The sequence below is a fragment of the Pomacea canaliculata genome, linkage group LG9, assembly GCF_003073045.1.
Source record: "Pomacea canaliculata isolate SZHN2017 linkage group LG9, ASM307304v1, whole genome shotgun sequence".
Taxonomy (NCBI): Eukaryota; Metazoa; Mollusca; class Gastropoda; order Architaenioglossa; family Ampullariidae; genus Pomacea; species Pomacea canaliculata.
The window spans coordinates 1738830-1796732 of NC_037598.1; the positions used below are offsets into that span (position 1 = coordinate 1738830).

At 41.6% G+C, this 57903-nt stretch overlaps 5 protein-coding genes across 9 annotated transcripts; 3 read left to right on the top strand and 2 right to left on the bottom strand.

Moving 5' to 3' along the window:
* Positions 1 to 4162: 4162 nt before the first annotated feature.
* Positions 4163 to 21231, top strand: LOC112572849 (buccalin-like). Its single transcript, XM_025252755.1, has 3 exons — positions 4163 to 5366; positions 18337 to 18411; positions 19244 to 21231. Exons 2-3 carry the CDS (start codon positions 18342 to 18344, stop codon positions 20236 to 20238), a joined length of 1065 nt encoding a protein of 354 aa, XP_025108540.1. The 5' UTR covers positions 4163 to 5366; positions 18337 to 18341; the 3' UTR covers positions 20239 to 21231.
* Positions 21232 to 22338: 1107 nt separating this feature from the next.
* Positions 22339 to 34105, bottom strand: LOC112572061. Its single transcript, XM_025251576.1, has 11 exons — positions 34005 to 34105; positions 32705 to 32884; positions 32235 to 32399; positions 31550 to 31700; positions 30522 to 30704; positions 29958 to 30067; positions 29504 to 29623; positions 28601 to 28699; positions 27159 to 27255; positions 26035 to 26132; positions 22339 to 25588 (listed from the first exon to the last, which is right to left on the bottom strand). The coding sequence occupies exons 1-11, from the start codon at positions 34103 to 34105 to the stop codon at positions 25534 to 25536; spliced, it is 1359 nt and encodes a 452-aa protein (XP_025107361.1). The 3' UTR covers positions 22339 to 25533.
* LOC112572060 (putative uncharacterized protein FLJ46204) lies at positions 23902 to 24835 on the top strand. The gene is given in 2 exon segments (XM_025251575.1): positions 23902 to 24036; positions 24197 to 24835. Coding segments are annotated over 2 exon segments (705 nt in total). The 5' UTR covers positions 23902 to 23931; the 3' UTR covers positions 24797 to 24835.
* LOC112571584 (serine/threonine-protein kinase TBK1-like) lies at positions 34005 to 49704 on the bottom strand. Of its 5 annotated transcripts, none has more exons than XM_025250671.1 (8): positions 49656 to 49704; positions 37067 to 37396; positions 36290 to 36427; positions 35906 to 36035; positions 35593 to 35683; positions 35247 to 35337; positions 34629 to 34800; positions 34005 to 34112 (listed from the first exon to the last, which is right to left on the bottom strand). In XM_025250671.1, exons 2-7 carry the CDS (start codon positions 37367 to 37369, stop codon positions 34738 to 34740), a joined length of 816 nt encoding a protein of 271 aa, XP_025106456.1. In that variant the 5' UTR covers positions 37370 to 37396; positions 49656 to 49704; the 3' UTR covers positions 34005 to 34112; positions 34629 to 34737. The 5 variants fall into 5 exon arrangements, with proteins under 5 accessions (XP_025106456.1, XP_025106460.1, XP_025106459.1 ...); XM_025250675.1 differs by lacking the exon at positions 49656 to 49704 and adding an exon at positions 47864 to 49342; XM_025250674.1 differs by lacking the exon at positions 49656 to 49704 and adding an exon at positions 45318 to 45746.
* Positions 49705 to 49796: 92 nt separating this feature from the next.
* Positions 49797 to 57494, top strand: LOC112571583. Its single transcript, XM_025250670.1, is given in 11 exon segments — positions 49797 to 49938; positions 50224 to 50316; positions 50604 to 50773; positions 52006 to 52143; positions 53431 to 53574; positions 53812 to 53929; positions 53932 to 53965; positions 54373 to 54529; positions 55160 to 55318; positions 56440 to 56570; positions 57073 to 57494. Coding segments are annotated over 11 exon segments (1302 nt in total). The 5' UTR covers positions 49797 to 49904; the 3' UTR covers positions 57197 to 57494.
* The last annotated feature ends 409 nt before the right edge of the window (positions 57495 to 57903 follow it).

Genomic DNA, 57903 nt, shown 5'->3' on the forward strand with positions numbered 1-57903 from the left:
TGCTTTTCTTTGTGGTCTTACATTAGACAGATCTTTCTGGACTCACAGAGTTGTGCTCTTCGTTATTTTGAAAAGAGCATTAGGAGACAACTCTTTGTTTGCGATTTTGCTTCTTCATTATTTTTATTCACTTCCCATTCAAGATTCTTTCACCATTTCTTGTTCATTATTTTTACTTTGTTTGTTCTTTGTTTCCCTTCTTTTCCTGCATCTTTTTATTTCTTTGTTTCTTGTTTTTTAACATTTGACAAAAGTAGTAATAGTGCACACGCTGGTACATACACTCAGTTTGAGAAGCAAGTTGCTTGACTAACAGATATTTAGTCTTCTGACAGCTAGACGCATCCATAGTACCATCCCTTTATTTTCTTGCACTCTTCTCCCATCTCTCCTTTCTCCCTACCTCCTGAACAAATCTGTGTGTACTTCGAAAACTCTCCTCGGGTAAACATCTTTTTTAAGGAAACTCATTTCACCAGACTTATTATCTCACGCTTTGATTATTTATATTGTCGGTTGAAAGTCTTCATATGTCTGGGAACTTTCTGACCAAAGTACCACCAACCTACCGACATGATCAATGTGTGGATACAAAAGTGAACAGCCGTCTGTACTTGATACCCTTTGTCTCTCTCTCTCTGTTTCTGTGATTTTCGTTTTTTTTTTCCAGGCTGTCGTCTTTCAACCCCTCTGTCTCTGTCTTTCTCTCTTTCTCTTTCTTTCTCTCTCAGGTGTGTTTCAATTCTAAGTATTTAAAGCATGCTCCGACGTCAGCAAGCCAAACGGAGAATCTGTTAAGGTCGGTCAAAATTGAGTACAGCCACATTTTTTTCAAAATAAATTTTAACAGAATTCTTTTGATAGAAGTGCGTGTGTGTGTTTTGTCAATTATTCAGCGCATGCGCTGTACGCTCTGGTGGGTGGTTAGAGTGCATGAGGGGTGTGTGTGTGTGTGGAGAGGGTGTCAGACATTCAGTTTACACACAAGAAGGGAAACTGAATTATTCTAGCATTTAAATTGTTCTCATGGATAAGTAACTGTGCATCTTTGGTTTAAATGAGTGATAAAGACCTGTTTTCCTCAAACAATCCACCCCTTCTGTCTCGCGCTCCTCACTCGGGTAGGTGTTGCTAGTAGCGACCGACAAATGTTCTCTCCGCCAGCCCACGGCCGAAGGATGGAAGAGTCAGACGCAGGCAGACCGTGCAGAACTCTTTCATGTGTTAACTCAATAAGGTCACTTCCCTTTCAGAAGATGTCTCCATTAGTTGCCACATTTTGCCCATTTTACAAAAACATTATACAAAATAACTGGATGTTACAAAACTATAATTTTGAATTAGTTTTAAATATCACATTTAGCAAAAATGAATTGTTTTACGTTTAGTTAGAGATTTGTTTTGGGTTTGTTTGTTTGTTTTTCTTTTATAGAAATTTCACATTTTCAAGCGTATCCGAAACTGCCTTTCAGATTCGAATTTCGGAAGTAGAGCCACACAGTGCAAGCTTGGTATGCACGTAAGCAGATCCAGTTATTTTACACAAGTAAACTTTGTTCATCCTAAAGGGAATACTGTTATCCAGAGTCAGAAACATGACAACATACACAGTAATTCGGCCGATTTTTCCGACAAACTGACAGACAACAGGGGGAACATCGACCGACATCTATCACGTTTTGCTCATTATACCACAAATCTGAAAAAGACCGGATGTCCTGTCGTACAAACCAAGGGAAGTAACTTGTAAAGAAGTTATTCAGCTTTAAATGAGCTTTTTCCCTGTCAAGTGTTCGCAAACTTAAAAAAAGAAATAAAAATAATAAAAGCACTTCAGATATGTGTATGGAATGGCTTCTTAAAGAAGGCGAGTCGCCAGCTGTAACACGTGGCTTTCAGTGGTTTGCTTTGTGTCAACTCTCCATTACCTTAAATTACTACTTCAGCAAGAGCAGGCAACCGTGAAAGTGGATAAGAACTTCTCTTTGATTTTAATCGCTCTTCCTCCACATTAAAGGACCTAAAATCGTGAAACTTGTAGAAGACGCTCTCTTGGTAACAAAACGCTATAAGCCAAGCCACGCGAATCCGCTCGCCCCCGGTTTCCGGTTTGCGCACGGCACTAAGAAAAACTGCTAAATTCTAATTGGCTGTTGCCATAGGACCCCGTCTAAACGAAAGAACCTCATTCGAAGGACCTTAATCAGATCAGTCAGGACATATGCTCAAACAAAATTAGACCCACCTGTCATCCCGCACCAACGTTTGCTGGGTCACGTGACGAGACGGACAGCCACGTATCTCTAAACAAATACGGGAATTTCTGTGATGTTTCTTCAGTCCGTACTTGTTATTAGCAGTTATTCGCATATTCTCTGTAGCAACTTGCCCAGGCAAAGAAAATGTTGAGTGAAAAGGCAATAACATGGAAAAACCAGAACCCAAACCCCAAGACTTCCGTAATCAGTAGACGGAGACGCTCTCCTCCAACTCGCGCACTCGCACGCGCGCAATTAGCGAAACAAACAAAGAGAGAAAATTTAGACCCGTGTAAAAGTTTCGACTAAATGTCCACACGAAGTGTTGTGTTCGTGTCACTGGAACAGGAAGTCGCGGTGCGACATGGTCCTGCACGTGACTGCCGACGACACCTGGTGTTCCCAGACAGGCCGAGACTACCGCCGTTCGCACTTTCCGAGGATTTTCGACCTAAAAATCATTATAGGCCCCGAGCTCCACCCCATTCACTAGTCATCCTCCTCCAGCCCAGTGGCTCGACGGTTAGGGCCTGTCACCAATAGAGTGAAGGTTGGTTGTCCTGGGTTCAGTTCTCGCCTCCGGCACGCTGTTCTTTTTCTGCATGTGGCATCTGTTTACAGAGCTGGCTGCCTTGACTTGATATATAACCTTAGTTGCTGTCTAAAAACATTTACAAAGGTATCAAAGATGTGGTCTTGCCAGTGGTCACTTGTAACTAACGATTGCTCTCTTCACATGGGATTTATTTGTGGCCAGAGGTCGTGTGACTTAAGATAGCTTCCTTCTCTTGTTGTCGTGCGAGTGGTCACATATTAGTAAACATTAATCTCTTCCCTTGATGAGTTCTTTTTTTTCTCGTCTTTAACATCTTTTCCTCGCTTTTCTATTCCACCTCCTACACGATGCCAGTAATTGTTCATTCTTGTGTCTCCTTATCCTTCTAATCACAAGCTTTTCCGTGTTCATGTGATAAACAAGTTTTATTTTTAAATCGTTATCCTCTTCATCTTATGTTGCTTTTGAAAAGCAAGAATCTTTTGATGTTTTCTGTAGTTGTTACTGTCTGCTGCATACAAGTTTTACAGTCTGCCATGTCTGCACAAGTTTTATTCTGTATTTGCAGACCTTAGGTTTTGCGCCTGAAAGGTCTACAAAGTGTATTTTTCGCCTCCAGTTAAATATTTTCAAACATTTTTGAGCTCTTTCAGAAGAATTATGTTTCATTTACTTAAATGTCGAAGCTTTTTATGATTGTTTTGTTTGTAGTTGCCATCATTGTGCGTGCACAACTGAATGTGGTCATCTGGGTTTTATTTTCCTATCTGTAGCATCTTGTGTGGCGTGAACAGAAGATGACAGGAGAGAGTGAACATTGGTTCCCTGATATATCATGTCCTAGTTCTACACGCTTGAGACTTGTCACACTATGTTCTACTTCACATCCTGTCCTGGCATCATAACTGTCTGTCTGTCTGTCTGTCTGTCTGTCTGTCTGTCTGTCTGTCTGTCTGTCTGTCTGTCTGTCTGTCTGTCTGTCTGTCTTTCTGTCGTTCAATGTGTTTTCTGTTTGTTAACTTGACTTCATAACTGTTTGCTTGATATCAGAATAGTCTGCAGAATTTTATACTTGTCTGTCTGTCCACCTGATTGTTTGTTTGTCGGTCGTTGGATGTGTACTTTAAAGTTATCGCCGCTTCATGCAATGAATTATCAAAATTATGTGTAAATAGCTTTCCTAGCTATGATAGTTTGTAGCTTGACCCTAGCCATGACATCAAACAGTTTTATCTCCCCGCCCTTCTAATGGTCTGTCCTCCAGATGTCAGGTCATCGCTGTTCATCTCACCATATGTCATCTACCGACGACACACAGAGCAGATAAGCAGCTGGGAGGCATGACGACGACCCGGTGCTTGCTGCGTTCACTGCGGCGACTGCAGGACCCTCCCACAGCACGTGACAGCACGTGACAAGCACGTGACAGCACCGCAGCCCCACGTCCACCAGGCGGCGCTCGCAGGCCGCAAGATGGAGGAGAGCAGCACCCCCACCGTCCATCCTCCCCACTCCCCACTCCGTCCCGACACACTCCCCGTTAATCGTGGAATCGTAGCGCGTGCTGCACGTGAATAAAGGACCAGACGACACTTCCATCAGGTTTTGGAGACGCGACTTTGTTCACATCTCGTCAGCGCCTACACTCGGGTGTTCACAGCACTAAGTCTTCCTGACATTGATACCTGTCTCTACCTAAGTACAGGTGTAACATAGCTTCTTCGGGTGTTGTTTTTTTTTTTTTAACTCCTGTCTTTGTTTACCGTTTACACACCGCTTAGGAAAATAATGATTCTCGAAAAGTGCGGCAATGGCAAACTTGGTTTAAAGAATTGATAGCATGTTTTTCCTTTTTTGGCCTAAAATGTTAGAATATTAAATATTGAATAATATTCTCCTTGTGACAAAGCTGGTTTTGAATTCGATTGTATAGTTTGTATTATTCGACACACAGCGCACGACAGTGAGAGGATCTGAGGACAGCGGCAAATCTTTGTCGGCCAATAATAACAGGTCTTTTCGCTAACTTCATTATCATCCATTCGTTTTCTCAAAACTTTTTTTCCGAGGAGCTGCTTATTCTGAAAGAAATATCTATTTTGTCTCTCTCCAGAGACAGAATAATTTTAATAAATGGAAAGCGGAAAATGGATAGTTCTGATATAGTAATTACATCCTGACCAAGACCTAAAGCCCAACTTGTCATGAAAATAGTCCGCGGCTTGACGGCTTGGACTGGCGGAGGAATCTGCCAAGTGTAGTCCCCCTCCACCCCACTAGCATCCCCCAGTCTCCCCATCCCCAGCAGCGCAGTGTCCAACACCTTGCGTAATCAGGAGACAAGGGAGACAAGCATCGCCTCCACCCTTATAAAGCAAGAGGGTGTCGCTCGGGCTGTTTGCAGTAGATGGAAAGCAGCCACAAAATGAAAATGAGGAGCTGACGATGGTGACACGACAGCACCTTTAATAACAAAAAATAATAAAGAAATAAAGAGGAGCACAACATTTTTTTCTCACATCTCCTGACGAAGCGGCGAAAACTGGAAAGAGGTAAGTTCACAATTTCTTGTTTACAAAATGACCAGCTGCTAATTTTCCTGTTCTTTAGAAATATTCTCTTTATCCATAATGCACTGTTACCAACCTTTTTGTCATTATTCGCTGTGTGTGTCAGTCTTGTAATGTCTGTGCATTTCCTAGTATTACAATCTTCATAAAGCTCATATGTGTTGATGAGTTTGATAAATGATACATTACGATACATCATAAATACGGGAACAGTTACGAATGATATCCAAGAGTAGAAATAACTGATACTCAAATTTAAAATGCAATATACAATATTTTAAAGAAATTTATATGTAAAAAAGACTGTATGGACAAGTGTCTTAATAGTTTTTAATGTCAGGTTTTCACGCTCGTGAACTCTATCTGCGGGGATAGTAAGAACGCCGATGTGAAAGAATGGAAAAGTGATGGGTTAACTCGAACCATTTGAAATCTTTTACATCAACCTTCACCGTAAATCAGTCAGAGTGAAAATTATGTGATTAAAATTGTAATGCTGTTTCTTCGCTCGATTCATGAGCCACTGATAGAAGTTACCTAACCGATCATCACAACAGGAATTCTCAAGGAAGGGTACAGTCGGCAACTTCCAACTGAAATGAGGAATATTGAAAAATAACGAAAATTACCCAAGAATCAGAAAAGTTGGTGTTTGTTTAATTCTGAAAATGATATCCTTGAGAAAGCTTGTAAAAACATTTGGGTAGGTTTACTATGACTCCATGGATACAGGGTTTGGGCTGCTATCTGTGAGTTTATCCAGTTCAGACAGGGTAGTTGTCAGGGTAGATGTGCCTCGTGAATACAAGTCTTGAATGAGACATGGAGTAGCTGTACACGGGAAACACTGGCTCCTGTTCCAGAGACTGTACACTGTTCTAGAGAGATGGTTAGGTTCTGCCCTCCACATATCCTGCCTTAGACACGTTGAGCCACTTACATGTATTGCCCTTTACCTTCACGTTTTATAACAGAACTAAACAGACCTGGCCTAGTTGCAAGACACTAAGTATTTTGTAGCCGCAATAAACAGACAGCTACCTGCACAACACTGAAGTATTTTACAACAGAACTATACACAGTTGTTTAAACTTATTGATGATAAATGTAGAAATTTTTGTAACTGCTTTATAATAATAGGGTTGTGAAGTCTTATCCAGGACTTTTTCATAAACAGCTTTAAATAACTGTTCACATTGCACATTTGTTGCTCATCTTGTGCTGTAGAGTGTATTTTCTGGTTTTATGTTTTCCTGAAGTTTCACCACTTCCTTTAGATGGAGATTTTGACCGAGGGTTAATTTTTACACCTCCTCAACTGTCTCGTCTGTCAAGCTTGGATGGCAGTCAGATCTTATTTGCTAAGTTGTAAGACAGCTGTTGTTATTTGATGTCAAATTAACATTGTGAAATAGCAACATGTACTCATAGTGATGTGGACAGGGAGATGAACATTGATGGGGAGGAGAAACAGAATATAGATGAATACGAGAGACGATTAAGAAAACACGTGAAAGAAAGAAGAAAAAATGCCGATGATGAGATTAGAGAATTAATGCCGATGAGGAACAATTAAGAAAGGTGATGTATGAGACCAACTTTTATTAAGACATGTTCTTGCGAGTTCCGTGACTACAAACCCCATAACAGCAGTTGATACAATGTCCATGCACAGTAATGGACTGAAAAAGAGGCTTCAATGTCTCAAACAGAGGGAGGGAGAAATGAGAGACAGAGACAACAAAGGGGCTACGAGCTACGAGAGACAGATATGGACAAAGAGACTGGTAAAATCGATAACGATAGAGAAACTCATGGACAAACAGACAAACGGAAGACAGACAAAAGAAAACAAAGCCAGCTTTATTTCAATTTCTTAGAGATGCTTTTCGCTGAACTCTTTTGGTCGGTTCTTAACGGAGCATCAGATTCTGACAAAACTGACCCTCTCCCAAGTTCAAAGGTTTTGATAAAGCAGTGCTGGATTGACACTAGCCCCCGGTGTCTACAGTCTACCTTTTTTCTCTCTTTCTCTCCCTCTTTTTTGATATCCCTCTTTTTCTTTCCCTCGATTTTCATCTCGTTCTCTCCCTCTTTTTTCAAACCTCGCGACACCCACAGACGCCACGCAGACTACCTGAGTGAAGCACACGAGCTCCATCGAGCGATTGTCACGGCTGTCCATTTGTCGCCCGGTCGGACCACGTAGTGAGCACGTGAAGCCAGCCGCGCGGCGTGAACCTGACGTCGATTACGTCTCTCCATTGAGCCTCCGCGAAGCACAGCCCGAGACTGCTCTCTTGTAATCCGCCATGATCTGTGGTGCACAAGGGGGACATCACACAAGTGTTTGCTGGATGACAAGGAGACCCAGACGGCGAGAAGTCATCTTTACACGCCACAGACACATTAGGGGCATTAGTTGCCAGGGGGGCAGGGCTGGGCGGGCACCTCTCAGGTACACGTGTACAAGCTCTGATGACTGGGACTAAACCTGATGATGGGTGTTAGAGTAGATGAACTGAAGAAAATAGATAATTTGTGTTGACCATGTAGCTGTGTCTCTGTGTGAGTCAGTGTGCTTGCGCGAGTGTGCATGCAGTACAGCGGTAAAGATAATTAGTCTCACCCACACCCACCCTCTCTCTCTCTCCCTCTTTTTTGTCCTTTACTATCTTTCCTTTAATCAGACTTCAGGCTTTTTAATGGCCGCTTGTGCAAATCAGTGGAATCCACAGAAGATGGGGGAAGCCTGAGGTCAGAAAGTACTTAGGTACGGTTACTTTAGGATAACTGAAGCAAATGTGAGAAGTTCATCATAGGTTAGTTGTTCATTCTAGGCAATGACAATTAGGAAATGAACTGTCTGTCATAAACTTGCTTCTTGGACACTCAGAAGAAAAAAGAAAGGTGGATGTCCAATGAGTGATTTTCGTGGTTGTGCGTGGGTGTACGCGTCTCAAGACGATTTCTTTGATGTAACGGAGTCTCTGAATGGCTCTAAGAGCAGGAATTGCGGAGGTCAGGACTGAGGTCAGTAGTCAGAGGTTTTACTGTGTTTTAGTGTTCATTCAGTCTGTGGAGTAGTCTCCCCATTCAGTCAGAGAATCTCATGGATTTCCTCTTGTTTTCATGTTTATTCCAGACCGGACCTCACCCCAGAACCTGTTGACTTGAGTCTGTCAGTCTTTTGACTTTGGTGAATTGGCATTGAGATTATTGTTTGCTTTGTTTTTTATGTGATGTAAAGTATTGTTGATGGTAATATCTTAAATACCCGATCATGCTGCTAACCTGGAGAAAGACTGTTATATTTGTGTTGACATTAGAACTTCGGATACAACAAAGGCTTCAGTGAGCAGCTTCGACACAAGAGAGAGAAACTACCAGAGACTTTTTTGTATGAGTGTTATTGGGAAATTATAGTTTGAATTATCTAAATGTATATTTTTAATGTACCTTGATAAATTTAATTGACTTTGTATCAGTTTCTTATCTCAGATGTTGGTGGTTTTTATCTCGTGCTCAAGAAACTGGAGAGTAAGCGTGTGAACAGTCATTTGAAGACTAACCTTTAAAGGGCGATGACTGTAACGGGAAAGGGAGACAAATTATGTGACACATGACCATCGAAGTACATTCTCGCTCGAGAAGTGAGAAAGCGATAATTTTATAAAACAGCTAAAGTCTTGCAAAAAAAATCTCTGATTGTACATCTTATTGCTGTCTTTCCCGAGTTGTTTATGTTCCGCGCGTGCTTTGGTCAAATAAAAACATGGCGTGAATGGTGCAAACATCTTGAATATTCAGGAATAACTACCTAGTTATGTCTTTACCTGAAGGTAATTCAAAAAAAGTGAAGTTAAAGGTCTGAAATATTGCAAAACTTTTTTTTCTAAGGACTGGGTAGAATCAAGAAACTATTTTCACAGAATCTCGGAACTTTCCTGTAAACATCGAGATACATGCTCACAAATATTTCGCAATCTCTTGCTATACTGAAGAACCATGATCCTCTAGGCATCACATCCCTCCAAAATTAAACTCCGATGGTATTGATAAACAAATCTCTTTATCAAGCATCAAACCAATCAAGCAAATGACCATTGAGAAACTTTTCCAGTTTTTCGAATTTTTTTTTTTAAAGACAACCAGTGATTTAAAAATAATTACAAGTAAGCTTTCCACACCTCACTGTTAATCTGTTGCAAATCTGCAAAAACTCATCGCTTCATGCGTTTCTTCTTTCTGTGATTCTTTTTGTTAAACTCAATTTTTGTTTTCTTTTCGAAATCATTAAAAAAAAGTCACCGAGGTGCCAACCATTGCTAAAGCAGTTTGATAGACGGAGGGAAAAATCTAATTTAAAAAAAATCAATTCGTTTCAAGGGTCTGGCACTTTGATTGAGTACAAAGTTGGCTTCCTACAGCTTTTGTCTTTTTTTTAATTTTATCGCGGTTGAGTTTTTCTAAAGAGTTATTTTCGCGAAGCTCTTGCTTATCTTGATTTCCTTCTTAATTCTTCCTGCAGATGCCTTTCAACGAACTAACCGGCCCCGCGTCCATTCGGCCAAGAACATTTACAAAAAAAGACCGGATGATGGTTCAAATAAATTTAAACCAAACGAAGAGGCAAAAACGTCTCAATATTTTTTTCCAGTAGCTTCAATATACTTCGCCCGACACTTTTTCCCGTATCTTCGTCGTCCGTGTCATCGCCAGTGTCGTCATTTTCATCGCCATTGCCATTGCCTTCATCATCGTCGTCAGTGTAGTCGTCAGACCTTTGTCTTGTCATTTTCTTGAGAATCATCTGACAGGACAAAAGCAGCTGTAAGTGTAGAAAGATGAAATGTTGACGATGTTTGTGTAGTCGCTTGCTTCCAACAGCTTTGTAGTGGTAGTTGGAAGTTGAAAGGTTAAAGGTTAACTCTGTGTGTCGGGTACTAGAGGGCGCATGTCCTGGAACAAGGACCGGAGAGACTTGGCGTTGTCATTAGCAACCAGTTGAGCGCAGGAGGCTGATGGGTTTTAGGGCCAGGCTGGAAGTACTCCATTTGTTTATGGCAAACGGTTGTAAATCATTCAATCGGAAAACAGTTGTGAAGCGAAGGATGATTTAGCTTTTTTTTTTTTTTCGATTCACTTATAGTTGCTGGCTTCCGCAAAGGTGAATATGTAGGGAGCATGTTAAACAACACACACACACCCACACCCACACCCACACACACACACGCGCACACCCACACACACACATCCTGCAGCAACCTGCCTGCGAGCTTCTTCATCCAGTCAAGATAACCAGTTGCTGAAGCACCTTGAAGATGGCTACTTGGGGAAAGGAAATAATTTAGTGCCGGACTTTCTGATTTATTTCAAGCAATACCCTTCTATCTCCTCCCCTAATTGGCAAGGAGGAGAGATGTAATGAACGGCCATGTAGCAAAATAAAAAGAAGTAAATACAGTCACAATCCCTCAAATAATTATGTTCAGCACGGGAGAAAATTTTTGTTATTTTTCTGACACGAGTAACAGCAGAAAGGGTTTTTTTTCTTTGATCCCCCTAAATGAGGGAGGTCAACTATATGACCATTACAGAACATTAGTGAAGAATCTGAAATTATGGGAAATTCATTCTACCAAACTATTCAGATGTGCACAAAAGGTAGATAAGGACACTACTACGCGTGTTCTATACATACTACATCTCAAACAATGAAATACATAACACATATATCTCCTCCTCCTCCTCCTCCCCTACACGCACATACATTACACACCCTCACATAATGTATGTACATGTTACTATTATAAAGAATAAGAATACTCATAATCCGTGTGTGCATGTGTGTGTACGTGTGTGTGTGAGTGCGAGCTGCGTGCATGTAAGTGTGAATAACTTGATTTCCGCGGCTGTTATTCATGGCTGGGTCTCTGTGTGGTCAGAATGTACAAAGCACCAGTAATGTGTAAAATGGAGACTGACTACCAGGGAGGTGAGGACAGTAATCGGCTGACAATGTATGACTAGGAGAAACATCACACGGACCTTTGGACACGAGGCTGGGATGGAGGGGGACCGGGGTGCCCCTCGCTTGTCCCTCCTCTCAGTAATATTCTTCACGAGCCGCTTTGGCGGGACTGGGGGCGAGAAGCGGAAATGGAAGCATCCAGGCAAAATCTGGCGATTAGCGCCCGGCAAGACGGCAAATCCGCGGCCTCTTCCTGGGCGCTTGTACGCGTGCGCGTGGAACTGCAGGGGAGACAAATCACATCGTTTCCGCTCCGTGTTTCCCCTTCGCCCCTCAAAATGACCAATCAGAACGAAACAGCTGTGACATTTCGCGTGCCTGCAGGGAAATGTCACTTCTAAAAGCCCGACGACTTTTTATTCTAGCTTATCTTTTCTCAGTCTTTGTTCTGACCCTTCTTTTTATTTATTTGTTTACTTACTTATTGCGAACTGTTAAGCCACTGTTTCATGCCATGAGACTTACTTTAGGAAAGAATTTCACTTTAAGTTCCGGCTTTATACATCGAAACTCTCAACTTTTCTTATCAATGAAACTCCTATTGTAAACTTCTTAATGTACTTTGAAATCACCTGTATGTGAACATCTGCTTCTTTCTGCACTGCGCTTAGCAGCTCAGTCACGTGACGAGTTGAGTGATGCACAGCGAGGGATGCGTACCATTGCCTACTGCTAGATACGGGTGGATGGGCGCTTGGAAAGATGGGTAGATAGAGATATAAATACAAGCTGATATTCTTGACCTATCTAGTTAGTAAAGGTAGAGTTTTTTCTAACGAAGTGAGAAGAGGAAGTCTTACAGTCCCTGATACAGGCTTCACCTGTCATTTTCCATCTTAAAATGTACAGTGAGGCGGGTGGGGAAAGAGGACGGAAACTCTACAGAACCAAGAAGTCGTTGCTTTGACCCTAGACAAACACACACTTACATCCTGGTACGAGACATCCAGCCCGAGATGTTGAAGACAGATTTTTCAAAATCGTCTGCGGTCTTGCAAAACTGCCAAATACGATTTTCATCAAAAAACCACAGAAGACTGTTTCCGCGTCATTAGCGCAGACAGCTACATAAAGATTGTCCATCAAGTTCCAGAAAAATGAAAATATTGGCCATAAAATTGTAACTTGCAGACGACCCTCACGAGGTTCCTCTCACCCCCCACCAAAGGAAGGCATCTGCACTAAGAGATTTAAGAGGTGTCATGTGTCACGTGACACTCACCGTCTGACAGGAAAAGTGCAATGGAGGGATGGGGAAAGGGACTTACTGGAGGTGATGGGTAGAAAGTAGCATGAGGACAAATATATGAAGAAAATGACTGGTAGAGTGACAACATTTGCTTCTTCTGATGATGAGTTGGCGGATGTACTTGTCGTGTACTTATAGCGTTTGCTTAAAAAAAAGGAATCAAGAAAGGAACAAATGAATGAATGAATTAAATTACAAAAGGTTTCCTAGACTCTCTGTAGAGATTGTGACAGAACTGAAAAATGAGAAAGTCCTAAACAGCCTTAGAACACTACTTTTACTGTCTGGTCTTTGATTACTGTGGGTCCTTTCTCTTCACACACTATTATCAACAGCCTTCACCACAGCAGCATGTCTTGAAAAACTTGATAACAGAACCAAACAAGCTATGATCATTTTTTTAAATAACCACGTTCATGCAAATTCCTCAGTTTCGTATGGTCTTCGAGCTTTCCAGCGCAATGCTGTCACCTTGAAACTGAATACTTCTATTTTTATTTCATGATTCTCTGGTACATCATCAATAATCAATCATCCTTCTATCATCCATTATCACTCTGCAAATATGGAACTAACAGTTCCGTAGCAATTTATTCATTATACTCACAGATTCAACAGCATTTTTTCGATTAAGAAAGTCCAACTGGAAAACATAGCATCATCACATTATTCCTCTTGCAGTCGTAAAAGATGTCTAAGCATCCTATTAAATCTGTGAGAACAATATTTGAGGATAATCGTTGGTTGCACGAGGGATTTTTACCACCAAGTATGTTAAAACTTCACAGCTTTGAAGTAGAAAGTTGAGTTCCCACCATAATCAGTTTTCATCGATCTTAAAAAAGCATTCAATTCTTTCAGGATACAGCATCGCCAAAAGGCTCCTAAGAAATTACTGGCAGCATTCTTGAAGAGGATGATTCTCTCTCAAAGAATTTTACAATTTACAAAATGACACATCAAAGTCTGATTACAAGGATTTCATGAAATTAGTGTCATCTGGCTAAAATGCTCGTCAGGGAGTTCTGTCGATTTTTAGGATTTCGGTCTTTCATAAGCACTTCTCTAAGACGATGCTCTCAGTGTGTTTACACTCTTGTGTTTTTCGTGACAACTTAATAATAGAAAACACTTTCTAAGCTTACTTTTATGATTAAAAGGTGTTGTAAGAAGGAATGCTTTAAAAAGCTATAAACATTGCTTATAAGTTAGCAACTGTGGAGTTTGTATGATCACGTGACAACACTCACAGTCGTCATCTGACATTTCGCTGGAGAATGGTGGAGAGATTTTACTCAGTTTCCTCCCAAACTTTGGAGGCTTAGAATTAATGGTTACAATCAGCTTTTTAAGCAACCGTGGAGATGTTAATAAAGGGTAATTACCACTGGTAGAAAATAGGTTAAATACACAAAGAAGGTCAGCTGAGGGCATGGACACATCTCTCCCGTCTAATGCGGGTGGATTAAGAGTTGATTTATCCAACTACTGACTGAATGTGTGTGTCGGGCCGCCTGCCAGGCCCTGCTAAGCACTATGACCAGAACAGGTAGAGAACAAAAACTATTCATCAAATCTCTTTGAGACCTTGACCGGAAAATGGAACAGTAAAAGCTAATAGAAGGAATTTTTTTTTTTTTTTTTTTTTTTTTGGTAGTTGTTCCCGACATGCTGACTGAGTGAAAGACGATGAATTAAGATATCTATTTTATTCTGAAAGCTCCATTGTTACAGACTCACGGCCATTCACACAAACACACAAACACAAACACAAACTCAAACACAAACACAAACACAAACTCATACACACATGTACAAATATTGAGACAGATATAGATGCACAGATAAGCATCGTGTTCGGTAAATGTTAGGAGTTTGTGTTAATTATTCTCACACACAAAAATGAAAATATTGTTTGGTGAACTTTCCTAAGTGTTTTTAAGAGTCCTTCACGACAGCAGCCTTTGCATCGTCCTGCCCCGAAGGTATGGAGCATCGTCTGGAACCACTAACCAGCAGACATGGAAACGATGACCAAAGGCAAAGAATTTGAGGGTTTAGGGACCTCGACGTTGACCACTAATAGTTGTTAGCTAGTGGCCAGAGGACCACACCTCTTGATGGACAAATTACTGACGATAGACATTGACAATGGAAGAGGACGTTGACAGCATGACGACCATGCTGCCTTTTCAGACTTCTCAACAATAAAAAAAATTCTACAAGAGAAGGATAATTTTTATGGAAATGCGAGTGTTGTTGCAGAAAGCAGGTTCACTGGAAACTTTTAATCAGATAACAAAAGACGGTCGTGAAGAACCCAGGAGATTGCTATGTTAGCCCCTCGTATCTTCTTGTCTTGAAGAGAGCCTTTGGTCCCGGAGAATCCTTGTAAGTTTGCGAGGGCGCGACAAGGTGACTCCTGGCACGCGAGTCAGATTGTCAGGCGCTGGCGGGGACGTGGGATCGGCCCCCGGGACCCGAGGACTGGGATCGACTCCTCGCACGACACGTCACAAACATCGTTAGCTGAGCTGCAATCAATGACTCACTGATGAGATAGACGCTTCGTCTAATGGAACATAACTCTGTGGCCAACAAGATGGTGTGAGGAAGCTTCTCGTCTGCACTCCGAGGGACGAGCGGCTATAAAGCTCGCTTATTAGCATGAGTGCGTGCCCGTGGTCAAGGATCAAACCTCGCACTTCACCCCCCGCCTGTCAACACAAAAATACAAGGAAGGTGTCGGTAATAGGTCTATAAACATTTCTGAGACACGAACTTTGCATACGGGGAGTGGTGAGGGAGTTCGGTCTTTTTTATTTCCTGCTACAGCTATTTTGTGTAAAAATTGTTGTTCCTTGCTGTCTTTAGATAATTTTTATTTAAATACAAGTTTTAGCCAATGTATGGATCACAGATCGGTATTATTCACTTTAAAAGAAACTTCCTATAACCATATTTTCGCATGTTCTTATTTCAATGATGGGAAAGAAGGAAAATGCTTAAAGAGGTGTTTCTGTAAACCATAAAATTTCTGTAATTATCTTTGAAAATTTAGTTCGCAGAACTAGATGATTGTACGAACTGATGAATAAATGAACGATAGCTGTTGAGAAAAAGACTTCAGTTACTTTAGGAATAAATGTATAAAGATGTCTCTGAGCAACAGCTTCCTGTTTCAAATTTTCAATGGTTTCTTTTGATGTCTTTGTCGGAATTATTTCTCAGTCCTGTCTCTCTGATTCTGACATTGCACATGTATATGCCGAGTTCTGCAATCTCCAATTATTTCAACGGAAACAGTTATATTATCCATTTTGCCACTCAATGATGGCATAGAGGTCTTCAAACTTTAAAAGCAAGTTGTGAAGTACTTGACTTGTGGGCAGAAATATTTTGTTCATTCTGATACACTTCTTAACGCCATTGGATTTACTGGACCATTGTAACCCATTGGCGTGTTGTGTGTTGTTCTGGTCTGATGAACCCAGATATACACACAAACACACACAGACAGACAATACAGATATACACACAAACACACACAGACACACAATACAGATATACACACAAACACACACAGACACACAATACAGATATACACACAAACACACACAGACATTGGCTTCCTGCACTCCCATTTGAACACCTCCCCGTGTCATCAACAACTGTCAGTTCATTCACCTGACTGAGCCAGGGTCAGCCCAAGTAAATCCCTGTTTTTTGTTCTGCCTGGTGCCGTGGTAATGGAGTGTTAACAAAACCATAAAAACATTTGGAAAAATCGAATCAACTCAATTGCCAATCTGCATCATCCTCGCCTCAAAATCACGAACTGTCCCAGCGGAACGAATGGGCTTCTGGTTCTAGAAACAGTGACTTCGCTTGTGTTACCTTTCATTCATTGCTTCCTTTGATCGTCAGTCACCCGTATGTTGGCGATGATTGTGATGAGCAACGGTTGGTGAGTTCTGTGTTCTGACTTGTGAACAGAGCTCCAGATGGTGGACATATTTCTCGGAGACTGGAGATTTCTGTGTTTCTCGTCAGACAAGCTAGAAGACATTATCTCTATTCATTAAATGAAGATTAGCACAAACGATTAATACAGAAATTCTTTAATTCATTAATCTTCAATTAATCCCCCCCCAAAAAAAAAAAAATCTTCAGTTTATTTGTTTGTATGTTGAAGAAAAAATTCGAAAACAATGACAGTGCTTGCCAGTTTCTTTTGAATTCAGTATGAAATGTTAAATTAGCTTTGATTATAATAAAAGTAAATTTTTAGTTGGGGTGGCCTATACCTTTAACATTGTTTAGACACTTTAGATAAACTTTAGACTTTAATTATCAAAATTAGAACAGCGATGAATTTTTTTACTGAAAAAAATTAGAACACTTTATACTCTTCTTATTTAGCAGTCAGAATTAATTTTTTTTTTTAAATGTTTGACATTCAACTATCAGAACTAACCACTTTTGACTGTTATTATCACGGTTAGAATACGTTTGATTTTATTTAATTGTCAGAATTACACCATTTTAGACTATTTACTTTTCAGAAGTAGAAATTTTAGACATTGAATAATTCTGAGAATACGATAATTTGAGATTAAAAAAATTAGAGTGTTTCATTTTCGTGACCAGTGAGACTGAAGGTTGGAGAGTCAAGCTAACAATCACTGTGCACAATGCATGAAGAAAGCCACGAGGTTAGGAATAATTATTTAACATACTGAAGTCATTCACCAGAACATGCCTTCCTGACAAACCATTTCTTATCATAACAAGAGTTCGTCGATGGGAGACGCGCATTGATTTGTCTTCTCATGTATGCCGGTCGTCTGCTCAGGTAACAGTTTGTTTACTCGCGTGCGCGAGCTGTTTACTCCGGCTCACAGGCTACGAGCTCAAGTAGCCAATTTGACTGCTCGGGTATGCAATATCACAACTAATTGCCTCTGAGTTCTGATTGTTAACAGACTTTTCCCGGGAATGGGATGACCGACTCACTGCTATTCACTTCTTGGCAGATAACAAAGCCTCTGCCCCTGACAGTCTTTAACTCAGGAAGTACAAACACAATACAATACAATACTTAATATCTTTATTAATTCTTTTCATGAAATATTTTTGTCTCTCAGCAATAACAAGAGAACATCACTTTATATCAAAGAATAACACAGGATATTAAGTACCACATTAAGTAGATTCTCGTGGAATACAGTTCCAGGGAATGTTTTATTAGGGAAGAAAAAGAGTGAATAAATTACCTGAGTATTTTAAAAAGCTTATAAACCTGGAAAAAGTATTGCAGTCAAAGTTAGAAATACAAAATAAATGTTGTACAGTCCAACAACATGGGCTTCTGAAATGAATTTTTTGTTATTTTTGAGGTGGTGGAGCGGCTGGGTAGGTTCTAGTGGTGCAAGGATCTGACAGTGTCATGTCACTAATGAGAGTCTGTCTCATGGGATCATTAACCTGTGTTTATTCTCTTCGCTTTCCTTCTACTTCATTTGCTTTCCTCATACATGAGTGCTTTCATCCACATTTTGCTGTCCGCCTGGTCATTCAGAACAGGACATTGCACACCTGAGTGGACCGCATGCACGAGTTACTAAACAATGACATTTATAAGCAAAGGTGGCTGTCCTTTGTTGCAGGTAACATGGCGACAAGATGCTTGGCTTTCTTCATCATGGCGCTCACAAGCTGGGCCTGCACTGGCCGACAAGCAGGTAGGACGCACGAGACTACACCTTTCATACAAGTCTTGGAATTACATTTATACCTTCAATTTTTGTTAATGTCAAGTGTGGGGACCCCAGTATTTTGCCGTGTAGGGCCACAGTGTTCTCGGGTACTAAAAGAACTCCAGAGTGTCAGGAAACATGTACATCTTCACGGTCGTTAAGCACTGCAGTGAGGCGGCAAAAGAACAGACTCCAGGCAGAAGCAAGTTATCCAGGAAAGCAATTGTTCTAACCAGAAAGAAGACAACTTATTTTCAGCTTCAGGAAGTTCGAAAAAAAATCGCCTAAACTATGAAAGCCCTGCACTTACACGTTAATCACTTGGACTTTATACATAACCCTTAAAATAAATACTTCATCCCTTGTTTATCTTGCATTATACTTCTCCCTTACAGTACCTTGTGATGTAACTTCCTTTTAGAGAATGACAGATGAGCATGGACACTGAGACCGAGAGGGCAGCACCAAGAATGTGATGTGCATTCAATCGTGATTTTATGTCTGATGAATTATTGTCCGCTGTTCTCTGTGCAAGAAACTATTTCCCTAAAGTGAAACTCCTCTCCCTTGGCTCCTGAGACATACGCCTACAAACATCACTGTCACTCATGTCTAATTAATGTCTGATCCCAGCTTTACCCGATTATTGGGAAAAAAGTGTTGCACACTAGTTCTGTACAAACACGTGTATCGTCTGTTTAAACAGCGATTATAAAACCAAAGCACCCACATTTAACCGCATATAATCAATAGAATTAATATTCCTGTTTAATAACATGATGAACTTGGTCATCACGGGATCGTTTTATTCTTACAGTGGCTGAGCGCTGGGCCGGAAGTGACGACAACGCTGAGCTCGTTAACTCATCGACAGCCACCACAGGCAACTCCAGCAGCTCCTACCTCCGTCTGCTCCGTCTCTTTGGAGGAAATGCGCTGCCAGAACTCTTGGGAAACCGACCTGCAGATGATGGTGGTGCAGATAAAAGGAGGAGGACATTAAAGCTTTCACATCCTCCGGCGATGTCACGTACCGCTATCTGGACCTCAGCAAGCGGAACGTGGATCCTCATCACTTCTTTGTCGGCCTGGGTAAGACGGAGCATGGATCCTAAACACTTCTTTGTCGGCCTGGGCAAACGAAGCATGGATCCTCATCACTTCTTTGTCGGCCTGGGCAGACGGAGCATGGATCCTAAACACTTCTTTGTCGGCCTGGGCAAACGAAGCATGGATCCTAAACACTTCTTTGTCGGCCTGGGCAGACGGAGCATGGATCCTAAACACTTCTTTGTCGGCCTGGGCAAACGGAGCATAGATCCTCGTCACCTCTTTGTTGGACTGGGCAAACGAACAATGGATCCTAAACACTTCTTTGTCGGCCTGGGCAAAGGGAGCATGGATCCTAATCACCTCTTTGTTGGCCTGGGCAAACGAAATTTGGATCCTCATCCCTTCTTCGTCGGTCTGGGCAAACGGATCATGGATACTCGTCATCTTTTCGTTGGCTTGGGCAAACGGAACATGGATACTCGCCATCTCTTCGTCGGTCTGGGCAAACGAAACATGGATAGTCGTCATCTTTTCGTTGGCTTGGGCAAACGGAACATGGATAGTCGTCATCTTTTTGTCGGGCTGGGCAAACGAGGCTTTGTTCCTGCTTCGAAGAAACAAAGCCTGGATGATTCCAAAACCAGTTTTGGTATTTCTAAGCAAAAGCGGTCATTGAGGGAATTTGAGCAAGGTGTTTACTCCTACCCTAGACTACCGGTATGGCGAAACACTGGAATCCCAGCCTCAAGCTTTCGATGAAAAGTTTAATGTCAGAAGGCCAATTCTGAATGGACAGGTGCAGCAAACTGAAGCTAAGTATTTCAGTGATGTCGAAGACGCTTCAGACTTACCAGATCCTGTCGTGGACAAACGAAGCATGGACACTCATCGTTTTAATGTAGGACTGGGTAAACGAATGAAAGTGGTTAACCTCCAGCAAGGAGGAGTGAGCAGTTTTCACGCGGGGATTAGTCTCAACAAAAAGGCAGTTTCCTTTTGGAGGACAGGAAGACACGAATCTCGTCTCAAGAGCAGGGTGAGCGCACCACGTACGCTCACATGGCGTGACAAAAAGCGACATCTGAACCCCTACTATTTCAAGGTTGGCCTCGGGAAGCGGCAGGTGGCGAGCGGGGAAATGGACAGAGCGGAAGCGGCGCCATCTTTCGCACGAGACGAGCTTCCGGCGTTGCTTTACGATACCGAGGATGGCGACTTAGATTTTGAAGAAAACCCTGTTTTTCCTACCGACGAGGTTACCAACTCCTGGCCCGAAGATGATGCCATCGAGCAGACGATGGACATCAGCAGCAGAAGTGAGTCAGACGACCGCGTCTAGTGTACAGCAACGACTGAAAGAACGGCTGATGACGTCAGCTCCAGGTCACTGGTTCACACGCCGTTCTATCAACGATTCGCTGACACACAGCGGAGGTGGTGGACAGTGCATGTCAAGTCAGCAGCTTGCCCACAGTCACACAATGCCCACACTTACACAGCTTGCTCACACTTTCACAATTTACCCACAGTCACACAGCTTGCCCACAGTCACATAACTTGTCCACAGTCACACAGCTTGCCCACAGTCACACAACTTGTGCGGCGTGTTTCAGGCTAGGTCACGTGCACAGACTGGCTCGTTAAACCTTTAATGGCAACAAAGACGAAGCACGACATGCAGGACTGTTTTGTCGGCTTCGTTTCTGGCTTTCGAGTTCTTGCGTTAATGAAAGTTTCGTAAATAAATCTGTAAAATCGTTTCCTTCATGTATTTGCTGTATTTTAGTCTTTTCTTAAGAATTTCTGTGTCCTGCAGAAAACGTTTTCCAAACTCAAGAAAGCCTCACGAGAAGAAAACCTCTTAAAACAAGGAGAAACTGAAAAGCATGGTCAGAGTTTATGGTCTAGTAACCGTTAAGGCAGTATATGTCAGTAGTTCACCATGCGTAGGGTATATCTGTTGAAGGAAGAACACAACCTTTCAGCAGCCCTAACCATCCTCAGAAATCAGCTACCCATTTCTGCTGGGTTTGCTTAGAGGGGAGGGTAATTCTCCTCCTACATGCTCAAGCAGGCTTTAAACCAGCTTCCAAACTTTTTTAATTTCATTTCATGTTGCTGTGATTTTTTTTTTCAAAAAACTAGAATATGAAAATCTTAAAAGTATCTTTATTTGACCTTTTTCTAAGACTTCGCCGATGTTAAGCAGATGACATGTGAGGAGGTGAACATCACCTGTTTATGCCAAGAAAGCTGGTGTTCTTCTCCAGACATTTCCAGATTCAATGGGTGGTCAAATGGTGAACTGGTACCGAAAAATACCCTGGGGCAGGAGTTATTAAGAGAGGGTAAGTCGTTGCCCTAGGGAAACATGGTGAAGTGTAGGATGTCTTCTTTCCACAGTTATAAAGCGATGTTGAGACCACCCAGATGCTTCACCCATGGAGCAGTAGTTATAAACGGTGGCAATGGTGCCCTGGGGTCCCAAAACATCAAGTAGTGCTCGCAAAATTTCGACACCTTGGAAACAAGATGCTGTTCCTTGAGGTCCCCATTCCTCTCTGGGGAAGCGACTTGCTTGTGGGGGTAATGCGAGGGTGGTAAATGATGACTGACAAAAGCCCTTTACAAGTAGCCTTATGACCACCCAGGCGGCAGACAATGGCAGACCGTGCTTTGCGGTGTGGTTCCTTATAACTAAGTGTTGAGACAGACTATGAGGCAGACAGAGTAGGTTTCGAACAAAGCTCAGACGACGATGTGATAGAGAGACACGTGGTGACCGACAAAGATACAAGTGTCGCTAGCCAGGAAGCAGACAGAACATTCATGATTGATGTAATAATGTTTAATGTCTCATTGTACTGTATTCATGGTTTTATTTGCCGAATCGGTCAAACATAATGGTCGTTGGTCTAAACAGACAAATATTGCGTTGAAACAAGTCTTCTCAAAAACATTAGACATAATAAATAGAATCATCACACGGTCTAAGGACAACAGTTCGAGTGAAAGAGAAATTAGCCACAACCATGATGTGACGGTGTGATGATGATGCTGATGATAATGATGATGATAACAAAGATGTTTTCAGACATAAGGGTTCGCTTAAAAGGCACCGAATCGTTTCTATCAGAGCATAGACATTTTAGTTTTACGCCAAAGTATCAAAACGACAAAAACTGCTGAATGTTGTTGTTTTTTTGTTTCTTTGTTTTCTATATGTTGGACAAAGACTTGCTCTCAGTCAGTTGACGATGGTCGGCTACTCTAATACACTAGCCCCCTGCCCACCCACTCATCCTCACTTTCACGCCGGTCACTGCAGGTCTGACAACCCGCTGGTCACGTGAGTAGAGAGCCACGACGTTTCGGCAGTGACCCCCTGGTGACGTAAGCAGGTCGTCTCCCTCCCACTGGCTGCACGTGCACACACACCCTGGAAACACTCATTAGTATCCGCAACTACAGATATACTAGTATACACAACTGTATGTACAACTTCTATATTCTATCCTGACCTATGTTCGCAAGTATAAAACTTTATGCCTACATACATCTTACGATCATAACTGACATGCTTATCATAATGTACACATTATTTAGTAAATAACCAGTTTAACATGCACAGTATACATTTCACATTTTACACCGCTTTAAAATCTACAAGAGCACATTTGTTTATCCTACTGGGTTCAACTCGACAGATGATAGCATTTCCCAAACTCAGAGAACAGTCCGTCTCCGCTGTCGAGAGTCACGCCTACATACGTCATCATGCCCACAACGAGCTCATCCCCATGACGTCACAAATGTACAAGGTACAAGCACTCTCATTGGCTGTAGCCTTGACAACGCATAGGAACAAAGCCTCCTTATTCTTGTGAATTTTTTTGTTAACGTTCATGATGATATTTGCAATCTCTTAGACGATGAGGGACTTTACTCACTCAGTTTTGAGGAGAATGCTACCTCACTGAGGTCCGCCCAGCGTTGTGATAAAACTATTGCACTCTTGTAAACTGACAAGTTTCTAGCAAGAGGTTCAGAGTCTAGCCCTCCACGTGACTATAACTAGACATTGTTTAGTTTGTTGCCATGGTAACCACCTACTTCATCTTGAGACTACTGAGGCTGCTGCCACTTGCCCTGATATGTTTTTTTTAAAGTTCGAATTCAGTAACTCAGCTCACTCCGTGCCGCACACCATGACTCAGAATCAGTTGAGATGAGTGAGTAGAAAATCAGCTAAATGATGTGATGAGAAAAGGTAGGCGAAAAAAGAAACACTCAAACAGGTGAAGAGATTACAGCAAAACGAAAACAAGATTTAAAACAAGACACTTAAACCCGTTGCCGCCACCAGCTGCTGGGTAAATACCTCAGCGGTACACAGAGATGTTACCAGTCCTGTTTGTCTTCTACCCCTTGTGATAACAAACTCACAGTCACATGTACAGTGTCTACAGCCATGTGTACACAGTCACATACACAATGTCTACAATGTCTGAATTGTGTACACAGTCACATACACAATGTTTACAGTGTCTACAGACATGAGTACACAGTCTGCACACAGTCACATACACAATGTCTACAATGTCTGAATTGTGTACACAGTCGCATACACAATGTTTACAGTGTCTCCAGTCATGTGTACACAGTCTGCCCACAGTCACATACACAATGTCTACACAGTGTCTACAGACATGAGTAAAGTCACATACACAATGTCTACAGACATGAGTACACAGTCACATACACAATGTCTACACAGTGTCTACAGCCATGTGTACACAGTCACATATACAGTGTCTACAGTCATGTGTACACAGTCACATATACAATGTCTACAATGTCTGAATTGTGTACACAGTCACATACACAGTGTCTACAGCCATGAGTACACAGTCACATATACAGTGTCTACAGTCATGTGTACACAGTCACATATACAATGTCTACAATGTCTGAATTGTGTACACAGTCACATACACAGTGTCTACAGCCATGAGTACACAGTCACATACACAATGTCTACAGTCATGTGTACACAGTCACATACACAATGTCTACAATGTCTGAATTGTGTACACAGTCACATACACAATGTCTACACAGTGTCTACAGCCATGAGTACAGTCACATACACAGTGTCTACAGCCATGAGTACAGTCACATACACAATGTCTACAGCCATGTGTACACAGTCACATACACAGTGTCTAGTCACATACAGTCTACACATGCACATACTGTCTACAGTGACACTACACCTGAACAATCTGTCTATGGTTATTCTAGAGGGAAATATTAACAGGAGCCTCGGAGCAAAGGGCAATGTATTTTCGTCCTTTTCCCTCATCTCAAAAAATGTCTTTAACTGGTGTCACAAGGCCTGTGTTTTACCAGTTATTACAGAGATAATCACACTGCATCCCGGGGGTTGGGGGAGTAGCTTCAAACACGGACTGGCATTTGTATGGGAGGGTCCTTCGACCTCCTAAATAAGCAAATCTTCAGCAGCATGCGAAAATCAAGTTGAGAAGACAGACATTGTGGCATTACAACCAGCTGTTGGTGTCATCCACCACAATTTACAAACTAATCTCAGTTAAATGTAGTTTACATCACATTGGCCCGCAGTGAGAACACCTCTCTCTCTCATTGTTTTTTTTTTTTTCCTGTCTATCAGGGCAAGTCTTGTCATAATATTTCGATGATGAGGGATGTTTTACAAGCACATGTAACATAATAATGTTTCCTGCTTTCTGGTTCACACAACAGCACATTACACGAAATTCTGCTTTCATCTGACATCCCCCTCGTGCTACATCCAGCTGCTAAATGTCACAAGACCTGGTCACAATGTTCCTGTTGCAAACAGCAACTTAAATCGTCTTTAAATGTTTTTCGCTCTCTGAAGATATTTATCCTTAGAGGGTTCAGTCTGCCACTGGCTCAACATCTTCGTTGACCGTACGCCTGACTGAACATATTGTCGAGGGCTTGTCTCTGGGACTAAATGGAGGATGGGGATGAATGTCCAAACAGCTATAACTGAAATGTTTCCAGGTCAGGAAGATCATCACTCAAAAGTTTATTGAAGCTGCAAGACAAAAAAGATAAAAAAAAAAAGGTTAATAACTAATGCTGATATACATTCTCAGTAAAAAAAAATCTGTTTTAAATAGTAACAAGAAACAACCTCTCTCTCTCTCTGTTCATTCTTTATCTTTCCGAGTATTCTGTCATAAAAAATATACCCAAATATAGTACACTCGGAAAAAAATCTTGATAGTCTTTGTAATGTCATCTTTCATTCATCTTCAACCGATATCTCTCCATTATCTACGTCCATAAATTTATCTCAGATGTTTAATAGTCTTAGTCTCCATCATTACAACCGTGTATCATTACATTGTTATTGTTATTTGTGAAAAATGCATGGAACAAATAAAAAAAAGAGAGAAAATAGATTCTTTTCTAAAGTTCTGAATTAAATCGTGGAGAAGGAGACTGTTCCACATTCAAAGATGCCATCCCCAGCCTCACCTGTCCTTCACAGACTCACTGCCCGAGGATGAGGATGCCAAGGACACTCTGCTCATTTCCGACAGCACCTTAAGGTCCCCTGACACGCAGGTCCACAGCTGAAAGGGAATATAATTATTATTGTTACATCAATCAACATAGTTGTCAATAGTTGTGATTATAGTCAGTTGACTAGTCAGCCTACTCGTCTTCCTCTGCAGCTTTATGACACCCTCTATCCTTAGTGTTTGTTCCCTCATTCCTCTTTGTGTCTTCTATGTTTGTGTGCATAGTTGTTTCTCCTTTCATCCTTCGTATTGTTCATTTCTGCTTTTCCTATTAAGCGATGAAAGTATGCTCCTTCGTGAACCTGATATGCGCTATATCAACTATTATTATAATTATAAGTATTTTGACTACACTGGCTGCATACTGAAGATAAACAGATTTTGGCAAAAATCTTATTAGCGGTGAGAGGAGGAGAGTGGAATTAGTGTTTTAAGTCCAGCCACCATCGTTATTATCATGATCAGGTAGGCTGCCCTATAAAACAGATGGGACTGCTCCTTAATAACTTTTGAGTCGTCCCCTAACATTTATCTGGGGTGGGTGGGTAGGAGCAGGAAGTGAGGTTTTAGAGATCACATCTTTCTCGAAGCCAGCTGTTTGTTGGTGCGGGATCATCTCCTCCATCTACCTTAGTTTCCCCAACCCTCTATGTAGTCTGGTACCCACTGCCATCAGCTAGGTTGACTGGGGGAGGTTGGCAACATCAGCGCTGTAACCACTCATTTTTTTCTTCATTCCCTTCCCCCACCATAGCTGGATATTCGTAGAGCGATGGCGCTTTAGTAAATAGATATTCGTAGAATACCTTTAATCAGTGACAGTCGTGGAAAAATACTGGTGATATTTTTAGTCATAAAATGTTCGTAGAAATTCTGTTAGCGATGTGGATGTCCGTAGAAGGCCATTACGAGACTGAAGCTGTCTGCTAATAGCTGGGTGCTGGAGAAGGGCTGGGCAAACCTCATTGTCGTTTAGCATCGAAATTGCTGGCTGGCCACCGGCATGGTTATAGCATCACTCGTATCTGTGGTGAAATGGCAGCCTGGCCAAATGTATGGGTTCCACATCGTACTTACCTCGCTCAGAAGCTTCGAGAAGTTCTCGCTCTCGTCCTTGACTCTCAGCAGCTCGCTGTCCACCGCCTGGGCCGAGTCTAGTCGCTCACACAGCATCCTGCCACAACAAACAGCCAATCAGCTTCATCTCCTCCCCCAGTCACGTGGGGCTAGAACTGATGAGCTATCTGGACCCTGCTGAGAGAATTTGCAACATGTCGGGCTAACCCTTTTCCCAGAGTGCAACTATTCCACGAGCGCGCGTGCCTGTGTGTGTGTGTCCGTCCCAGCAACACCCGATCAGACCGTAGTTGTTTCATGCACTGTGTGCACCAGGTTTCAAGAGTCTGCTGGTCGCACTAACACATGCTTACACTCAGAATAATCTGATTCGCTCAGCTATTTCGAAAGTCAACAAGATTTTGCATCAAAACAGTCACGTGACTAATCGACATCGGGCCGCAGTTTTGAAAAAAAAAAAGAAACACGACAAATTCAACTTAATGTCTTTCTCTCGATCAAGTAGAGCAGCATCAGAAACTCAGATTCAATACATTCATGGAAACTGTATTCATGAGGCGCATCCTGAAAGTTTCAGTGTAACAATTATTGGCATTAAACTATTTGGTGATTGCACCATAGACTAAGCACCTCTTCTACCATGTTAAAATTCGATGCTCAGGGTATTTGACTAACAGATACTGCAAATGATCTCACCCCCTACCAAATAGGTTATTCTGGAGACTCTCAGCAATTTTATGAAAAATATTGTTTAGGAGGTTGTAACGGTAATACTATAATATTAATAAAAGCATTCTATGACAATGACTAATTGTTTTAGCGGGCAGTCTTCATACCAACCATCACTGGGTTTATATTTTACACCAACAAGAGGACTGATAGGTGTGCTGGAAAGCTTTCATCAAAGGTGTCTTTAAACTGACTAAAGACATCGGTGTCCTACCGGAAGACATCTAGTGAGTTGGGTCCAGGCTCCTGATGAGACCAACATAGACGCCGACACTATCTACCCATAATACCCACACACAGCTTGCTAAAACATGTCATTACTGACAAGTTTCACTGTCATCGACATACATCATTGATGAAGGCAAGTCACCCATCACTTCTCATATTTCCGAGGATTAACGGGTAGCGGAGCGACCAACATCCGGGTCATTGCTCAAGTGCAGGATGGAGGCCTTAAACTTCCCCTTCCCTGTGATAGACTCCCCAGAAAAAAAAAACTTTTCTGCCAACGAAGTTAAATTGCAAAAAAAAAGTAAGCGCAAAATGTAACCATGGAAATTAGAAACAAACCAGCGGTTGTCTTTTTTTTTTTTCTTCTTAAAGTGTTTTCGACTAGACAAAAGGTCGCAATGGCACTCGATCCAAAACTTGACCAGACAGAGTTTCAGCCTTGATATTTCGCAAGCTACTGTCAACACTTTTTTTTTTCTTACCGTTTTAGAGAAGAAAATTCTTGCAGCAATTTCGACTTTGTCGCCAGAGTTTTCTGTAAATGCTTTATGCCTTCCGCACACAGTCTATTCATGACTTCCCTGGAGAAAATGAAGAAAAGAGCCAGATATAAAAAAGGACAAATTTATCTGCAATACTGATAAAACAGAAATCCGTAGCTGAAGGGAAAAACGGTTTACAATAGTCTTAAATCCATTTGAAAAACTTTCTCTCTCTCACTCTCTCATTAGTTCTTGATGGATATTTTCTTCCTATTTCGGCTTGTATATTCTCAGTATTTTAAGGTTTGTCATGCCATCAACAATGCAAGCAAAAAAAGGAGAAATGGTCTTTGAAAAGATTGAAATAATTGTTTTATTATTTCCTTCTTTATTTCTTCCTTCTTTTCTCCTGTTCTCATTTTCTTTTCCATGAGTCAAATCAAACCGTACCATTGCAAAATACAAAGAAAATATTTATACCATTTCTCTTTTTGTTGTCCTTTGTTAATGGGTTATATGTTCATTTACTCTACCACACAGTTCCCTGTTTCCCTTATATCCTCACCCTCTCTCTCTCAGCCTTCCTCTACCTCCCTTTGGTTTCGCCCCCGTCCCCTTCACCACAGGTAATAACTTTGTCGGGCTCAGGTGGCTATGAACTTTGAACACTCTGAAGGCTGACCTTTGGCATTTAGAACAGTAGAACTTCCTATCCTTTACAGACGCTAACATAGTAAAGACAAAGTACACGAACCGTGAAGCCATGCCTAGCGATCTTCAAAATGATGAGTGTGGGAAATGTTCCGAATGTGATGAATGTGATGAATGTGGTAAAGGTGGTGTGGAGCTGAATGACCTACTCGATTGTCTCTAGACAAGAGGAATGAATCCCCAGACCCTCACCTGTCACCGGCGTGTTTGCCCTGTTCATCCTCCGTGAGAGGTATTTTTTCTTTCCGTTCTCGAATCTTCTGCCAAGTGCTCTTGGCTAGGGCAAAGATGTTTTCTAACGCCCGTGCAGTCCTGTCAGACAATAGCAGAAACTGTATGAACCCCCGCAAAGCATACCGAGCGATAAACGAGACACATCCAGTCTTCTCTTAAGCTTCGTGAGATCGCTTTTAATCTCTAAAAAATGCTCAGTATACAAAATACCACATGTCAAGTTTTTTGTTTGTACATGATCGTCTTCTTGCGTCTTAAAATAACACTTTAGAAGTATCTTAAAAGATTCAAACTAGTGCTAGACCTCCTTTTTATTTAACTTGATTGCTGTGGTCGTCACTTGGGAAACCGGCTTTAGTGGCAACGTGTGAAGCCAGCTTTAGTCAGTGTCCTATGGAACTACAACACTTACCCGTCTCCGTCGCGCAAGAGAAAGCTGCAGGTGTTCTCAAAACCAGGTGGTTCCACAGTCTTTCTCACTTCATCTAGCTTGTATTTGATCTTCCATAACGACTCACGCAGCTGAAACGGTGAAAACATAAATCTTTAACTATATATCTACTCTATATCAGCATTGATTGCTAGGTTCATCTCTGTCACTCTCTCGCTGTTTCTCTCTCTCTCTCTCCAGCATTGGCAAACTTAGCAACAGGAAGCCAACGAACCTTGCCATTAAAAACAAATGTCATTAAGCTTTTTGGTAGCTATTTCATGACTTCAAGAAACTTCGGTAAATGTGAGTAAACAATTGCTGCTGTACACGTTAGCTATCCTGTTCTGCTGTTTATATTGTTTGTTATTGTAGTAGTCTAGCGGTATAGCATACTTCTACAGGGCTAAGTGTGAAAAAGCATGTTTTGTTTATACTATCGCACTGGTAAACAACGATTTGTCATTGTCACTCTCTCGTCTCCAAATTCATCCACCTGTGTGCTTTCAAATGAGTTTGTAAAGGAGTGTCAGCAGGAGGACACACCTGTGTGCATAGTTGCTGAGCTTCCCTCAGTTTTTCGGCTCTTGTCTGAGCCCCGGCGGTCAGCCCGGAAGTGGTGTCCACGATCTGCGTCAGGACCCCAAGCCGGATCTGACGTTCCTGGCACGTGGCCGACAGCACGCGAAACCTCGTTTCCACTGTGGACACCACGAGGTCAAAGCAGTCCTGCAATAAGAACAATTATGTCTTCAAAACTCTCCACAAACATGAACATTGAGGGAATTCCATCCTCAAGACAGTTCTCAACGAGCACACCCAATGGGAGGTATAATTGGCTGCATCATCTTTTCACACTCGTTATTCTGAGCACAGAGCTAGACATCATTCTCCGAGTTCTAGCTCCATCATCATCACAGCCTTGACGATGCTAAGAGTGCCCGTGATGAGCAGACTTTAGAATTCTTTCTGCTTTCATATCGTGAACGGAAGGAGATTAATCCTTTCGATTTCTTGAAATTATTATTTTAGCCAAGACATTTCAACAAAATGTTCGTACTGGTTGACCTTTGAAGACATGCATGAAAAGCACAAACAGCTTTGGAAACTGGCTGATGTCGCCTGCCACAAGGTTTCTATGGCGACGTGTGTCAGATATATTAGGAGGAGGACACTGAGTTCAATGACCACTCTCTTTAGAAACACGATATCTGACACTTTCTTTTTTGGTTGTGAAATTTGAATTTTTCTGTAAGAGAATTGTTGTAACTGATTTGCGTGTTTTCATCTTGGATTTGTTTTTGTATGGTCTGTGTGTATGTCTGTGTGTTTGTGCGGGAGAGAGTGGGGTAAGTGAAGGTGTGCTTGTGTATGTTAGTCTGCACATGCATATGTTTGCGTGTGTCTGTGCGTGTGCGAGTGCGTGTGGTGCACAAGCCACCTCCTGTGTGACCAGACTCAAGAGAAATCAAAAGCCTTCGTTTAGAAATGGCGGCTGCTGGTAGAAGTGGCGAGAGGCCTGACACCTACCGGCACCGACACAGACTGCGTGATGTTGCCGGGTGAAGGATTACCTGAGCGCCAGAACTGCAGAGAAGAGGATGCTGGGAAGACGCTCGGCGCTGCTGGCTGCGCGGACAAGGTGATGGATATCCCGGCATACCCGAAATGCCGCTGTCACGTCGGCCTCGAGAGTGGCCCCCCTTGGCAGTGCCTGCGGAAGACCTGCACAGAGCCGACAGGAAGTGCTGTAGCATTCGGTGCGGGCGAGTACACGTAGGGCATGTGAACTAAAGTAGGGCAGAGACAGACATGGGAACAAAGATGCAGACAAATGAGGAGGAAGAGGAGGAGGATGTGGGAGAAAAACGAGCTGGGAAAAATGTTGGCGAGCGGATGCTCTAGAGGTCCACATCCGCTCTATAACTGTTTCAGCTGTTCTTATCAATTATCTTCAAAATATATCTATGTATACACTGTACGTTTGTGCATTTATTAAACGAGAAATTGGGTCCACAATTTTTTTTGCAATGATTAGGTAGAAATCAGTGCAAGATCAATTTCCCTACAACCTGAATGAATACCACCCCTTCATCAACTGCAGTAAAACAAAAAAAAGACAAAGAAATCAGAGCCCCGCACATAGCCTTCACCCTAAACTTCCATGATCATTTTTTTTTAACCTTAGTCTTCATCTGGCATGCTCTTCGTGCATCCCCCTGAGTTTCACCCTGTGCCCCTACATGGCCTTCACCTCACCTTGCGTGTCCTTGATGCAGCGCCCCTCTGACCCTCGGCGAGTGAGCAGCAGCAACGGTTGACAGATCTCCGTCTCCGGTAAGTCTTTCACCGACGCACGGCTGCTCAGCAAAATGGACAGAGGCTGCACTCTGTGGAAGAGGATCTGCTCCTCGGCCGGTACCTCTGTGTGGTAGGCCAGCCGGTCCTGCATCTCCGCCAAACTGCCACCCAGGATGGGAGACCACACTCGTTAGTCATCGATGTCAGGCCAGTCGTCAGCCACGGACCCCACCATCCATCCCCCCACCACCACACACACTCTTAATAGGAAAGAAAGAAAAAAAGAAGGAAAAAAGAAGAAAGCAAAACCACTGAGGAGGAAGTCAGCAGGAAGAAGAGTTGGTCCCCTATCGCATTCTCAGTTCAGAATGATGGAATGAGTGATGAGCGGGTGGATTTGAAGGAGTGAAAAGGACTCGCACTTTTACCTTTGTTTAGGACGCAGGTACATCAGGAACTCGCGCCCGCACTCCGTGTCGCAGACGTGAAACCTGCGCATGCTCAGAATGACTTGGCTCTCGTCCAGGAAGGTGGCGAACGTCCACTGACGACTGGCGTCCGTCTCCGTCAGGTTCTGCAGCAGCGGGGTCACGACCTCGCGAAGACTCCTAAAGCAGATGAGGTGCAAGATTACAGAGGGACAAGTTACAAGCAGCTCACACACTGTGGACACACAACACATGTGTCCACACAGCTGACAGTGGGAACACAAGCTATGGACAGTCTGTGTAACATCTTTGATGACAGGTGTGAGACAGGTGTGCTGCACGATACTTTTCTCTAAAGAAACTTGCGATAGGGGTCGGTTTGGCCTCGACTGCAACAAGACATATGGCAACTGCTCTGAATGAATAACGTGCAGCATCACTTCAGGAGACTGTCCACAGGGCTGAAAATCTGGATATCGAGTTGTCTGTAAAAATAATTATTTATTTATTTTTGTGAAACTCATTGAGCTTGCCCTAACAGTAGGGATAAATCCTATACTAGCGACCTTTATTATACAGCCACAGGATAAAATAAACATTTACACTCAGCTGGCACAAGCATTCACAGGTAAAACAGGGCACAAACTTACACAGAACATTATCCAGCGGTGCTACACTGGGGCAGCTACACTCGGGCACAAGCTCACCGAGGGATACTAACAAAGAATGGAGAATGACATCCGGACCAGTAATAAGTTTCAGGTTACACGGAATCAGTCGTGACCCGCAAGTGACTTTTAAACCAGTAAAAAAGTAATTTTTGTCTAGAAAGAAACAAAAATCACAAATGCCAGTTCATAGATGGTTCGGTAAGATTAAATGGTAGTTTAGTTTGCGCGTGGGTGCCTACAGTGTGTGTGTGTGGTGGAGGGGTGCCTGTGTCCGTGCTATGTGAACCTGTGAACTTAAACGCTGACCAAGGTAAGTCATCTTCTTCTCAAGTTAGAAACACATTATAGGAAACAGTGGTGCCAAGCTGGCACACAGTATGAAAATATCGATATTAATCTCAGAACATCTCAGGGCGTGTTGTGAGTGGAAAGGTGGCTGGGGTGGGGGAGACTATCACACTCGCTCAACTAACTCTGACCGGTTATGATGCCACAGGGAAATACCAAGAAGTTGGACCAGGATTTGTGGGAGTGGCAACGGCAGGGGACGAGAGGTCGGGGAAGGGCTTTTAAAGAAAATGGAGGAGACGGGGGACTTGGGCACGATTTGTAGTCATTTCTTCACTCACTCGGAGAGGCAGCAGTCTCCGGGCAGCTGTTTGCTCCACCTGAAGTCCCCGTCCATCGTCTGCTGCCCAGAGATGGCTCCCGCAGGCTTCTGGCATATCATGACCAGCCTGGAGAGAAAACGACGACCAGCTTGTAAACACCAACAGAAACTTTCATCAAGTCTTATTGTGCTCTGTCAGCCTGATCCGTTCTAGCATTTCCTTCATACTTTGAATAATTAAACGCCTAATTTAGTTTTAGAGACTTGAAAAGTAAAAATTCGTAAATAAAAGTTTAGAAATGCTGTAGGATGTGGTATCTCTATCTGACATGCTCAAAATGGCCATGACAGGCACCGAAAAAATCATTGTCATAACATCAAGTCAATGGTCATTGTCACCATGACCCTTCACTAGACTTTGGTGACAATCAACCTTTCATCAAATAATGCATCATTGTCACCACCATCTCATGAAGGGTCATTCTCACCAAGGAAAGGTCACTGTCACCATCAAGTAGAGGGCAGGCGGGCACGTGATCAGGAAAAATATTCAGTTTTACAAAAATGAAACAAAATGCAAATAATTATAAGTACCGAAACTCCCAAAGTCCTCTATTCCTTATACAAATAAAAGTCCACTTACATCGCCTTTCTATTGGCTCTTGCTCCACCAATGGGCTTAAACGGCACAGACGCCGTGATGGCGTGGTACAGCGTGCACCCCAGACTCCAGTAGTCTCCTGACAAGGAATTTATTCCACTGGGGTCAGGAGATTGACCTCCCCGAAAAAGGCGTGTTTGTAGAGTACAGGATGCTGTCGCACACAAACAAGTAGAGAAGATGAACACAAATTTCTACATTCGCGTATATTCATGACCACAAAGACATGAATGCTGCAACAACTTTTAAATGATTCTGAGTATCTATTCAAACTAGGACTTGCGGCAAAAACCCTCATATACCTTTGTATATGTATATACACATGTGTATATTGCGAATTATGTTTAAAGGTGTTTTGTGATAAGAAAGGAAATATAGATAAAAGAGTTATCGAAACGAAATAGAAAAAAGGCAAACGGTGTACAGAAAAGAAAGAGTAAAGGTATAGAAACTAAATCGAAAAAAAAAACCGAAATGAAATATAAAAATCTGAATGCTTAAGAAGGAAGTTTGCGGAATACTCCTCCATAACACAAGTATTCCGCCATATTCTGTACACAAACACATGAATAAGAGAAGGATGAACAAGTAGCAGCTGACCAGGTACTCCTCAGTTCCAACAATCGAATGTGTTTCTTCGTTTTCTGCTGCGGTGCGGCTGGTCCCGAAATCCGACAGTTTGTATTCAACCCTGACGTCACAACAGACAGATACGTATTAGGACGCCAGATATGACGATTGCAACGTCACTGTATGACGTCATCACAAGGTGGTGGTTACAGTGCAGTGATCAGAACGGACGACACAACTCTCCCTCTCTCTCACACACACACACACGCACACATATACGTTTTTTTTTTCTTTCCTTCCTTTACAATGCTGACAGAAGGAAAAATAAAGGCGCAGTAACTAATTGGTAACCGACTGTGCAAGTCTGGGATCTTACTTTCCACTGGGTACCACGTGACGTAGGATGTTGCCCGGTTTGATGTCGCGATGTACGAAACCTTTAGAGCGAAGGTAACTGATGGCCTCCACTGCAAAAGTTAATTCCTTCAGTAACTATAAGTGGCAAGAGGACCACTGTAAATTAAAAACAAATGTTTTCAAGTATAACAGTCACCAAAATGGCTTTGATCACAGAAAAAAATGTTTAACTTACTTCATAGAAAGAAATGTTTTCCTAGCCATGTCAAACAAGTATGCAAATCATGGTAAGCAATTTCTAAATAGGTTAAAACAAATGCTTAAAGACGTACCCATGTCTGAGAAAAGCAGGAGGAACTCCCTGTCATCGATTCCCCTGGCATTTTCTGGCTGTTGCAGGTGCGTCAGCAGACTTCCGCCATTACAGTACTCCATCACCACCACCGGCAACCCCGATGACTCCTGCAGTCACAACATACTGGTCATGTCTCGTCTCAGTACGGCTCACACTTTAATTACTCGTATTCAGTCGCTCATTCACATATGATGATAATGATGATGATGATGATGATGATGATGATGATGATGATGATGATGATGATGAGGAGGAGGAGGAGGAGGAGGTAGTCAAGGAAGAAGGGATTGTGCTGATGTCAGGTGGAAACCAAGGATTATCCTCATTTTCTAGTGCTAACATCGCCGCTCTCGTCACGCACCTCTACCTCCAGGGCGATGAGCTTGACGATCTTGGAGCAAGACAGCTGGCGCAGGGTCCGGGCCTCCCCCAGCAGCTCGTCCTTAGACGCCAGCCTATCCCTTCTCAGGACCTTCAGGGCATGTCGCTTCCCAGAATCCTGCACGCGAACACGCAAAAGACAATGCCGAGGGCACAGTAGGTAAAGATACGGATAGCCTCGTTACAACATAAACATTTCGTGGCCCCATCACCAGTCCCAAGGGACTGTCTGAAACACAGACAGGCTTCGCTGCACCATCTGAAAGGTAAATATGTCAGCAACCAAACCCTCGTGATGTCCTACAGAATCTGGTGAACCCGTGACATCAAACTGACCTTTCTGTATCATGTCATAGAGTCAACTACGACAACCGACAGGGTGTGTGCGACACGGTGTTGAGCACGTTGTTACACACAGGATAGGTTTGTGTGAATGAGGTAAATACGAACACCTTCACAAAACATCACCATATTTAATTTGTCGGATGTAAACATTCATAAAGACAAATCATACAGGCATTTTTCTTTTCTCTCTCTTCTCTCTCCTTCCTTCGTCGCGATTTGTACATATACGTCAATATAAAATGTACCCATGGATGTGCTGGTGTTGAGTGCACTGTTCATGCATACACATGCCTATATAGATATTGATAATCACGAATAGGTATGCATACTTTAGGGAAGAGGGAGTTCAGCCTAAGCCTATGACCTTAGTCCATTAGAATGTCTCCCATTGTCATTCATCTTCTCTTCTCACCTTTTCTACCCCACAGTACACATCGCACGACCCTCCTAGTCCCAGCCTGTCCTCCTCCAGGAAGTAGTGGGTGCCGGTGGTCCGACGCCGCGGTGGTGTCGTCTGCTGGCGCGTAGTGGGAGCGTAGGGCGTGGCTGACATGACGTAGTGGGTGTAGCGGGGATGCTGGCCATCGACGTACCCGACAGAAGGCGCGCGACCGAGAGGGCATCGAGGAGACGCTGGGGCGGAGTGTGGCGAGACCTGTCCTTGAAGTGCGGCGATCATCAGGGGTATGCTTGAGCTTCTCTGCGCAACTATCATCTATTTTCCTCTCGCTTGTCTTATCGCCTGAGGCAAAGGAAGACAGATATGAAAATACGACAAGCCGGTTGTATTTTTACACAAATATTTGCAACTTTCCACAATACTATCTACAGATAACAATTTTTAAGTTGGGTTTTGTTGGGTTTTATTTTTAAAACAATAAGATTTTTGTTCAGGACGTTCAGCTAATTTATTTTTCTTCCGCGTCAATCTTGACAGGTCTGCAGGGAACAAACAGTTGATTTTAGCCGTCAGCCCGTCAGCCCCAGCCAAGTGCGACAATAATATCAATGGGTGTCAAAGCTGTTTTCAGGATTTATTATTTTTTGTGCATCTATAGCAGTCAAAGAACTGCGACTGACGGCCAGAGAAGCACATAATAGCAATGCTGGAGATGCTGTGCATAATTATATAAGGTGTGATCATGACAACAGCGGTAACAACTATACAATAAGGTGTGATCATGACAACAACGGTAACAACTATACAATAAGGTGTGATCATGACAACAACGGTAACAACTATACTATAAGGTGTGATCATGACAGTGACGCACACCCAGCGAATGTCACGGGGATGTCCTGCATACACAGTCAATGACAATAGACAGTGACGTGTACACAGCTCCAGTTACAACCACTAGTATGTCTAACCATTTCAAGTGGAGATGCTCTCGTTGCCTCGTGGCAGACAGCGCTCCTCATCTCAACTTGATATCTCAAAGGACGTGTCTACCTCACGACCACCTTAAACCGGAAGTGCTTACAACATGTCTTCTGTTCGTCTACACAGCCCAGGAAACAATGAAAGAAACTTAAATTACATGGGATTATTCTCAACACGAGGCTCAGTTAACAGCAAGGTAGGAACAAAATCCCTTGAACCAAACGGAAAAAAAATCAACATGAAACTTGGAGAAGCGCCAAAAGGTAATTTACAACAGAGAGCCTTGCACAGCACACCTGGCTGTCACAGCTGCCAGAGCGACACCTTCCTGCGACAAAGGAAGACACCTAGCTGACACAAAATAGTCAGACACGAAGAGGGCAGAAAATGAATCATAGGGTCCAGAGGAAATCCGGAACAAACAAAACCTATTGCCAGAATCAATCCCTCACCCGTCCCATGGTTTATAAGGAGGACCAGTTCACTGTCAGAAACTGGACAACAACAGAAAGGCGCATGTTCACCTGACCATATCATCCAAAGACATGTTCCTACCATGTCGGACGCTCAGACAATTTGTGTGCATGCACCTGTAATTTTTGTCTGTTTGTTGTTGCTGCTGTAGTTGTAGTAGTCGTTGTTTTGAAGCAAGGCGCGCGGTGATTAAATTTAATGTCGCTGCTGTCAAAGGTTCGCTTTGACTCCAATCCGAGGCCATGTTCTTCAAAACCACACTTGGGCTGTCAGACAACAACAACCATGGGCCTCGTGCTGGGAGTTGTGTGCTACTGACTCACCAACAAAGCCCACAGCTCCTCAGCATATTCATAATTGTGATTAATAAAGTATGTATATGTCGTGTTTTAGAACGGAGCAACAAACTTTTAAAGGAATTCAATTTCGTGAAGCTCTTTCTGATTATTTATTTATTTCACAACTCTGGTGCACAAATGGCGCACTTTAAGCAATTCGTGTTGCGTACAGAAATGACCAAAATTATTGTTTGTTTTAATTCTTAATTTCACTTGCTGGTTCACCAGCAAATGTGTATGAAGTGAACATTTATTGAACAATAGGAAGACGGCTGTGACATAAATAGCAGAATTTGACGGGGAAAAGCTACCACACACAAAAAACAACTACTGCCTTGATTGAGAATAACATTTGAGCTGCATGGTGACAATCTTGGTATGAAACAGTAATGTTCAGTCATGTGTTAGAACAATCATACCAAAGTTGTTTATTCTCATTAACACTCTGAAGGTTCTCACAGGCTGAATTTTAAGTATGCAAGCTATGTGGATATTGAATAGTAGAATGATCGAGTATCTGTACATGGATACTTTTCAGAAAAAAGATCTCTGAAAATGAGAGGCTATGTTGATGCTTAACAGGAAGCCCCCGTAGTCTGTCCCATTACTTACAAATTTGGCTTTTTTGAGGGGGTTTTGTTTTTTTAGAAAATTTCATGAGAAACAAGGCTGGGCACTGAAACTGACTGAGGTCCAGTGTAGTTTGCTAACAATATTTCTACAATTTATTTCCTCCTGCGTGGCACGTGTCCAGTCTCACTCCTGGGCTCGGCACTCAGACACGAAATGAGCAAATGTGTCAAAGGTCAAAGACGTTGTTCACATACTGCCCACGTATAACGGAACACCCTCATCAAAACCGGAAGTGGTCAAACCCATAAATTGTGTGAAGGTCATATGCATGCATAATTCTTCCAAATCTTCCATAGCAGCCATCACGTGCTTTCTAAAAAAAATTCTACTGTTACTACAGGCTGACAAGTTTTCTTCGTAGTGTCAGCCAGTGATATACTTCCTCTCTCTTCCCTTGAGTTTTTACTACCTTCAGTTGTCTGTTATATTTTATTTGACGTGGGGACATTTTTATCCTACTTTCTGTTTCCCGGGTCTGTCAAACTGTGCCGCGGAAACACCTTCAGCAAGATCAAGATGTGATTAATATAAAAGTGGATTTAACAAAGTCAACCTCTTCATCAACGACAGTCATGTATCTGAGTGTAAATCATTCTCGGAAACATCTTAGGAGACTGGCCAGCAAATAAAAAGATGAAAGGAATGAACTAACAGCAAGAAGATTTGCATACGTGCGCACACACAGAGAGAGACGAAGACAGAAAGAGAGAAGAAAAAAGAAACGAATAATCTGCAATAATGTAAATTTACCAGGAAAATGGCCTTTTGATGGGTCCACCTCATAAAAGTGACATTGCCGCTTTCAACCTTTTAGTGCCGACAGATCAGTGTATCTAGTAACATAAAGATGTTTCCATTGGTATAACACGCAGGACGATCCGACTTTACAGTGTGAATGAAGAAAACACACAAACCTTTGCAGTGTGAACACCATGTCGACAAAGTCCTTCCGCCCATTAGGCAGCACGAGACTATTGAGGCTTTCAACGCCTGAGAATGAAGACGTGGAGACCTTACTAAATTATTCGTAATCCGTAAAGTGAAGAGAATTTCCTTTGAGCGATACAGGCAGCGGAAAAAGATACGATTGTGTTACGGGAAACCCCGAGAGTTTTTGCTCAGTTGGGGTCAAGGGTCATGCTAAGTGACATAAGCCAAAGATCTTGTTATACCGAGGCATGAAGTTCACGTTGAAGAAGGAAGTTGTGTGTGTGGAGAGTTGCACTGTGAGTGACACTTACAGTGTTGGTTAGAAAAACCTCGAAAAAACCTCTTTATCCTAACTGCAGAGACGAAAATTATGACAAGAAGATATCTATCTTTCATTTGACATTATCGTTGGGGTGGAGGTATGATCATTGGCACGCGTGTGTTTCTGCAGGTGTGTGTGTGAGTGTGTGTACGTGAAGAATAACCATGGACACCTGAGAGTTGGTGAGTAGGCGCATGGCACAATGTTCACCGTGACCCTCGGTGACCCTCAAGAGGCTGTTGAGGAGACGCGTGATGTTTAAAATTTAATTAACTCAGCATCCCCTGGTTCTGTCTGGTCACGTGATACAGCGGCCAGCTGTGACAGGTTTGTCTGTAGCAGATTTTGCTGAGATTTATTTCAAGAGCAACATGGAGTTCCTGCTACCCCCGCTGGAATCATGGGTACAATTCTACCCGTAATTTGCTGCAACCATGCGCAAGATGACTGGCTGATCTCAGACCGCCTGTCCACAAGAAATAAGCATCAAACGTCGCCCTGCCATTTACTTTACGTGAAATTTCCGTCATCACGGGAACATAAAGACTGTGAGAACACGTACATTCGGATTTTCCATCTACAAGAATAGTAGAAGACAAAATGTGAGTTATAAGAAAGCCAAATCATCATGGGAACGCCAAACAACTAGGTGTTCATAAATATAGTACTTAAACCAAGCACGGATCCGTTAGTTAATCAAGAGAGCGATCCTTGTCAACTCAAAATCAGGACTAAACTAGGATGCCGGAAGAAAAGTCTTCTACTGTAACTCTTGAGCTGTCTGCCTCATTTCCTGAGTTTATTACAGGCGCCACAAGTGTCAGGAATTTCCATACAACTATAAAAGACTCGTTAAATCACTGCAAAAATAAAATAATAATAATAGGAAGTATAGTAACGAGTTATCGCCTCCTATTAGCTCCTTAGAAACATAAGTATATAAAGATATATTACGTTCACCTTTAAAAGGCTGCAACATCTTCAGTCATGGTACATTATCATCGGGGGAAAAACCAGACCAAAGGTTAAGTGTATTCAGCGCGCCTCGTGACATGACACTGTCACATGTCAAACAACCTCGCCTTCACAGCACTGACATACCACGATCGTCTGGTAATCAACGCTCGCTCGCTTCTCGACTACACATCAACGACACAACACGGTCTCGCATACACACTGGGTGGCAAGGTGTCGTCTGGCAATCGTCACGTGACTTTTGTTCTCAAAATGTTCAGGTGACGTCTAGTCACTGACCACAGAATGACTTGGTCGTCTCTCATCAAAGAGCCTTTCAAAGAGCCTACGAGATATACACCGTTCATATCCACGGGAAAAAAAAAAAGAGAGGCACTTACTTATCAAAGGTATACATCCATTTTATCGTGTGTATCACACGTGTGTCATGTGTCAGCACACATTTATAAAGCTCATTCAAATATAAGCTCACGTTTAGGTTGTTTTTGCGGGGGGAACCTTCACGTTTCTCATGCATGAATTCACGTTTATATTGTGTGGACACATTTTACTTATGTAGACATGTTTATACCGTATAAAAACAAGTTTATGTGCATAAACATATTTTGTAAATATGTTTATCATGCATATATGCAGAAACTTGAATCGTTTCGAAGCAGGGAGAGCAAAACAGGTGCGCATTGCACGTGCGTGTACTAGAACAGGAAGCTCTCCTCGCAAGGAGGACCATGCTTGGGTTTTCTTCTCCTCATCAGCATTTCCCTATCCTTCTTCTGTCTCTCTCCATTTATCCCCGTGTGTCTTTTACCTTCCGTCTTCTACGTGTGAGTGTGCAGGACGGGTGGGTGGAAGAGACACTACACAGCTGTAGTCATGTCCTCTGTCACGTGGTGTATTCAGCTGCAGGTCGGAGGCTTCGCCGCGATATACAATATCACACATCTCTGCTGCTGTCTTCCTGGAGGTTGCTGACCAGCATGTCGCAGTGGTCATCAAATTCATTGTGCCATGCACCCACTCAAGAAGAGTCAACTGTATTATACGCCTCTCTCTCTCTCACACACACACACATTCTCTCGCTCACTCATACATGCATACAAATGCACACACCTGCTGAAGCGCACCCATGATCACACCCCCTCCCCCGACGATAACGTCATCATTCGAAAGGGGATGTCTGCTGGTCGTCTCATTTTTCACTTCTGCAGTTGAGATCCGTGACACGAGATAGCAGGACATTCTCATTTTGCCGGGACGGCGATCGCAGGTCACTGTAGTGCTGCTGTCGATGGCTATCTTGATGAATAGCCGCCATTACCGACGATCTTGCGACCCTTGCAATGCTCTTCAGGTTATCGCCAACACGTAGCTTTTATTTCCTCTTTTTGTTCTACCATCAGCAGAGGTTCAGAGTGGTCTTTCGAGCAATGTTCTTCCAGTAGAAGGAAGTACAAAGCGACACCCAAACATGATCGACACATGTATATCCGGATTTGCAACACACCTCTTACTATGTCGCCGCCCCAGTGGTTCTTTCGGACCTTTTTTTTCCACAGCAGGACTCTGTAATGTTAATACAAAATACAGGATACCCTAATATCTCCTGGTGTTAACCGTTTTGCTGTCAGAAGCAAGTGTACATACAGCCTAATATCACATGGGTCTGCGTATAATATAATATACAGCATAGTGTCATATATAGAGTCTGTACACAGTATAATGTACAGTATAACATGTCATATGGGGGTCTGTATACACTATTATATACAGCATAAAACTGTCATAAGGGAGTATATATACATTATAACATACAGTATAACACCTCATATGGCGTTTGTATACATAAATCCAGAAATGGCTGTGAAAAGAACAGAAACATGTTTGGATATATATATAAAGCAAGAGGTTGGTGAAGCAAGTGGCCTGTGTGTGGTTCATGGCGACACATAGGTGGAAATGAAACTGTTCTCTTGCATACTCACGTGTTCAAGAATAAGGACACGAACTTTCAAGTTTTCTAGGGTGCGTACACGGATCACAACATTCGCAAGGCGTTGGTCCTCCAGTAAATTCGTGCGCGCAAACCGGGAAGAAACTAGTTGGGTATAGAGGGGAAAATCCTTGTGTTGATAAAACGGGTCGCTTGTCTAGCCTGACTCCTGACCTTGGTACTCGGGTATGAAATGGCTAAATGAGTCAAAGGTCAACGCTGGACGTAACAGGGTGCGGTTCATGCTCAAAAGTTCGAGGTACACGCATCTACAGTCCACTGGCAGGACGCTGACCTCAGGACGAAGTTATACGATCAGCTGCAAATTTAACTGATGTTTGCAAAGTAGCCACCAATAATACTCAGCGTCTATCATCCCGCTCAAGTCACCAGTAACATTCAGCATGTCGTTCTGTTCAAGCTATATTTCTGCTCCTGCATTAACAATGAAGTCTAACCCGCGGGATTTTTATTTAAACAAATATTGCTGTTCCTGAATATAACTTATAACATATGACTACATGAAAAATGAACTTCCTCCCCTTTTCTTTTCTCTCTTCGAGTACGTTCCGTGAAGTAAGTTTTTAAAATTTAAGAAAATGTGTGTGTGTGGGCGCGCACGTCCTCACGTAAAATTACGGGCACTTTCTATGTATGTAGAAGAAATATGAACGCTTATGCACCATCCTTGGCCCTGCCTATGTTTAAATCGACGGCTTCAACATCAGTTATCATCGGCTATGGTGCAATGTAGATGGTAACTAACATAAGCCAGAGACTGTACACACGATATTTAGAGCTTCTGCACAAGTTTAGTGTGCAGGCCTGTCATATCATGCTTCATTTAGCTGCGAGGAGGAACAAAGCTGCACTCCCCTGTTGCAGGGGTGTAGAATATGTATTCATGGCAATTAACAGGCGCCTTATTAAACACCCTTCTCAAAGGAGTGTCCTAGCAGCAGTGTAAACAATGCTTAGTCCATATGTGTAATCAACCTTTTATTATTTTTTTTTTTCAAATGCTGTCAATATGTCATGGTCTTCTTTGAATAGAAAACCCCAGATGGGATGAACCAAAAGTATTGTGCAAGTATCTGTATTATAAATAAGAAATAAATACATGCGAAAACTTGATGAGAAAGTTTAAAACCAAAATAGAACAAAAGCGCCAGCAGGTAAATGGTTGAATGAACGAATAAAGAATTAAGCTATGACAAGCAATGCCAAAGAAGTGAACGAAATACTGACACATCAGATGAATAACCTATACAGAAATGAAGAAAGGAATAGATTAATCAAAAAATTAACAAATTTTATTTACCGACGATAACGCAAAAATTCTTACAAATAATAATAAATGAGAATCCAAATATACGAAATATTTCATGTTGGCACTAGAGAGCGAGACTAAAGGAAGATACAAAGAAGAAAAACTCTATTTGATGAAAAGGATATGCAAACAGACCAGACACACATATTTTTCAGAAAAGTCCTTGCCCTGGATACCAAATCATTATAGCTTGAAAACAAAACTGCCCCCCCCCCCCCGCGGGGAGATCACTCCACATGCAAAACGCACTCCACCAGAGTTACCGAACGTGAATCAAGGCCGCATACCTCCAACCAAAGTCCGTGCTCCAACGCTGTTTCTCGAAAATCAGTTGATTACTCCTCGATCGGAAATCTAGCTCAGCAGATGAGGTGACCTCTTAATGAATGAGTCCAGTATAAGCCCACACGGCTCTCCTGTGTTTTAACACCGATCCTGATTGTAATTCAACGTAAAACAATCCTGTCAAAACTACGAACAGTTTTTCTTTCTCTCTCTCTCTTGCTTTGCGATACGGAGCTATTTTTAGCAGGAACAGAGGAATTCCTGCTTTCTTCATTCGGTCAAAAATAGATCATGGTTCGGCTTTACTATGAATCAGCCGTAGATAAAACGATAAAAGGTATTAATGGCAATGACGAGTACACTGCTGACGACATATACCTTGGCCAACTTTCTTGCTTAGAAGAATTGTTTAACCCACCTCCACCCCCTCAACTCTGCATGTGGCATCTGTTTACAGGGCTGGCTGGCTGGATGACGTGACATGGCCTTAGCTGGTGGCTCGGCGTAAAAACACAAATTCCCACCCCCCTCTATCCCTCTCCCAGTTCATCCACCCTCTCTAGAGCTTTCTCCACACAGGATAGTTGTCTACATTTTCTCCTCCACACACTGTCACAATAATAGTTGTCTACAAGCTATCATAATAATATACAGTTTTCTACATTTTCTCCTCACACACGCTGTCATAATAATAGTCTACATTTTCGGAGCTACAAGGAAGTAGTGTACCTGTTACCTAGCTATTATCTGTTCAAGAAGCCTACATCGTGTGACTTAACGACCTACTCAAACTAACATGTCTGTATTTTTTTATCACTTACACCGTCATTATTGACCCGTCAGTCACTGCTAAAATTCATACCTTATTTTATCAATCATTTCCTTGCTGCTGTGACTTTCTCATTCGGTCCAAATACCGAATCCCTTCTCATTCCCTTCTCAGTGGTGTAGGAATATGCTCAGCATTGTTTTGCTTTTTTTTTTTTTTTTTTTTTTTTGGGGGGGGGGGTGTAGGCGGCAAACTCCAATTAAGCCTTCTCCCCTCAGTAACTTTTTTTTTTTTGGATGAGGGCGGCTGACCCCTTGTCCCCCGCCTCCCATGATTCCAGCGTCACTGTTATGTCAATAGTGTCATATAGTCATAGGTGATGTATAGTTCAGCCAGTTTAAAATGTAATATTTTGATTTCACCGCTTTTGTGCCTCATACTTGTGTATAGGCTTACATTTTTTAATGCGCCACATGAAGAAAACAACTGCACACAAGAACGACGACACACATAGCTCACAGAAGGTAGCCTTATTATAACATACATACCCTACGATAAAATGCAACAAAAGTAACAACTCTACGTGTTCACAGACCTTTTAAATATTAATTAAGAAGCATTTGTTTTCGCGCATAACGATATTATGGTAAAATTATAAATAATCACAACAAGAAAAGAAATAATCAAAACCTTTCTGCTGCGATGTCTGAAGTATCTTAAAGACCAATTAACCTGAATCGTTTGCATTTTTTGCGAACATCGGTAAATGCAGGCGATATAAAGCTAACCTGTAAATTTCAGCTTCCAAAATCCATCCGTTAATTGATTATCCGCTGGCCAAGTACACGCTTCGCACCTGCGATCAATGAGCCCTGTAACAGTGTACTACGTCACGTTGGTACACCATTCACAACATTGCCAGCCGTCAACACCAATCACAGCGACAGTCCGGGTTATTCGGACGTTGACAGTCTGCATTTCTCGTGCTGAAGTAGCAGTTTGTTAGAACCACGAAAAATGCAGACTGTCAGCCTCCAAATAATCCGAAATGTCGTTCATTCTTTTCTCTCTCTCTCTTTGATTGGTGTTGACTCCAGGCAATGTTGTGAATGATGTACTAGTGTGACGCAGTACACTGTAAACGTGACGTAGCACACTGTTTCGTTGATGGCAGGTGCGAATCGTAGCGGGTAATTAATTAACGGAGAGGTTTTGGAAGCTGAAATTTACATGTTAGTTTTATATCGCCTGTATCTACTGATATCTGACAATAACGCAAACCGTTGAGGTTGGTCTTTCATACGGCTTTCATATGTCTCAGATTGTAACACTCATTTGAAAAGTAATGCTTCTGGGTTAAGAAAAAAAAACCCGCTGCAAAAAACTGAAATTTCACTGATTTTAAAGATATTGTTCCTGGCAGATCACTTAGTCGGGGCGGGGGGGTGCTTGTGTTTTTATCTAAGACTGCGGTCATGCACAAAACTCCCTTAAAAATCTTTCTGTTCACACTCCCGCCCTATCCACACACACACTCCCAGCGAAAGACAGTGTAACTGTTCGACCTAAAACGGGAAGAGAAGTCTTACGTGATGAGAAAACTACATAGATGGAACTCTGATTGCCCAAAGGAGCTGTTACGGATGTTTCAAACTGCCGACAAGCACGCACACACACTCCCTCGCTCAATCATTCACTCAGACCAACACGTATGACATGGACGAACACTTTCATAATGCCAGCAAAGTAAGCAACGTATATTAGCATAATTCCTCTTACCTTTTCTCACCCATTGAATGAAACTTTTCACCTAAGCTCTTTGTGGCAAAACTGTAAGACTAATGTTAATCCTATTGTTAACCTGGAGAGTGGTGCAGTATACCTACCGAAAACTTTTTTTTTTTTTTTTTTGACCTTCTATGCTTTGCTCTTTTCTAGAAATGAAAGTTAGCATCTCTCTCTTTCTTAATTTTTTTCCACCCTCCTCTTTTGTGTCTTTTGCTGTCGATTAAAGGGGAGGAGAAAAAGTCACAAGGGCATCATGTTTCTCTACTAATTCGGTATTTTCGTTCTATTGTTGTCAACACGTCACCTACCAGGAACTTCATTCACAAATATAAACATCAGGGAAACCTGAATATGTTAATGATAAGAAGCAATGGATAGTAAAAGAAAAGCTGCAGCCTATTGTACTCAAATCAACGAGCTCTGAAATTCAATGTTCTGGCCGGATGCTGGTCATGATCCTGGAGGTGTATGGTGACACGAATTTTTTTTCATTTATTTTTATTTTAGAGGTAAAATGTAAAGTAGAGGAAGAATTATCTGTATAGAGCGCTGTTTTTCCCTTGTTAATATTCGTTTCATTTCCTTGTTTAATTTGCTTGCAAATGCGAAACTGATTCTTGGAAACTGATACTCATTCGCTAATACAATCTTCCTTGATGGTGTTTACCGCCAGGAGTGGAGACGTTCTCTGGGAGACCGCTCTAGGCTAAAAGTTTACTGGTATACAGACGCCCTCGTTCACTCTCCTATTTTAATGATTTTAAAAAAAAAAAGCCTAAGCCGCTATGTAGGGGGTTTTGGGGGGTGGGGGAGAGAGAAAACGGTCTTTACTGCGAACTTTGAACTCAACTAACCAGGCACTGTTGAAATACTTTTTTTTTAAGAAAACGTTTTCTGCACATACAAAAAAGAAATTATGTTATTACCACAATTTTACATCGATGCCCTGTTGTCCAGCTCTAATAAGTAAAAATATATAATGATCAGAATAATTCATCACACATTCAGAAGAGTGTGCATGGCATCGCTCAATTCGAAATGTTCACCTAAAGAATGGAAACCCAGTAAATGGACAGCGACTGCCTGACTAAACCACACACACATTTCTGCACTTGTGCTCCAACTTTACTACGTGTCAGATTGTGCCAAGTACGCCCTCACCTCGTCATTTAAGTGCACAATGTACGTGACATGTTGTGTCACTCGTTACCTGACAACCCCTCCCCCTGCCCCTTCAGTGTACTTGCAGTGTAGCCTACTCAGTCTCGAGCTAACACCAAGAGACAGGAAACGACCTCTTTTCTGGTCGACGGAAGAGCTTCGTTTAGTGCACACTATGACCTGACACCTCTCTTGGTTATTGTTACCTTCACACTGTGCTCTTACTCGGAAACAGTCCGCTAGAATCACAGTGAACGATTTGTTCACACACACAACCAGCGAAAATCTCTGAACCAAAACCAAACGTTCTGTGCATGTGAGTCGTGTGCATGAGAGAGAGAGAAAGGTTGAGGGTGTCAGTATGAGACCAGTGCAAAGCTGAATAAAGGCCAGAATATTGTAAATCATTCTATGCAATGCAAACTGAGCTCTGACAGTTGCCGTGAGCGGTTGGCGAGCAAAGTCCGAGGCGAACCTCCATGAACACAACAAAGAGTAGCCTGCCCATAGTCCTTCGAGTTAGACGCTCCACAAAGACTAGAATGATGGCAAAATAATCACAGTTTCGGCATTTAAATGTTAGATATTAAGAATAGATTGTGATTAGATACACTGTACTCACATCCTCCGAGGTGCTTGCTCCATGCAGGATGTTATTCTAAGGTCCGATCTAAAAATAGTATTCTGGGAAGTTTCAGTCTATTTTTGCACTTGGCATGTTTAAACGTACAAAGGGCCTTCAGACACTAATCTACTGCTGATAGTGAATAAGTATTGTCATTTGTTTGCTGTGTTTGCTGTTGTTGTTCTGTTCTTTTCTTTAATGTGAGAAGAAGCAGGAGTACGAAGTGTTGACTATTGACAGTGGCCGATGATGAGATCAGTTTCGAAAAAAACCCTTGACGGTATATTGTTTATATTTATACCTATTTTTATCAAGTGTTTATATCGACTATCGTGTGAGCTTTACTGCGTGTTACACAAATACAGTAAACTATAAAATGGAAGCTGCTTTCACATTTTTTAGAAACGATAGCAGACGGAGCCAGTATCTAGGGGAGATGATAAAGCAAATCCAACAGGACGGCGCGATGCTCTACCCTTAGTAGTAAAACTCGTGATTGTTGTTTTGTTGGATTAATAGGAACTGCGTTTTAAAGATCATTTACTTTTTTTTACCCAAAGGGTAGGAGTAATCCAACCACTACAAGCAAGAAGAGAGTCGGCAAACATACAACTCACAATTTCAAAGGAAGAAGTGGATGATAGCCCAGAAGAACAAGGTAAGAAGAATAAATCTATATTTTTAATATCTTATCTTATTGGAAATGTCTCCAATCTGTTTTCACTTTTTCACAAACTTTACTCGGGATGTGACACAAGACGGCCTCTCACGGTTTTCCCCAAGTAGTCATGTTGCCTCCCATTTAATCAAGCCTTCTCTCTCTCATAGTTCAAAGTCCCAATTAAAAAGACCAGTCAACCAGTGAATAAACACTTGTAATTATTATTAAATTATTATCATACTTACTATTGAACTTTGTGTTGGTTACAGTTTGATGTTATCTAGTACAGATCTCTGCAGAAAAGATGGAGAGACAGAACAGAGAAGTTCAAGTGGTGGCAACGAAGGAGGCAGAGCTGCCTGATCAGCAGATCAAGGCAGTCATATATGGGCAGTGTGTGGGGGATGCTATCGGGCTTCTCACAGAGTTTTTGACTAAAAAAGATGCCAAGAAAGTAGGCTTTCTCTGTGTGTGTGTGTGTGCATGCATGCTTATCTGTTTTTGTACCGTTCTATGCTTGATTATCTTTTCTGCTTTATGCCCTTCTACACCACGGGCCTTCAATACTATGACAGTTTTTTTAATGCTTAAAAAAGCCTTATTGTCTACAAAAGCTCTTCTGTTATATAAACAGCCAAAACGATGAGTTTTATTGTTAAAGAGATCTGTATAAGCACATTTTGGTCATTAACATAGAAAAATCTACCACTTTCTATGTGTTATTAAAGAATTAGAAACTACAAGGATATATGTAAATAATTATGTGAGGGCTTTTCGCTGACATGCATAACAAAACAGTTTAATTATTGCATTGTACAGAAATTGGTCCTGCATATTGTAATGTGAATGTATACTGTTGAAGTTATGCTGATTTTTAAAAAAAATTTTTAAAATATAGGCATAGTTTTCTTTCTCAGCATGTGGCAACCATTTACAAAGCAATTCCTGACATCGCTTGCTTGTTTTGCACAAAGTGTCAATTCTGTGCTAAATTCATCCAGCCTCTCTCTCTCAATCCTTGACCGGTCCAAGTCAAGGGATCATACTCATTCCCATCTCAGCCTTTACTTGTACTATAATAATAATATATACCTGACAACTCTGATGCCAAAATACAAAAAAAGCATCGACCCACATGCACACACACACACTAAGCAGTTGTTCCTTAAAGAGCTTTGTTTTTGTTTTGGTTTTTTAAAGTCCAGTTTGCTATTGAAATTCGTATACCAAGCCTAGTACCTACTTAAGAAACAAATGAAACTAGTCAAGAGAACAAAAACTGAGGGTTTAGGGACATTCTTATAACCAGACATATTTTTTATTATCTTAATGTGACTTATGTACAACTTTGCCAAATATAGTGACTTATTTGGAAATGTGTCTTGAGTAAAAAAAAGCCATTAAAAAGCATTTGGGTGTTTATAATCCACACATTAACAGTATGGTTGTCAGATAGTTAAACAGCATTACAGTATCATGAAAGGAGTGATCTACAGTGAGTAAATAGCACACCACATGACATTGGCTAGCGAAACAGAATGCAGACCGGGTATAGCCTGCCCAGTCAAAACATGCTGTGAACTTTGGTCATCAAACTCTTTTCTGCAGCTTTTAAGGCAGTGGTTGTCACAACTTTAGTTGCCACTTTTGCGTTATAATGTACCACATGTATTTTCCTCTGTGCAGTATTACAAGAAGAAGAAACTAGAATATCAACACAAAATTCCAGACTTTCATCGTTCGCGCTGGCAAATCGGTGACTGGACAGATGATTCAGATCAGATGTTATTGATTCTGACGTCACTGTTGGACAAGCAGGGCCAGGTAAGTTTAGTGCCTTGTGCATAACTTCATTCTTTTTCTTACTTTAATTTATAATATCAGCATGCAAGTCCTACTTTCACTTGTAACTTTGATCTTTCTGTCAGTAACCTGATATTTGTATCTTTACATGTCTATAATATTTCTGTATCTCTTCTATTTTATCTTTACTCCTGTTTTTAATATTTCTTACCAGAAAAGATCTATTGAATTGAAACCAACACATTGTTGATTGCAGCCATCTGCACAAAATTATCTATTCTTACTGGAAGATGCATGTGGTGGAGTAAAAAGGTTGCCAACCCATTCTTCAAATCTGAATATAATTTAAATATATTTTATTGTACAACCCTTTATTATGGTTTTGACATTAGTAGCAACCTAATATTGGTTCTGTAGCCTTGTGTTGACTGTACTCTCTTTAGAGTGGAAGGTCCCTTGCTCAATACATGCTCAGGCTTGTGACAGGAAAGATATCTGGCCACCAAACAGATGCATGTTTGATTAACTTAACAGTGACAGGCAGCAGAGAGATAGAGTGGACATCACAAACTTTAGAAAATACAGAACTCTGCTGCACATCTGAACAAACTGTCCATGCTGTATTTTAATTTCTTTGCTGGTTCTTGCCCTATTTCTCAGAGCTTCTCTTCCTTCAACTCCCAGATAGACCACTCCTCATCTGACAACCGTCTCCTTATTATTCCTGTCACCAGAACAACATATGGCCACAGGATTTTTATTTGCTGTGCAGCAAAACAATGGAACTCTCTCCTTTTCCATATCCACTACCTGCCCACCCACTATTGAGTCCTTTAAATGTGCATTGAAAACGCACCTCTTCCTTAAACATTACTCCTCACACTAGTTCCCACAGTGCCAACTTTTTTTCATTCTTCCCCCTTTTCTGCTTTTTGCTACTTCCCTGCTTGTCTTCCTTATGCAAAATCATTACTTGGCTCCTCTTTGCATTTTCTATATTTGTTTTTATTCATCATCAGTACTGCTGTTTCCTCTTTTGTAGTTCACATGTTGTTTGTTTTCCTGTCCCTCGTATGTTGCCCATGTCTCATTCTTGTTCTTAAGCGCTAAGTGCATGCTCTTTAGGAATGTGAATATGCGCTTTACACATTTTTGCATTTATTATTACCAGTAGTGCCATGAACTTCCACACCACTTTCTTTCAATACTATTCACTTTTAGTTGACTGTGCCCTCTGCAGTGGTACACTTTTGTTTTGTTTTTTTTTAAAACTATTTTCATAATTTGTCCATTTTCCTAATCTTACAGGTGTGTGTTCAAGACTTTGCCCAAAAGATGCTTGACTGGAAGGCTCACGGGTTTCCCGAACTGGGAGACCTCGGAGGTATGGGTATAGGGGCTACCACACTGGCAGTTCTTCGTGACAAAACCTTTGTTACAGACCCACACAAGGTATTTGTCACAGCTACCCTTAGCATCAAGAGCATGAAATTATTATTAAAGACAACAGATTTGCTTGTGCACAACTTTAAGATATTTTGTACAGGAATCTACGTTCATGTTGGCTTCACATATGTGTACATCTGCAAATGTATGATGTGAGCAGCAGTGCATATCCTTTTAACAAAGCTTAGGTCCTTTAAAAGCGCCAGCTATTTCAGAAATTTACACTTTCTTTTATGCTTACTGGCTGCCTTCACATGCTGGGAGAATTCAGGTTGCAACGTTGCTCCCAATGGTGGGGTGATGCGAACTTCAGTGGTAGGAACCAACTGTTGGTGGGACACAGAGCATGTAGTTAAAAATGCTTAGCCTTTGTCAAGTGTACGCATCATGACCCAAGGTTCGAGGCTGAAATTCTGTCACTGTCCCTTCATCTTTCTCTTGTTTTTCCTCCTCACTCTCATCCATAGTCTGTCTCAGCTCCATGAGACAGAATTCACATTTAAAAAATAGCTATAAATTGTGAAAAAGTGGATATTGGGAACAGATGGGACAAAGTGATACCAGCAAAAAATTTTGTACTGCCACAGGGATATGGCAACGAAGTTGTTTCTGAAGGAATAATATATCATTTAATTTTTTCAAGACTATTTAAATCCTGATACCTTTCCTGCTCCCAAAACCCTGATACATGTCCAAAAGTGATTTTTTAAAAACATTTTTACATTATCAAGTTAACACATTAAGTTAAAACTGAGTTTGTATGCTCAAAGAGGGGGATTATGTTTTTTTTTTCCACTTCTGCAGATGTCAAGCCTCAGCCGTAGCAGTGTCAGTCTGTATCAGCCTCATGCTGCAGCACCACCCACAGCACATGGAGACCAGTACTGGTAGTTACAATGTAGGCAAACTCATCAAGGATTCATTTGATCATGCTTCTCAGTGTTTGGAAACTGAAGAGCAGGTAATAATGACCTGACCAATCAATTAAGGTAGCATATTCCCTAACATAAATAACTGTGATCAGCAGATCAAATCACATGATCATTATCCTGGTCTATCAGCATAGCTTCTTCAGTGACATCTACAAGTTGTTGAATATACCAAGCTGTGTTTGTTTTCATTGGTGCATTTTATCTTTTATGACTCTTGCAAACATGTGATATCTAGGTTTCCTACCTCTGTACCTGATCATTTCTCGTCTTTATCATCCTGGTAGTGATCAAATGCCCTCTTTGTTCTAATGGCTTGTTACCATTGTGTGCTGTGTCTCTTCACGAAGTATTTGTATATCCCTTATCATTTTTAGGTGCTCCTCTTAGACCTCGCTCAAGTATGTTATCGGTTTTGTCCATTTTGTGTCTTCAGTGTTGTCAGCCTGTACTCTGAATAGGTACATTTTAAAAGTGTTTTTAATTAATTTTAAGCATGGGTGCTTAGCATCCAGTAGATGCTCAGATATAACAATGATTAAGGATTGATTAATATTTTTGGGGGGCAAGGTGCTGAGGGGAAAAAATGCAATGCAAGAATTGAAAAAGACACACTGTGTTTGGCAGGTATGTTAGATGTGGAGATACTTCTTTTATTGCAGAAAAATCTTCTGTGGGAATACATGAACTATACAAAGGTGAAAGATCTCAAGCTGGCAGAGCCAGGAAAGATTGGCTTCACCTATAAGAGCATGGGTGCAGGATTCTGGGCACTCAAGCAGGACAATTTCCGGAAGGCTATTCAGAAGATCACTATGGAGGTAGATTTGTGAACAGCTTTTGAAAGAATACATAAAATGGCTTATTTCTTGCTTGGCATTTTCTCATTTCATCAGGTAGGTGCTTCTGGGAGCCATGAACTTAACTGTTATTGACATTGGTATCCATTATTGGGGAAGGCATCGCAGGCAACTGTGATTAATGGCAAGTGCTTGACATCCAAATGCCATGCCAAAATGCAGTTATAGCTGCTTGCAGTTCACATTCACTACTTTTTTACTAGCATATGGGACCCTTTTTACCTTTCATCCATTGTATTAGCTGAATGCCTATATGGTCATTTTGTAACAGATTTTATAGCAGTTAACCTGTATGGAACACTAGCATATTTGAAGATGCATATATCTCAAAATTAGACCTTGCAAATTTGTAGAAACAATTGTATAGTGGTTACTTGTAAAAAATTTTATAGGTGTATTTAGTAAATAAGTATTTGAAATGGAGTACTTGAAATATATGGTGTCTTCATGCAAAATGACCAAGGACAAAACTGTTTTTCTTATATTTTCTTGTACTTTATATGAACATAAAAAATAGTATTTAATAAAAAAGTTAATTTTGTGTGGCATACCTAATATAATAAACATCTTTTTGAACTGCATATACATGGAATACTCCCTGTTTATTAGTACTGATATGTAAAATGTTGTTTGTGGCCTTGCCTCAGTCTGTCTGAGCTTGTGTTGCCATAACAGCCTCACAGGTCAATTTGTTCAGCCGTTCCTATTTCTCCTTCTCCAGGCCCAGTCTCTGGAATGGCCTACCTTCCTCTCTATGTATAGCAGAGTCTGTAATGCCTTCCAATCTGGACTTGAAGCATATTTTTCAGAAACACTGGAACTCATGCATCCTGTCATCCTTTCTACCCTACACTATCTCTGCGTTCCTTCATGTTCTTGTATTGCTAACCGGTGCATGTTCGTGGATGTATGTTGTGCTTGTTTGTAATCATTGTGACGCTATACAAATATATTTATTACATTTTTATTTACTTTTTTTGCTGTTTGTTTTGGTCACAAGGAATTGCAACATGCTTGACAAAAACACTTGCTTAATAAATGTGATACTGCTCTATACACCATCACTACTACTACTTCTGCAGGGAGGAGATGCAGATTCAAATGCATGTGTAGCAGGAGCCATGCTTGCTTGTAAACTGGGTTTTGATGCCATTCCTGACACCTGGATAGCAGGCCTTCAGCATAAAGACTGGCTGGAACAGAAGATCAGTAGGTCAGTGTCAACACAGGCAAGGTTTAGAAAATACAAATCTTTACCTACTCATCCAACAGACTGGAAGATTTACATACCATTCAGTACATTCTGAGAGCTGCAATACTGGTTGTGCTTCCATCTTATGAAGCAGTATAAGTTTTAAGGCTATCCTTGTGTTCAAAGACTTCTGAAAACATCCTCTTCTTGAAGCTGAAATGTTGCATTTAGTGTCTCTAGGTTTCCTTGCCAAAAAAAAAAGAACTGGATTGAAAAAAATTTCAAAGATTGTGAGAGATGGGTGCTGTTTTTCTTGAGTAGTGGCTAGTAAGATGCCACATCAAGCATTAAAGAATACATTAGGTGCTTACCTGTTACACAGATGAATAAAGCTGTTCTGCATGTGATCTAAAGTATGACCTTAATAAAATCTATACCTATTTTATGGACGTTGCTTCAAAATCATAACATTACAGATATTGCAGGACTTAAGACACTTTTTTCTTTTTCCACTTAATTTCAGATACCTTTTGCTTCAGAAAGAAATGCTGTCAAATTTTTCATCTGGCTACAAGTTAATGAAGGAGGAATCCAGGGTGGAAAATTTTGCTGTGTGTAATGAAAAGGGGGATAATAAAACAGACTGAATGAACAAAAATTAAAACAGCACTGAGCTGACTGCTCTGTTCCATTTAAACATCTTTATTCAGGTCAAGTTAAATTTGTTTATAACTTTTAACATTGTAAAACCAATTATTTGCCCACATTTGAAAGTCTGTCACCATTGGATAGCCCTTAACATGCATTCTCTTTTTGAAAACTATTAAGCACAAATAATGCAAGATATAACCATTTAAATGATGTTTCAACTTCGGTACATTTGTGAAGTACTTTTGTAAAATAAATTAGCAAAACTTTATAATAAATCATGCATTATACTAATAACATATTTGTCCACAAACTGGTGTGAAATCTTGGTGATTTTATATATGATTTTTTTCAAAATGCTTATTTAACTCTTTGATACATATTGCTTCCAAGAGTGAAACCGACACAGATTGTTACCAATATCAAGAGAAGGTTGGCACAAGATATGTGAAAACATTTGGTCCAAGTTTTGTAGTCTTGCAAGACTAAGTCACGATGTGCCACCTGAGCTGCATCAAAAGCAGGACATTTATATCAAATACATTACTGGCATATTTTAACAGACCATCACATGAAATCTTGCCGTTATCACATATTCAATAACAAATGTCTGATTGAAAAGGCCCTTTAATGTGCAATTAACTACCAGCAGACAACACCACTTGCGTAGTCAGTTGATGAAGATAGCAAATCACAGAGGAGATAT

What these genes read in the sequence shown, in the direction of transcription:
- LOC112572849 (XM_025252755.1), top strand. Translation starts at nt 18,342, where the DNA reads ATGGCGACAAGATGCTTGGCTTTCTTCATCATGGCGCTCACAAGCTGG. An exon ending in CTGCACTGGCCGACAAGCAG is followed by an intron (nt 18,412 to 19,243) that starts GTAGGACGCACG and finishes TTATTCTTACAG; the next exon opens with TGGCTGAGCGCTGGGCCGGA.
- LOC112572061 (XM_025251576.1), bottom strand. Translation starts at nt 34,105, where the DNA reads ATGATATGCCAGAAGCCTGCGGGAGCCATCTCTGGGCAGCAGACGATG. An exon ending in CTGCATCAAGGACACGCAAG is followed by an intron (nt 31,701 to 32,234) that starts GTGAGGTGAAGG and finishes GGCTCTGTGCAG; the next exon opens with GTCTTCCGCAGGCACTGCCA. An exon ending in CTCTTGCGCGACGGAGACGG is followed by an intron (nt 29,624 to 29,957) that starts GTAAGTGTTGTA and finishes ATTGTCTGACAG; the next exon opens with GACTGCACGGGCGTTAGAAA.
- LOC112571584 (XM_025250671.1), bottom strand. Translation starts at nt 37,369, where the DNA reads ATGATAGTTGCGCAGAGAAGCTCAAGCATACCCCTGATGATCGCCGCA. An exon ending in CCTGCTTTTCTCAGACATGG is followed by an intron (nt 35,684 to 35,905) that starts GTACGTCTTTAA and finishes TAACTTTTGCAG; the next exon opens with TGGAGGCCATCAGTTACCTT. An exon ending in CACGTGGTACCCAGTGGAAA is followed by an intron (nt 35,338 to 35,592) that starts GTAAGATCCCAG and finishes TTGTGACGTCAG; the next exon opens with GGTTGAATACAAACTGTCGG.